Below are 72,089 nucleotides of genomic sequence, written 5' to 3' on the forward strand. Positions count from 1 at the left end.
GCTGACAGCACACTATTACGGTGCTAGGGGACCCGGGTTTGAATGTGTCACTGTCTGTAAGGAGTTTGTACAATCTCCTCATATCCGTGGGGGTTTCCTCTGCGTGCTCTGGTTTCCACACACATTTCAAAAATGTGCAGGGTTAGAAGGTTAATTGGTCACATGGATGTATTTGAGCGGCACGGACTCGTATGCTGGAAGGCCTGTTACTATGAGGTATCTATGATTTTTTTTAAAACTTCACATTCAGTATGGAGATAGCTGAAGGAATGAAAGTCTGCACTTAAATAACGGGTTCCTATCCCCAGAGAGATATTTTATATGTCATTGATTTATTTAACAAAACCTGCAGCCACACAAAACTCATTCATTACTGAGCTGAGTGGATTTGGAATGGGGTTTGAATCCACTTGCTTAACTCAGAAGCAAGTTCACAAATGCTGAGTTCGCCTGATATTTAACAAAAGGAGTTAAGTACCAAGGGACAAGAGAAATGAAATTGAGTTACGGCTATGAATTACAGGTCAAGTTCTGCCAGTTTTAGTCTCATACAGGGTGGGAAAGCTGATCTTCCCCTCAGAAATACAAGAATATGTTAATCTGAAGTGGCAAAACAAGGAAATGGATATTTCCAAAATTAGATAAAACTGGAAAAGCTTTTAATAAATGCTTTAATGTCTCCCTTCAAAATAAAACTAAAAATGTAGTTTCAAACCTCAGTTCCAGTTTGGATCAAGGCAAACCATTTACCTTACATTAAAAACTCAGATCACTTGTCAAGGAAAATAAAGGTATTTATACAACTTCTTTCAGAGTAAACAGGTGAGTTTTGAGTTACTGCTATTTAAATACCAGCACACATGACCAGAAACAGTGATTAAATTAATTATTTACTGATTGCTTTGGTGGTATGTGTCGAGAGATACTAACCGAGCTTACCATATTCTTTGAAGACAAACAAGGAATTGTTTTTTAAACATTGACAAGCAAGTGGACAATGTTTCATTTTGACATCTCATCCCCCAGATGGCAGAAAGAAAAAGCATCACTGCCACCTTACGGCCTCCAATATCATCCTCTAGCCCTGATGCAGTTTGAACCCATGCCATTTAGACTGAAGAGATAAGAGAGCTGTTAGCGGAGCAGGAAGGCTGTGTTCTAGGCTCGCTCTTTGCCCCAGCGGCAGCACAGAAAAAGTTCAAGCGCAGCCATGATGCTTCAACATGTAAGTTTTGCTGAGAATTCAAAAGAGTAACCCAAGTCCCATGTCAGATGTTGCTGCTTTACAGGGAAACCACTTTTCCAGTTACTGACCACACAAAGGTACTCGTCCTTCAGTGCACCCTTACTGATCACAGGGACTGCTGGAAATCCAAGGTGAGTTCTCCAGTCTTTGGGTGGAAAGTCACGCTGTAGCCAATGGAGTCCTGCTTGTTTGTAGAAGTCCCTTGAAGGGCCTCCAACCGCAGGAAGTAGACACCCTGCTTATTATGTGGGTTCCATTCGCAGTATCCCTGCCAACAGTACATGGAAGAAATTAACAATCAACAAAAGTGGCAACTGCTGACCATTCGAGACAGGATGGCTGACGCTGCAACTGCACCCATCCCACTTACCATCTGTTGATTTCCTGCCCAACCAGAACCCCACCCTGTCCCCACCTCACCATATCCCCCCATACAGGCCTGCCATGCCAGATCACCAATGCAACCCCCCACCCTGCCAGACCCTTCACAACCCAGTCACCACAACAGACCCTCTGTCACTCCACAATCCTCCGCGCAGCCCTGTTGCACCATACCCCCCTCACCAACTTGATCTTGCCACGTCAGACCTCCTCCCTAGCCAGCCCCCGTTGTGCCAGACCCCTACCCAGCCCTTCATGCCAGATCCCCCCATCACATATACACCACGAAGCAGCCATGACACACTAGATGCCTTTCCACACACCAGACATTCCCTCCAGCCCCCATCATATGCACCATGACTGAAGTTGTTAATCCCAAATTTCCATCGTCACAATCATCCCACAATTGACCGTCTCCAGCACCATGGTCAACTCTTCACAATTACCAATTCCCACCTCCTGTTTGAAACCATTGCCGATGAATACAGATACTTCCTGGTCCCATTATCCAATAAGTAAAACTTTGATAATCTGCTATCCTATTGTTTTTGAAATTCCAAATGGTTTGGCATCTGGTTCCCATGGTCTCTCTAACAAACCTGGAGTCCTGTCTCCTGCTCTCCTTTTAAACCCACTGGGGCCACAATTCCCTCGACCCCTTTCAAGTTACTGGGCTCCATGCACCCTTGAAAATGGTCATTTTTTTTTGTCGAGCTCCATTTAAACTGATGGAGCTGGCTGTAAAAATTATGATGCCACTGTATAACATCCCAAAAATTAGAAAGAGTAGGAATATTCATTGGAATAACATCTAGAAATCTGAAAAATCTGCTAGTCTACCATGGTCGTAAGATTGCAGATTAACTGAGCTTTACTCCACTAAGGTCCTGCTGGTGTCAAAATTATTGCGAAATTCAATAATGGAGCATTACCGTTTGAGAATGAAACTTGGCTAACCCTGTAGTGACAGTGATGTCATTGGTTAAGCTATAGTCCATCCAAAGCACTATTCCATGACAAGTACCAGATCTGGAAAATAATGGAAAAAATAACTTTCTGAACAAACTGAAGCTTTGAAGAGACTTTTAATTTTAAAAGGATGAGCGGAGCATGAAGAAATTACGAAGCACCGGCAAGTGGCAGAGAGTAAACTGGGGTGGAACAAAATGCAATGGGCAGTTTCAAATCATACTGAATATTGAACAGACACCAGAAAAAAAACGGGGATAAACACCATAAACAAATTCGCTATAGAACTGAAAACAAGTTGGGCAGAAAAAAATAAAGGTAAATCATATATCGTCGTGTGACATTGGCAAGTGCAGGGCCCATACCACATAGAAATAAATGGGTTGGACAAATATGTGCTACAGAAATAGGGTTCCATGTGGTGCAAGGTTGGGAACCTTATACTACCCAGGAACTTGAGATTTTGAAAAGATGGCATAATGACAAACTAGGGGATCTTAGAGACACCAGCAACGAAAGATACAATGCACAAGTGTGCTGGAGAAACTCAACAGGTCACACACTATCGTTATGAAAGGAAAGGGTAACCAACATTTCGAGCCTGGGCCCTTCGTCAGCTGCAGAATAAAACAGACAGGTGCCTGAATAAAAAAGTTGGGGCAGGATTGTCTTGAAAGAACTAAGAAGCAGTATCCACAGAGATGAATAGAAAACTGTGGGAATAGATCATGGAATTAATAGCACAGTGCCCCTCCCAACTATACTGCTGGATAGAACAACAACAATAGTCACTGCTTGCATTAAAGGTAGCCCAATAATTATGAGGAATTTTCATAGAAACTAGACAAATCAAAGTGAACAAAATCAGAACGCTGGAAGAACTCAGTGGATAAAAACACCATCTGTGGAGGCAAAAGGTGCAAGTCAATGGTCTGGGTCGATGCTCTGCGCCAAGAATCGTGACACATGGTCTCGATCCAAAACGTCAACTTGCCTCATTTGCCTCCACATTTGGAGCTTGGGCCACCGAGTTTTTCCAGCGTTCTGATCTTTGTTTGATATTCCAACATCAAGACCAATTCCCCAAACATTACACTGTGGGATATTTTACACCTGGTGTAATGAGTCAATTAGCTATCTTACAGAAGTGAATCTTCAAGGGAATTTCACCTCAAATTCAAGAGTGACCAATCAAAGTCTCAAATTAGAGCACTGAACATAAAGCATTTACCTGAGAGAGCTGATTGATGAAGATAGATTGTGAAATTACATTAAAAGGTGTGATAATGGCAAACTTCTAAAGAAATAGTTTAATGAATAAACTTCCATTTCATGAGGGGGAAGTTTATAAGCACCAAGTCACATGAACAGAGAGCAGTTCCTAGAATTTGAAGAAATATGCACTTAGTGCAAGGGAAAGAGGGAATATGTTAGCATGTGAGTGAGTACCACAGGGAGAAGCTGGAAACTGGCTATCAAGGGAGAAAGAGAGTCCAGGAGGGGACATAGAAGCGTACAAATTAATAGAAGTTATCAACTCAGCCCTTTGAACTCTTTCACTTAATATGATCACAATTGTTCTGACTGGAACCTCAACTCCATGTTCCCATTCGCATGTATCAATCTTTCATACACTGCCTTATCATGAATCTATGTATCTGCTTCCACTGTCCTTTCAGAAAGTGGGCATCAAAGGCTCATAAGCTTTTGAGAAACAAAAATAACCAGGCAACCCTTATTTTTAGGTTCTCCCATAAGAGGAAACACCCTCTCCAAATCCACTCTGCCAAGCCCCCTCAGGATCTTGCGCTTCAATCAAGTCCAGTCTCAATCTTCAGAACTCCAATGGGTACAAGCCTAGTACATCAATTCTTTCCTCAAAACACAACCCCACCATTTCATGTGCAATCTAGTAAAACTTAGAACAATTGAACATTACAGCATAGAAACAGGCTCCTTTGGCCCTTCTGATCTGTGCCAAACGATTTTTCTGCCTAATCCCACTGACCTGCATCCAGTCCATAGCCTTGTGCACCTCTCCCATCTATGTACCTGTCTAAATTCTTCTTAAATGTTAAAATTGAGCCCGCATTCACCACTTCAGCTGGAAGCTCGATCCACACTTCCATCACTGATGGAAAATGATGTATGAAGAAATTTCCCCTCATGTTCCCCCTAAACTTTTCCCCTTTCACCCTTAATCCATGTCCTCTGGTTTGTATCTCACCTAACCTCAGTGGAAAAAGCCTATCTACATTTACTCTGTCTAGCCCCCTCATAATTTTAAATATCTCCATCAAATCTCCCTCTTTCTTCTATGCTCCAACGTATAAAGTCCTATCCTGTTTATTAACTTTTCCCTGCAACTTAGTTCCTGAAGTCTGGGCAACATCCTAATAAATCTTCTCTGCACACTTTCCTGTAGTTTGGTGACCATAACTGCACACAATATTCCAAATTTGGCCTCATCAATGTCTTATACAACATTATGATAACATCCAACTCCTGTACTCAATACTTTGATATATGAAGCCCAATATCCCAAAAGCTCGCTTTACAATCCTATCCAACTGTGACATCACTTTCAGGGAATTATGTATCTGTATTATCAGATCCTTCTGTTCTACCACTCGCCTCAATGCCCTACCATTTACCATGTATGTCCTTTCTTGGTTTGTCCTTCCAAAATGAAACTTCTCTGCATTAAATTCCATTTATAAATGCCATTTTACAGCTGGTCCAGATCCCTCTGCATGCTTTGAAAACCTTCTCTGTCCACAACACCCCCAATCTTAGTGTTTTCTACAACCTTGCTGATTCAATTTGCCACATTATCATTCAGGGCTTTGATATGGATGACAAACAACAATAATCCCAACACCAATCCCTGAAGCACACCTTTAGTCACAGGCTTTCATTCTGAGAAGCAATCATCCACCATTCTTCTCTGGCTTCTCCCATCCAGCCATCGTAGAATCCAGTTCACTACTTCACCATGAATACTAAGCGTCTGAACCTTCCTGGCTAACGTCTCACGTGAGACCTTGTCAAAGGCCTTTCTAAAGTACAAAGCCTTTCCTTCATCAACTTTCCCAGTAACTTTCTCAAAAAACACAACCTACCATGCACAAAGCCATGTTACCTATCCCTAATCAGTCCCTGGCTATCCAACTACTTGCATATCCAATCTCTTAAAACTCCTAATAATTTACCTACTACTGACGTCAAGCTTACCAGCCTTCCAGGGTTACTTTTGGAGCCTATTTTAAACAAAGGAGCTACTCTCCAATCCTCCTGCATCACACCCATGGATAAGGATATTTTAAATATTTCTGCCAGAGCCCCTGCAATTTCTACACTTGCCTCCCTCAAGGTCTGAAAGAATATCTTGTCAGGCCTTGGGGATTTATCCACTCTATTTCCTTTAAGACAGAAAGCACCTCCTCCTCTTTAATCTGTATCGGTTCCATGACCTCATTGTTTGTTTTCCTTACTTCCCACGACTCTGTGGCAGTTTCCTGAGTGAATACTGATGCAAAAAAAACATTTAAGATCTCCCCATTTCCTTTGGCTCCATATAAAGCTGACCACTCTGATCTTTGATGGGACCAATCTTTTTCCTTACTATTCTTTTGCTCTTAATATACCTTTAGAAAACCTTTTTATTTTATTTGCATTGTCTGCCAATCTCATGTCTTCTTTTAGCCTTCCTAATTTCTTCCTTGAGGTTTCTCTTGCATGTTTTATACTCCTCAAGTATCTCATTTGTTCCGTGTTGTCTATAGCTCTTATAACACCTCTCTTCTTCTGAACTAGATCCCCAATATCCCCCAAAAACCAAGGTTCCTATGCCTGATAACCCTGCCTTTAATCCTGTCTGGAACCTACAAACTCTCTACTCTCAAAATTACACTTTTGAAGGTCTTCCACTTTAATCTCACACATCCTTGTCTGAAAACAACTTCATCCTTTCTCATTCCCTCAAAATTGGCCTTTCTCCAATTTAGAATCTCAACTTGAGGCCCAGACCTATTCTTCTCGATATTAACTTGAAACTAATGGCATTATGAACACTGGATCCAAAATGTTCCACTACACATACTTCTGTCACCTGTCCTGTCTCGTTCCCCGATAAGAGATCCAGTATTCCACTCTCTCTAGTTGGTACCACTATAGATTGATTTAGAAAACTTTCCTGAACACAAATGAGTTGTGTTCAATAGAACAACAAAATCTCAGAGGCTCTGCAATCTCTCACCATTTGGATGATTTTTTTTTTTAAATTTCATGATAAAATGTACAATTTCACATTTCCCCATACCACACTCCATTTACCAGATCTTTGCCTGCTCACTCAACTAATCCATCTCCCTTTGTCACATGCCACTTTAATTCTCCTCCCAGTCCGTTCTGACCTAACTCGGTGACCACCTGCACTGTTACCACAAAGCCCAATTCCAGGCTGAGAATGCCTCACCTTCTGCCTATTCACATTACTGTATTCCAGACTCGATGGAAAATTCTCCAATTTCACATCATTTTCTCCAACTTTATCAGAATTGCCCATTTATCCTGCAAATAATATCTATACAACAGTTTCCTTTCAGTTCACTTTCCTTTCTCCAAATGCAGCCTCACCTCCTAAGCACCTACTGCAGCCCAGCTACAAGTAACACTTAACACAGCCACAGAAGCATAATCATCCTTTGACTGCCTCATTAACCCATATAACTCTGTCTCACTCTATCACAGATACTCCTTTTCTCCTCCAACTACTCTCCCAAAGGGTCTCTAATCTGAAACTCCCTGAACCACTGTTTCCAGTATTTCCTGTTTTTATTGTCTTTCCTGTGTAACATTCTTATATTCACTTCAAAATTTACTTTCCTGCCTTTGATTCATCACTAAATTTAGCAACTGTACCTTTATCCAAGTCATTTCGATAAAGTGTCAAAGGTTTAGGCCCCAGCATAGATCTGTGACACACCATTCTTTACCTCTTGCCAAGGAAAACACCCATCCATACCTACTCCCCTGTCAATCTTCTGACCACCCCAAGAAGTTACCTCCTTCACCAAGAACTTTTATTTTCTGCAAATGATGCATCCCCTGACCTGTTGCCTCCTGGAACATGGATGATAGGGTGGGGGTGGAGAGGGTAGAGGACTGGAGTGGGCACTGATGAGGATGCAGACAGAGAGCATAGGAATCTAAGAATAAAGAGTCAGTCATTTTGGAGTGAGATGAGGGGTAATTTCTTCACTCACAGTGGTATTAATCTTCTGAATCCCCCAAAGGCTCTGAGTGTTTAGATATCAAGACAGGAATACCTAGACTCTCAGATACAAAGTGAATTAAGGCCTGAGATATATTGCATGCGAGTGCTGAGATAGGAAGTCAGCTGTGAACTTGATGACTACCGATGCAAGTGTACAGATAAAAGTGGCTTTTTGCTATTCCTTTGGGTGTTCTTTACAAGTGATGACATCCAGATCTTTCAGTATGGGTTATCAACAAAGGGAAAAGTTCAATGTAAATCAGACCCTAGGCAATGATTTGGGGCTTTCTTTTCTGAATTCAAAACCTCAGTAATTAAAATTGGGGCTTTCGATCAGAAAATCACGATTTTTAAATTAATGCATTACAAATTGATCGATGTAAAAGTTCAATAATATTTGACAGCCCATATCCTTCTGAAGTATTTCCCAGAGAAAAATTCCTCTTTTAAAATCAAATGCAAGGACCACTTGCTGTTCTCCATACCTCAAGAGCTGCATTGATCCGGATGAAGAGATCGACTGCTCTGGTACCTCATGCCGAAAATCAAAGGTGAGCATCTGGCAGGGGTCAGTGAGTGCTCTGCAGGAGTACTCCCACAGAGGGTGGGGCTCAGCTTCATGACATTCGTGGAAGTTCAAGGAATTCTGATGCAAGAAAATTGGGAGTGGGAGAATGAATGCATGTTACAATATAATGTGGCAACATGTCCAAAATATCACGACACCGCACACTCACACAAACACAAGTCATCTGCAGCAGGATACTCAACTTTAAGATTGTGACTGTGGCTCACTTCACAGACTTAGATGCAAGCCTTAGGTTGACAATTCAGTGGAAGACTCAATAAGCACTGAGTTATGTGCTAGGATCCATCAATTATGTATCCCATCAATTCTTTCTGCTTCACGTATAAATTCCAGGGCCCAATATGAAGAACAGCAAAGAGAGTACTTCATAGTTTCCTGGTGAATGTTAATTATCATTGATGGTTTATTTCCTCAGTTTTTCCAAAGTATTCCCAACTGCCGTCTCATCTTGCATCTTCATCTTAACACAAAGGCAAGTAACCCTGCACAAAATCCTGGCTCACATTAGCCAACTAACTAAGGCACTAATATTCCAAAACTCCATCCTCAAAGATCCTACCTGTATCATCTCGTCCATAAGGTTGACATCAAAGCCCTCACATTCCCTGCACGGTGCTCGGATGCGCCAGAGGTCCTGGGGAGAGAGAGGGGGACAAGACAAACAAATGGTGATATAGGTGCCTAACCTTTTATCCAGGATTCCGAACACCCGCAACCTCTAAAAACTGGGACTTTTTTCGGTAATGAAAACGTCTGACTGCCTCGCTCCTAGCCCATGCTGTCCATTGTCGCCCTCTCCCCACCCCCGGCCACCTGTCGCTCGTCTGGCCCCGGCCATCCATTGGTTGACCCCACCCCCCCCCTCCCCACCTTGGGTGCAGTGCTGCCAAATCTGGAGTTCACTTGCAACTGGCAATGGCTCAATGCGGGAGCAAAGGCCGTCTTCATTACCATCAGTCCACCTTGCAGATGGAACATCAAATTTGCTTAAAGGGACCGCCACTTTAAGATGATTCCAAAATCAGGAAGATTCTGAAAAACGGCAATCCCTACAATCTCAGATAAAAAGTTAGGCACCTCCTCCAAATCACAGTGTCGCCATGAATGCAGAGTGGAAGGAAGTATTAAATTCCCAACTCCTTTTAATTAAATCCAGAATATTTCTACTGCATTTAAATGCAAATTGATTTATTTTAGAAACATATTGAGGTAAAGTTCATGAAAGTTGACAGTTTGAAAGAGACATAGACGATTTTAGACAATTAGATTCTCCATCTTTGAACTCTTCTCACCTCATGTCAAGGACCATTAGAGACAAACTGGATGAAACCAAGCTCTGATTAGTCAGTCACATCACATTGTCATATCTTGCAACTCCAGGAATGCACACAAAATGAATATTTTATTCATTATAGTGGAATCATTTCTATGCCATTTTTTTGTTGGAATGCAGTTCAAAAATGCTGTCTACTACCTTGAATAAAAAAAACTGCAGGCATTTGCTCTAACGTGACACTTTAATTGTCAGCAAAAGTTAATCCAGCTACTTGCACCTGTGGACAGATGGAAGAATGTCAAGAATGGGACTACACCCGAATCTCTCCCTAGGCAAGAAGCAGTTCTCTTGATGCCACCTCATTAAGAAGGTGTGGAAAATACCAATAAAATACAAATGTTACAAATCTAAAAAAGCAGAAAATGCTGGGGACATTCAAATCAGGCAGTATCTGTGCTAAGTGTATCCTATCCATCCCTTCTGCCACATTCTTTGCAACTTAAAATGACATTTTCTTTCCCAGAATTTGCAGAGGAGATGCTGCATTTCCTCAGTTGACCAGCAGAGGGATGTGCAGTCCAAAAATTGGGAATCTCAATTTGTGGTTCTGCAGGGCTCAGGCTTCTTGAAAATGAGGACAAAGAAAAGGATATTCAGACATGCATGTTCAACATTTGATGTGGATTGGTAAATCAATATAAACAGTGGTGTGATTTTACTCGATTAGCATTCAGTGACAAGCCCTATCATTGGTTCCAGATCTCTCACTACCAATTGGCAGCCTTCAGTATTTCCTAAAAAAGGACATGCATCTCCCCCTCTTGTTGCTGTTGCTCACCCACTGATCTTCTTCCCTCCATTGCTCAACATTAGATCTGGCTTGCTCTCATTCCGACCACTCTCAGCTCTCCCACTGGATCTTTCTTCCTCCCACTGATCATTCCTGGGTCTTCCCACCTCCCATTGATAAGTCCTGGATTTCCCTTACTCTGTGCCATTCCCTGTCCTTTCCTCATGACCCTGAAAAATATTTATTGACACACAAGTGATTACAACACATAACATTTCTTTAGTAGGCCCTTTCACCTCGCTGGGTCCATGACAACCAAGCTGCCTTCCTCAGCTGGTCTCATTTTAAAAAAAAACATAACAATTACAGCATGGAAACAGGCCATTAGGCCCTTCTAGTCTGCACCAAACCAAATTCCCCTCTCTAGTCCCACCTCCCTGCTCAATGCCCATAACCCTCCATCTTCTTCTCATCCATATACCTGTCCAACCTTTTCTTAAATAATACAATCGACTCTGCCGCCACTATTTCTCCCGGAAGCTCATTCCACACGGCTACCACTCTCTGAGTAAAGAAGTTCCCCCTCATGTTACCTCTAAACCTCTGCCCCTTAATTCTCAACTCATGTCCTCTTGTTTTAATCTTTCCTCCTCTTAACGGAAATAGTCTATCCACATCCACTCTGTCTATCCCTTTCATAATCTTAAATACTTCTATCAAATCCCCTCTCAACCTTCTATGCTCCAAAGAATAAAGACCTAATCTGTCCAATCTCTCCCTATACTCTAGATGCTTAAACCCAGGTAACATTCTGGTAAACCTTCTCTGCACTCTCTCCACTCTGTTTATATCCTTCCTATAATTAGGCGACTAGAACTGCACACAGATCTCCAAATTAGGCCGCACCAACGTCTTATACAATCTCAACATCACCTCCCAACTCCTATATTCCATGCAATGATTGATAAAGGCCAGCATACTAAAAGCCTTCTTCACCACCCTATTCACGTGCGTTTCTACCTTCAGGGAACGATGTACCGTTACTCCTAAATCTTTCTGCTCTTCTGTATTCATCAATGCTCTCCCATTTACCATGTATGTCCTGTTCTGATTCTTCTTACCAAAATGAAGCACCTCACACTTATTTGCCAGCATTTGGTCCATGTCTCTCAAAATCCTACCGATCTATATCCAAATGTATTTTACATTTTGCACTTGTACCCACCTTTAAAAATTACTCTGGCAGCTCTTTCCATATATCCACCATCCTCTGTGGAAAATGGTTCCCCTCAGATAGTCTTTAAATCTCACCTTAGATAGATGCGCTCTAGTTTTTTTATATCCTTACCCATGGATTCTACCTCAAATGCATACTCAATCCCTTTGGAATGCTCTGATAACAGTTTTCACCACAAAAAAAATGAGTTCATAATAAAATCCTGAACACCTAGTGCCAGAAGGGGATCGGATGCATTGAGGATTGTTATGAATCCTCATGTCATTTGAACAATTAAGAAATAAAAATGATTTGTCCAATAAAACTTTCTTCTGCTATCTCCAGGTAAGATCTTTCATAAGGGATAATCTGGGACTGATTATGGCCCTATCCATGTGTAGGGACATGGAGATTCGAATTCAAAAGGGGAATACGTGTAAGTTCATCTCTACAATGTATTTCCTATTCCAAAGTGAGGGCCTAAAGCTGGGCTTACACAAGTTGAGGGAACGGTGGGAGTCAGTCTTGGGCACAACAATCCTCGAGAGATGCTGGCCAGACCTGTGTCAGGACAGCGTGACAGCATTTATTAATGCTTGCCCAGAGCAAGCATTGTATTGGTGCAATACAATTTCCTGCATCAACTGTACTTCACACCACAAAAACTACATAAATCTAAACCAGAAATCTCAGAAATGTGGTTTAGGTGTGGTGTGGAGATTGGAACCTTTATCCACTCAACCTGGCCGTTTACAAAGGTGAGATCCTTCTGGGAGGACCTGGGAGACATTCTGAAAAAAATTACAAAGATGTATCTTCCACAGAATCCTGAATTGTACTCCCTGGGGAACATTATGGATGCGAGTTTTAAACTGTGCAGATACCACATTCAGTTTGTGAAAGATGCCTTGTTGATAGCCTGGAAGTGTACAGCAGTCACGTGGAAGTCAAACTCCCAACTAAATACTACACAATGGAATACGGAAATGCAGAGTTGTATTCCCCTGGAGAAAATCACATACAATTTAAGGAGAAAATATGACACTTTAATTGGGGTACGGCAGCCTTAACTGCAACATATAGTTGCGCAGATATAGTTACACCCCTTCTAAATAGAAGGAAGGTAAAAATCCATATGAATAGTGGAACGATTCAGATAAATGAAGTAAGTCAGAGCGCAGATGACAAGCTCTTGTTTCATATCTTTTTCATTTTAATTTAAGTTAGGGTTTATATTTGGTTCCTTTAAGAGCCTGATACTCTCTAGATTTTTGGTTCTTTATGCTTGTTTAATTTACATAATCTTTTCCTTGTGGTATTAGGGTATGGGAGGAAAGGGAGAAGGTGGGCAGGAGGAAAAATTGACTGAATGTAATACATCATTGTTGAGAAAGATTGTATTATTGTTTTGGATTTGTGAAAGTCTTGGAAAATCAAAAATAAAATTTTCAAATAAAAGGAAGTGAGTTTAAATCAGAACTGCTCTTTGCACCAAATTCAGATTGTGAAAGTCGCCTTGCCAGTAGCCAAGAAATGAAGAGCAGTCATGTGGAAGTGCAACTCCCAACTAAACATTACACAATGGAATACGGAGAGACAGACTTATATTCTCTTTCTTTCCTCTCATCCTATGTGTATCTCATCCTATGTGTAAATTTAAAATCAGTGAAAATCCCTCCTAAAAATTGCAGGTACTAGAAATCTAAATCAGAAATAGAAAATACCAAACAACGTCAGGTCACATCTGTGGGATGAGAAACAGTCAAAATTTCAGGTTGGAGATCCTTCATCTGAATTTAGGAGATAATGGAAAGCTGGAGGGAGAGTAGAGAGAGGGGAGCTTCTGAAAGGGTAAAGCCATGGGGATAAGCTGTAAACAAGCTGAACATCTACAAGTTTAATCTATCATAATTTGCAAAAATTGGTGGTCCTTGACCCTGAAATTATCTGCTAATGTGAATAACTGTCTGCTTAATCAACATTGTACACCACCATGAGATCATCTCTCAACATTTTTTTGCTGCAACAACAACCCCCCCTCCCTGTTTATCCAGTCCAAACTTGCAGATGAAATCCGTCACTGTTTATCAGATGTGGACGTCACTATTAAGAGCAACGATTAATATCCCCTGAACAGACTGGCTCACTTTACCACTTCCAAAAGCATAAAGAGTCAACCACAGTAATACGACGGGAGCAATAGCTCTGGGCAAGGATGAATGAAGAATGCCTATCTGGTACTTTCACAGTCATGTTCACCTGATTTATTCTAAATGTATTAAATTATTTGGATTTAAATTCCTCATCTGCCATGATGAAATTCAAACTGAACCCTTCGTATCAAGTAACTTTATCCTCGAGTCTATCTGGTCACAACACTCCAACTATGCTCGAGTCAGAGGTTTATTTCAAAATAAAGGTTCACATAACCTGTGTGCTTTTTCATTCATAAAAGTACTGGAGAAAAACAGCAGGTCCTGCAGCATCAATATCAAGTGAAGGGTATTTTACTAAATTGTACTAACAAAGGTTATTAAGTAAAGAAAAAATGCTTTTTCATTCTTTGTGTCCCAGGATCTCATGGACTTTAATCATGGCTTCCACAACATATCTTACTGACTTCAGAGTCATTATGAACAATGATGTGCATGCCCACCTAAAAATTTTAAACTTGAACGCTGCACACACATTGAATAAAACAGTGGTCCTTGACCTGACATTCAGGGGAAAAAAAACACTACTATTGTCCAGTTTAACTGTGTTCACCAGGACTCTGCCAGAAAGTAGTTACCTCCCCCTAATCCTACATTTCTTTAGAATTGCAACAGCTGACCACACCTTCCTCTCAGCTCCATGCTGACCAGTTTTTTTTTTTGCTCACCTCAAACTCAACAGCGATTGCTAACAGTGTGGCAGACTGCGGCAGGACGGTGAATTCACGACTCAGATGCTTGGCCAGATAGGTCCTCGCATACCAGAAGTAAAGGTTGTGCCAAGGTAGAAGGCTGGTGGTGAAGAACGGCTCTCCGATCAGAACTGATATCTGGCAGAGAAAGGACAACACAGTAAAATCAGATGCATGCAAAAAAGGGAAGATAAAATAATGCATTATGGGAGTACAAACCCCTCCAGTCAAAACTGTTTCCTTTGTGCACCTTTTCAAGTTTATCTTTCATCTGATTCATTCCTACAACCTAAAGAAAAAGTGTTCTCCTTAAATCAAGATACTACACACACAAATATATATGCACAGTACAGTACAACTCCGATTACCTGAAATCGGATTCTCTAAAATCCTCAAATACCCAAAACATTTTTTAAAATTTCAGATAAATGAGAATATCCGAAACAAATCAGAAACCCTCATTTATCTGAATATTTCGGACCCGAACTGACCAGGGACCTTGGGCTCCTGGCAGCAGTGCGGACATCGGGCTTCTGGCGGTAGCATGGTCCTTGGGCTGCCAGTGGCAGGAGTAAGGACGTCAGGCTGCGGGCAGTAGCGGGGCCTCAGTGGAGAGGTGTCGTGATTGGCAGTGGCCAGCATTTTTTGGTGAGAATTAAACATTTTAATGCTCAAAAAGCCTTCCCTTGTTGTTTGCTGTTGTTTAAACACTTTTACAAGTGATTTGCAGTTGCTACTGAGCTGTTTTTAAATAATGACCAATTCTCTGAAAAAAAAATTTGTCTGAAATAGGCCCGGTCTTGACCATTTTGGATAATCGGAGTTGTACTGTATGTACAAACAAATATTAAAATAAATAAATATTATTGTTAAATAAATAGTTGAGACACAGAGAGTTTGTGTGAGCAGTTCATCAGTCATTCAGCAGTCTCACTGCTCATAGGAAGAAGCTGTTTCTCAGCATGGTAGTTCTGGCTGATATCCCCAGTATCTCTTTCCCAATGGGAGTAACTGGAAGATGCTGCAAGCGGGGTGGTAGGGGCCCTCAACAATTTGGGAGGGGGGGGAGGGAGATCCCAGTGATTCTCTCTGCCGTTCATGGTCCTCTGGATTGACCTCTGATCTGATGCTTTGTGATGCAGCCAGCCAAGATACTCTCGACAGAGCTCCCTTAGAAGGTTGGCATAATGGTGGCTTGTAGCCTTGCCTGCCTCAGTCTTCTCAGGAAGTGCAGTTGCTGTTTCACCTTCCTGACAAGTGAAGAGCTGTTGTGTGTCCAGGACAGGTCATTACTTAAGTAGACGCCAAGGAACTGGGCGCTCTAAACTCTCTCCACTTCCGACCGGTTAGTAATGTGTACTGTTAAGTCTCAAACCAGCAACAACTGAAGACGTAATTCAAAAGGGTTAAATTTTAACTTTAAATGTACTTATAACTATTAACAATATAGCATCTTAACACAGTTAACCCCGCTATAAGTAACTATAACCACTATACAAATATCATAGTTTCATAAAAAGTATGTGAAAAAAAATAACCCAGACCATTACAATCTGTGCCCAATATTCAAAAAGAGTAAAATCCCCAAAAACCCCAGGTCAGTCAGTCTGAAAACACAGTCCCACAGAATTCAATCCCAAAGCTCAATGTCCAAATTCAGTTCCCCCACTGAATAAAAGGACGTCGTATTGAATGTTGGAGAGAGAAATGACTGATGTTGCATTGCCGTAAGCTTACGAATCCTTTTTCAAGGCCTCCTTAGAGGACTTTCCTCAGTTCTCTAATTGTGGTGTTTAACCCTTCATTATCTTTATGAGGCATGTGCCTTTCACACAGCTCTCCTGGTTGGTCTCCACCGCTCCAACTGCTGCAGTTCTGCTGCTCCCACTGCCGTTCCATTCTCTCTCTGTCTGCACAGCTCAATCCAACTGCACCACAAGTCACACAGAGTTCCCAGCAGAATTTCGTCCTTTATGATGACAGTCCAAAAGGTCAGTCTATGGTCCATAACAATGGTGGAGTGTGTTCATCCATGGTCATCCTGAAATCCACAATCAGCTCCTTAGTCTTGTCCACGTTGAGACTTAGGTTGTTAATCTCACACCATTTCATGAGATTTTCCATCTCTTCTCTGAAGTGCAACTCATCACTGTTGCTGATGAGGCCAATGACTGTTGTGTCATCTGCAAACCTGATGGCTCTGCTGAAGCTGGATCAGGCGTTGCAGTCGTGAGTTCATGCTGTGAACAAGAGCTCGTTGAGCACACATCCCTGGGGTGCACCAGTGCTCAGTGTGATGGTGCTCGACATTCTGCTGTCAACCTGTACAGACATCCGCTAGGATGTCTAGAATCCAGCTACAGAGCAAGATGTTGAGTCCCAGTGAGGACAGCTTCTCCACGAGACTCTGAAGCATGATCATATTAAACATGGAGCTGAAGTCAATGAACAGCAGCCAGGCATATCAATACCATTCAATTATACAAGTACAACCCAACCAAACAGCATTCTCCAGCTCTAGGTGCAAAACATGCAGGCACACAAGCAGTCATAACACACATACAGACAAAGAATACATACATGCATAAAAATAAATAAATATCACTCAACCAATATTAGTCACAGATGGTTAGTGCACGCAAGTTCCTTTTGCTGTTCAACTTCTCACTGCCCATGGGAAGCTGTTCCTCAGCCTGGTGCCGCTGGCTCTGATACTCCTGTATCTCTTCCCCGATGGGAGTAGTTGAAAGATGCTGTGTGTGGGGTGTAAGGTGTCCTCTTAAGCTAAGGAACCCATCAGTGGGGAGGGAGGAGGAAGGCCTCAGTGATCCTCTCTGCCATTCTCATGGTATCGTGGATTGACCTCCGATCCATTTCTCTACAGAAACCATACCACGCTGTGGCTTGCAACAGAGCTCCTGTGAAGGCTGACATGATGCTGGCCAGTAGCCTTGCCCGCTTCATTCTCCTCAGGATGTGCAGTCACAGTTGCACCTTCCTGACAAGTAAGGAGAAGTTGTGTGTCTACGACAGGTCACTTGTTAAGTGGATTCCAAGGAATTTGGTGCAGGGTAGCCATCAATGGTCCTCCTGAAGTCCACAATCGTCTTCTTCGTCTTGTCCACGTTGAGACTCAGGTTGTTATTCTCGCACCATATTGACTGGTTTTCTCCTCACAGTTACTGCCTGACCTGAATATCTCCAGCATTTTCTACTTCCATTCCACTGTCCCACGGTAGGAGAGTCTAGGACAAGAGGCACAACTTCATGATTTAGAGGCATCCTCTTAGAACTGAGACGTGGATGAATTTCTTCAGCCAGAGGGTGGTAAATCTGTGGAATTTGTTGTCACAGGCGGTTGTGGAAGCCAGGTCACTGGGTGCATCTAAGACAGATATTCATTACCCAGCGCATCAAAGGAGAAGGCTGGGCAGTGGGGCTGAGGGAGGGGAAAATTGATTAGCTAATTATTAAATGGCAGGGCAGACTCTATGAATAGCCTATTTCAGCTCCTATGTCTTCTATCACAAGATTTTCCACCTCTTCTCTATGGTGCAACTCATCGTGTGGATGATGAGGCCAACTACTGTTGTGCCATCTGTAAACTTGATGACTGGATCCACTAATGGAGCTGTGGGTCAGTAGTGTGAACAGGAGCAATGTTGCTCAGCAATAATAATGCTTGATGTTCTGCTACCAACTGGGTCAGACTGTGGTCTTTCTGTTAGCAAGTCCAGAATCCAGTTACAGAGCAATGTGTTGAGCCCCAGCAAAGACAGCTTCTCCACCAGCCTCTGAGGAATGATCATATTAAATGCCAAGCTGAAGTGGATGAAGAGCAGCCTGGTGTATGAAGCCAGGTGGATCAGGACAGAGTGGAGGGACAAGGCTATAGCATTATCACTGGAAGGGTTTCTTCTATATGAAGGTTTGAAGGATATGGCCCAATGGGCAAATCAGACAGGTTCAGGTTAACAACTTGATCAAATGGGTCAAAGGGTTTGTTTCCCAGCTATAAAAGTCTATGACAACTTTACATGAGAAGAGAGATTTTAGGGAAGCAAGAGACTGCACAGCTAAAGATATGCTCCCAATTGTAAGGAAAAAGGAGTGATTGGGGTTGGGGGTGGGGGTAGGGGATATACAAGAGATCAAAAATGGAATGAAGCAGACTCAGTTTTAATCCCTGGAAGTTGTTCTGAATTCAGGAAGAGCCAAGAGAGCAAGCTGTTCATGATCAAGGAAAACTTAATTTGTCTTGGCTGGAACCATCGCCAAGACAGATAACCTTCCCAAAAATCAATCTTTAGGCTGATGTGTGTATCTTGGAACAATAATTGAGTAACTGCATCACAGCTTCAAAGGACAGACGAGGTTTCAGAACCATAAAACTTACAATCTTCATCCACAGCAGGGACAACTGAAAGATACGATTGTCTTTATACATCACACTTCACATTCTCTCCGCCCTTTTCATCCAACGCAAGAATTGAAGCTCTGTCACTTTGTATTGTAGGAAGCACAAACTTCCAAAACAGCAACATACAATGACTAGCTGCCAAACACAGTCTACTAGAGGAACTCAGTGGGTCCAGCAGTGTCAGTGAAAGAAAAAGAGTGGTCAACATTTCAGGCCAAAACTCTTTCATCAGTTCCTCCAGCCGATTATGTTTGGCTTCAGATTCCAGCATTTTCAAGATTCAATTTATTGTCCTGTAACAAAGACAGTGCAATACCACACAAAATCTGTTTTTATTTACTATGTATAAAAAATGCTGTAATTTCTACATGGTCAAACCAAAATGCATACAAATAACCTTGAATAAAATCTGGAATGTGCACTTTAATCACATGAATTGTTTGATTACAAATTTAAAATTGTGGAGCATAGGGGAAAATAAAGGAAAAAAAATGTCTTTGTCCCAAACATTATGGAGGGCACTGTACCTCCAGTGTCCTCTCGTGCTTCGCCTCTTCAAAGAGAAGAGCTTACCTAGACCTTGGCTTAGATGACAAAATTGGGGTTGTTCCTTTCATGCAATTTACTGATGCAATTCTTAAATTACTGGCATTAAACCTCCTCACACCTCTTTAATTACAAAGTGGAAACCCAAAAAATACCTTGTTTAAACCTTCTCTGCCCATTAACCAACCTTCAATCCAAACTAATACCCCTAATCCGACAAACCCTCATCTCTGTGGCACCTTAAGGTAGAAACCTTCAGCAGGAACCTATTGCTCCAATTTACTCGCATTAAAAATCTATTTATGCAGCAAGAAGGTCCATTGCTCCAACAAACCTGTGACTCAATTTACACAGCAATTTATCAAATATAGCAGGATTATTTCCCTAGTAAAATACAGCATATGTAGCAACATACCAGGTGGAAAGCATTCTGACTGGTTGCATCACTATCTGGCAAGGAGGATAGGAAAGGACTAGAGAGTTGTGAACTTGGCCTGTGCCATCATGGACATCAGTCTTCATTCCATTAACGACATCTACAAGAGGGTATGCATTAAGAAAGCAGCCTCTATCCTCAAGGGCCTTCACCATCCAGGCCATGCTCTCTTCACACTGGTACGATCAGGAAGGAGATATAGGAACCTGAAGACAAACACTCAATGGAACAAAAATAGCTTTTTCCCCTCTGTCACCAGATTTGTGAATGAACAAGGAACCACAGATACTATCTCATGTACGTGTCCATAAAATTCTGATTCTAGCACAATTGTGTGTCAACTCGGTCCTGGTTACTGACAGCAAGCAGCACAACTGATGGGGCAATTGCTGCAAAATGTCCATTTCGACAAGGATTTGTGGTGTAATGACAGGTCAGTTATTAATTTAATTTAGACATGGCAAGCCAATTACACCCATGTAACCAATTAACCTACTAATTCCATAGGTCTTTGGAATGTGGGTGGAAACCAGAGCATCAAGAGGAACCCATGTGATCAGAGGGAGAAAGAGCAAAGTCCTTACAGCCAGCAGCAGATTCAAACCTGGGTCGCTAGTGCTGTAATACCGTTGTGCTAACGGCTACACCAACCATACCTTCCAAAATTAATCTTGGAATCATTATCCTGAGAAAACTGCAGGTCTGCACTAATAGGTCCCATACAAATTTTCAGCTGGTTCAAAGCCATGGTAGTTTTGGAACATGGACAATTTTATCAAATAAACGCGAAAAACATGACAGAAGCCTACAAGTGACCCACATTTACCTCGATTTTCACTTAAGCACAGGCTCACCTGGTTATTATCCAGGTCCACGGGTGTTAACTGCTCCGGACTTTTCTCAGAAATGATCATCTTGCCCATCAATTCGTTTGCAGCTAAAATCTGAGGAGCACATACACAAGAAGCTTTAGTACCCTGATTCTGGTGACATATAGAATCCATTCCCCATGCAAGTTAATATCCCCAGGACATAAGAAATGGGAGAAGGTGTAGGCAATCTGGCCCTTTGAGCCTGCTCCTCCATTCAAAGTGACTGTGGCTGATCTGATGATCGGCTCATTTCCACTGACCTGCCTTTCCCCTTATCCCTTAATTCCCTTACTATGTAAAAATCTATCCAACCTGATCTTAAATATATTACTGAGATCGCCTCCACTGCTCCAGAAGCATTTCATAATGTGGATTATTTTTGAAATGCAGTTTCTGCTGGAGAGATTTTTTTTATTGATTATTTGAGATGCAAAGTCATCATTTATTGCAAATCACCAATTTCCTTTGAGGAGGGGATGATCAGCTGACTTCTTGGACCATTGCAGTCCATCTGATGAAGGCATGGCCAATAACTCTGGGTTGAGGAATTCCTGGATGTAACTCAGCAATGATGAATGAATCTATTTCCAAGACAGGATGATGTGCAACTTGAAGAGAAACTTGCAGTTTGTGGCATTTCCCTTTGCCTTCTACCATTGTTCTTCTCGATGGTAGTCATTGTGGGTTTTGGAACTGCAAGAAGAGCCTATTTGACTAAGTGTAATGCTTTTTGAAGGTTGCAAACACAGTGCACTGAATGTTTTCAGTGGAGATGGTGGTATATTACTCTACTGGGCTTTCTGAGCTGTAGTGTCAAACCTTGTATATTCTCTGAACAGCACTCACATTCCTAAATTGCACCATATACCTGGTGGAAGGACTTTGGGATATTAAGGATGGGTTTTGACACAATTACCCTAGTTGTTATCCAGCCTCTGATTTGCCCTTGTAGCTACAGTATTTACGAAGCTGATTCAGTCAAGTTTTTGAGCTACAATTCCATCCCTCACCCCAGACGTTGATGATGGTATTTGTAATGCCATTATATGTTAAGGTTAAGTGATTGAACTTCTATCAGTTGAGATGAGTATTGTCTTACACTATGGTGACAAATGTGAGTTGCTACTTATCACCCCCATGCCTGCATGTTATAATAGGCCTCATTGTATTTACACTTGAGAATGGAATTGGAAATTCTGCATTTGGCAACAAGAATCGCACCTGACCGTGTTGAGAGAGAGAGATCAATGATAAAGCAGCCAGATTTGAATGGGTCCCAGACACTGGCCAATGGAGCTCCTGCAAAGATGTCCAGAATCTGGGATGATTGACCTCCAACAACCACAACAACGTCATATGGTGCAAACCAGTTTGGCTGAAAACTGGCTTCTGTGATGATGGGAATCTGAGGAAGAAGTCAAGAGGAATTATCTACTTTACAGTTTTGGCAGACATGGTTGCAAAATATAGTCACTAATTAGTAGCTGAAGAATGAGAGACTAGTTAATTATTTTTGAACTGCTGGCTGGTAACTTAATCCTTTACTAGGGGAACATTCTGCTTATCTAAGGACAGTGTGTAGGAGGGTAAATTGAGGGTATGTTGAGGGTTTAACCATGAACCATCCACACGACGTACCAGGAGACATCAGGATACTCAGGACTGAAGGGTGACAGTTCTTAACAGATTTGGGAAGAATGTCTTTCATCAGAGGGTAAATCCGAGGAATCCGTTCCATAGGCAGGGTAGCAATTAGATGTATTTAAGGCAAAGATTTATATGTTCCTGATTAGCCAGAACATGAAAGCTTAATGGGGAGAAGGCCAGGTAGTGGGGTAGAATGGGAAAATGATTAAATGGCAGGACAGACTTGATGGCCTGAATGGTCTATTTCTGCTCCTATGTCTTATGGTCTTACTCATCCACATTATCAGCCAGCACACTGCATCAGACAGAGTCAAACAGCCCGTTGCAGAACACTGCAAAGTTGCAAATCAACCAGTTCACTGCATCATGTCCTGAGTAAATTGAACCATTACTGGAGCCAGTTCACTGGACCATATCCTGGAGCTGAAACTTCACAAATAACACTGCTGCACCTGGAGGTGGAATTCCTTAGTTGACTGCAGCTTTCTGGTTTATCCACCTGCACGAGGTGTCATTCCTTCAAATGAAAATCTCCACTGCACAAAACCATTCCAGCGGTACCAACAATAAACTAAGCCCAATGAGGGCAAACTCACCTTCTGCATTACACGTCTGGACACGGCAGATATCTCCAGACTGTAAACCTACAGAAACAAACAAGAGCATAGAAGTCAGTCCAGTTGTACTTTCAATGTGTTCAGGAAAATTTATTCAAGAGTTTGGTAAATTTCAATTCAAAAGCACAGGCAGGAATTGGAGGACTGGAGTATCATGTGCATTAATCCTTGAAAGTGGCATGTCACTCGGGTCCAAGGGTGCAAAAACAAGCAAGTTATATTGAATTTGTATAAAACACTGGTCAAGTAGCAACTGAAATAATCTCAGGGTTGTAATGCAATGCATGGACTTTAACAAGTCTGAAATATTGTGCCTAATTCTGGTCACCTAATTTTCTCAAATCCTTGAGAAGATGCAGAAATTTTTCCGATAGCATTTCCAGGGATGAGGAATTTCACCTTTCTGCAAAGACTGGAGAAGCAGGAATTGTTTTCCTTTGAGCAAAGAAGGTTGACAGGAGTGCAAGACCTTAACAAATTTAGATACAACTTTAGTGGGTGTTGAAGCTTGTTCTATGAACATTAGGCTCATAGACCAGATGCCTGGATTAACAATCTTAAAACTATAGTTTAAATGCCACCATGACAATTGTGAAATATAAATGTAATTAAAATTTTGGAATTTGAAGGAACTCTGCTTTTCTTATCAGGTGTTACTCCAGTCTATGTGGTTTACTCTGAAACAGATGGTTCAAGGATTAGGGTAGGGACACAAACTCAAATAGGAGTTCAAGGACAACAATTTTTTACAGAGTAGTCAGGATTTGGAACTTATGGATCAAAAAGATGGTGAAAACAAAACACAAATCCAACAGAAGTTTAAGAGACAAATTGGATGGGCACATCACAAAATTGTTAGGACAGGAGGTTTTCTCTTCTGCCCCTTCAAGCCTATGGTGAAATAATCTAACCACACTCACCAATCACCCCAACCCCTCCCTCAACCATCAAACATGACCCCCACTCACCAGCTTAGAAAACAACTTCCTTCCGATAATTTTGGATTTTTTGCCAATCATTTTCATTCCTCATCCCCCAATTCTTGGTCCTTCCTGCGATGAAACCGTTCACTCTACTTCGACACTTCATGTCGTTAAATTTCTCCATTGGATTCTACCTCAGCATAATATGTTCCAAGGAGGCCAGCCCCACTTCTCCAGTCTACCCATATTATGGAAGCCCCTTGTCTCAGTAAGTCTCTTCTGCAGTTTTCACATTTTTCTCAAAGTGTAGAGTACAAGCCACTGGGGTCTCCCTCCCATTGATGTGATTTACTGGGATCGTTGTTTAAAGAAAGCTTGTAAAATCAATGAGAACCCTTTCCACTCCATGTGCAGCATCTACCAGCTATTCTCATCAGAAAAGCAATACCGAAATATCAGAAGCAGAAAAACATGGCCAAAGAACAGCTTCTTCCCATGGGCAGTGAGAATGCTGAATGCCTGATGAACTGAATGCCTGATGAACTGAATGCCTGATGAACTGAATGCCTGATGAACTGAATGCCTGATGAACTGAATGACTGATGAACTGAATGACTGATGAACTGAATGACTGATGAACTGAATGACTGATGAACTGAATGACTGATGAACTGAATGACTGATGAACTGAATGACTGATGAACTGAATGACTGATGAACTGAATGACTGATGAACTGAATGACTGATGAACTGAATGACTGATGAACTGAATGACTGATGAACTGAATGACTGATGAACTGAATGACTGATGAACTGAATGACTGATGAACTGAATGACTGATGAACTGAATGACTGATGAACTGAATGACTGATGAACTGAATGACTGATGAACTGAATGACTGATGAACTGAATGACTGATGAACTGAATGACTGATGAACTGAATGACTGATGAACTGAATGACTGATGAACTGAATGACTGATGAACTGAATGACTGATGAACTGAATGACTGATGAACTGAATGACTGATGAACTGAATGACTGATGAACTGAATGACTGATGAACTGAATGACTGATGAACTGAATGACTGATGAACTGAATGACTGATGAACTGAATGACTGATGAACTGAATGACTGATGAACTGAATGACTGATGAACTGAATGACTGATGAACTGAATGACTGATGAACTGAATGACTGATGAACTGAATGACTGATGAACTGAATGACTGATGAACTGAATGACTGATGAACTGAATGACTGATGAACTGAATGACTGATGAACTGAATGACTGATGAACTGAATGACTGATGAACTGAATGACTGATGAACTGAATGACTGATGAACTGAATGACTGATGAACTGAATGACTGATGAACTGAATGACTGATGAACTGAATGACTGATGAACTGAATGACTGATGAACTGAATGACTGATGAACTGAATGACTGATGAACTGAATGACTGATGAACTGAATGACTGATGAACTGAATGACTGATGAACTGAATGACTGATGAACTGAATGACTGATGAACTGAATGACTGATGAACTGAATGACTGATGAACTGAATGACTGATGAACTGAATGACTGATGAACTGAATGACTGATGAACTGAATGACTGATGAACTGAATGACTGATGAACTGAATGACTGATGAACTGAATGACTGATGAACTGAATGACTGATGAACTGAATGACTGATGAACTGAATGACTGATGAACTGAATGACTGATGAACTGAATGACTGATGAACTGAATGACTGATGAACTGAATGACTGATGAACTGAATGACTGATGAACTGAATGACTGATGAACTGAATGACTGATGAACTGAATGACTGATGAACTGAATGACTGATGAACTGAATGACTGATGAACTGAATGACTGATGAACTGAATGACTGATGAACTGAATGACTGATGAACTGAATGACTGATGAACTGAATGACTGATGAACTGAATGACTGATGAACTGAATGACTGATGAACTGAATGACTGATGAACTGAATGACTGATGAACTGAATCACTGAGATGCCTCTATTTATTAATAATATTTATTTTAAATATATATCTACATGTACCGTACTTTTCTGCATGTGTGCTATGTTTCTATGTGTTTGCACTACTTTGCACCATGAACCGAAGAGCGCTGTTTCATTGGGTTGTACTGGTAAAATAAAATTATAAATAAACTTCAACTTGAACAATGCTCCAGTTGTGGTCAAATTGGTGTTTCATAAAGGTTCATCCTGATCTATTCTATAAACAATCTCCATTAGTATTTATTAAACTTGGTCTGCCTCATTACCCATCATATAGTGCCCAATTTCACAGATCCTATCGTGGTCATTAAGCAGCAGATACCCAGTTTGTGGAACAAGTCAACAAAGCCTGCTAGAAATTTGAGTGACGGGTAATCGCAAGACATGAAAATGGAGCTCAGCAGCGAACCTCAAGGTCAGAGAGCACACTGCCGCTCTGCGTCCTAAGCTGCAAAACAGAAAGGCAGGTGGAGAATAGAAGGGAAAAGCAGCCACTTGCGACTCCCAGGCAAAACTGGTAATCAAATCATGCCCAAGTGCTCAGCTCCAGCCCTGACCTCCTACAATGAAGATACCTGTGCAGCTCCCAGCAAGTGAGCAAAGATAGAGAGCAGGCTCCCGTCACTGACAGTCATGCACACGGTGTCAGGTCGCAGAATCTGAAGACACAACAAATAGAAAATCCATTATCATCATAGTACAGGCCCTTTGACCCACAGTATTGTGCAGACCTAATAGCCTGCTCTAACACTCCCTAGAATTTCCCTACTACATAACCCTCCTTTTTTCTAGGTTCCATGTACCCAATAGTTTTTTTAAAAAGATCCTATTGTACCCATGTTCACCACCAATGCCTGCAACGGATTCCATGCACTCACCAGTCTCTATATGGAAAAACTTGCCTCTTAAATTACCCCTGTACTTACTCCCAAGTACCTTAAATCTATGCCCCTCATGTTAGTCTTTTCAGCCTTAGTTCAGTTAGTTCAGCTTTAGTTTCAGTTAGTCTTTGCCATCCATACAATCAATGCCTCTCATCATCCTATACCCCTCTATCAGATTACCCCTTGTCCTCCTGCACTCCAAGGAGACCAAATTTACTCAACCTATCTTCGTGAGGCATGCTCTCCAATCCAGGCAGCGTCCTTGTAAATCTCCTCTGCACCCTCTCTATAGCATCCACATCCTTCCTGTAATGAGGTGACCAGAATTGAACACAAATATTCCAAATGGGTTCTAACTAAGGTCTTCTATAGCTGTAACATTACCTCACAGCTCTTGAACTCTTTCCCACGGTTAATGATGGCCAACACACCATACGCCTTCTTAACAACACTGGTCACATAATTTTCTGTGCCTGAAATTAATTCTCAAGTGCAAAGCCATAGTTTTAAAATAACGTTGCTTAATTATTATACAGTACTTAACCTTTCAATTATATCTGATCTGTAACCACGAGTTTGCTTTACTGACAAAACCCATCCCTCTTCTTGGATAGAATGAAATATCAAATATACTTCTTCCTGGACCACAGATGGAGGACAGTAAGCTCTTTAGAAATAAGATGAGACTTGGAAATCTTTGGAACTCTCTAAATCTAGAGGACAGTGGGATTCTGGTCATTGAGTATGTTCATGGCTGAGCTCGATTGATCTTCGGACATGAAGAGAATCAGAGGGTATGGAATTGGTCAGGAAAGTGGACTTCAGGCCCAGGATCAGGCACAATTTTACCAAATTTATGCACCATCTAGTTGACCTCTGCTTTTATTCCTTCTGATCCTTTTTTAATAAAGATGATGGAATTGACTAGGATGTCCCAGATGCACCTTTAGCCTCTGCAGAGTGATTGGATGAACCAACAAGGACTGTGATGGATCAAACTGCAGTGTCTGCTATCTCACAGGCCCAGGGTCAAGGGTTCGATGCTGGTCTCAGAAGCTGCCTTTGTGGAATTTGCATGTTCTCTGAGTGACAACAGTGGCTTTGCCCCCCTCACATGCTGATGACAAGCTGCTAAGTATAATCAGCTACTGTAAATTATTCCTTAGTGTAGATAATAGGCACAAAGAATAAGTTGTAGGGCTACAATGGACTGAGTGGCCCCCTTCTGCATCGTAAGTGAATTCTCTGTTCCTATAATTTGCTACATTATGGATGTCCAATCAAACATGCAATAATCATGCAGTAATATATCTCAATGCACAAGCAGACAACGTATGTCTATAAATCTGTAGTGCCTTTACTTCAGGCTTCTGTGACACACCCACTTTTGGAATTGGGATATGACCCATCTTCAAAACCATGCTTGGAAAATGGTTGGTCTAGCCCATCTTTTCAATCCAGACATTAATTCACATCTTTTATACCCTCAAAATTTCCCTTTTTTTAAAAAAAATAGGCCTGAAGACAGCACTTCCTTTATCCAACTTTAAACCTTGGACTTATTTTTCCTTTAATTATATTAATTTGATATTTATAAATGTTCTTCATTTCTTGCCTTATTTCCTTTATTCTAATTTTATCCATTTCTGATAGTGAACTCTTCCTCGTCTCAAACTACTGATCTCACTTTATTTTTCTGATTTTCCAAACAGAACCCTGTTGAATACTCATATGGGGACATCAGAGGTCACGTTTGGTGGATAAAGGGCAAGCCATTTAGGATTGAGATGAGGAGAAACTCAAGAGAGATGTGAACTTGTGGAACTCTCTACCACAGAAACTTGTGGAGGCCAGTTCAAAAGGAGTTGGGTCTGCCCCTTATGGCTTTTGGTATCAAAGGGTATGGAAAGAAACCATGAATATGGTACTGAGGTCACATGATCAGCCATGATCATAAATGAATGATGGTAACTTTGAAATTGCTAACCCAATTTCACCAACAGTTAATTACTTTGGTGGTTTATAGAACTAGAAACCTTGTTGCTTTACTGAAAAGCAGTTAACTCTTTGAAATCTATGCCATTGATCTAGATCAGGGGTGTCAAATTCAAATTCACGGAGGGCCAAAATTAAAAACTTGGACTAAGTCGAGGGCCGAACTAAATATTTATTGAAAATTTTCAACAACATCTGCATGTTTTCTCTTCTTTCAACATATGTAATGTTAAACTTTTTCTTATTAAAATAAATGTTTAATAATAGTTTTGGATAAACTCTTTCCAGAAGCATTAACAAATGAGAAATAAAATATTCAATAAATAATATTTCTCTATAGAGAATTTGTCAAATGTTGCTAGTGTGCTGTCGAATAGTAAAATCTGAGGGCTATTGAGAATGTGGGAGAATAACATGATTCCTGAAACAATCAAATGGGTGACTGATTGTGGGCATGAACTCTAGCAGGGTTATTTGCCATGCCCTTTTTCCATTGGTACAGATATCCTTTGATTTACCCACTTTTCAAGTTTTATGCCTAATGAGCTTGTATCCAGGTGCAGGACCATTTTTAACCAGGAACATATTTATCGCTGTGACATGAAACTATTAGAAGATCGTTTTATCCTGAGATTAAAGTTCATAATACTTGTGCCTGTGTGAGGGAGGGCAGGGTTTGCGGGCGATTGGGTTGGACAACGACAGTGCGGGGGCATCGGCTCTCGCTGCAGGGCGGCATCTCGGGGGATCAGCAGCCCCGTCACCGTGAGTCGCGGGTCGGCCTGCGGCAGGGAGGGGGAGTGGGCAACGGTCCTGGCGAGGTCAGGCCCGAGGCCTCCGGTTCCGGGCGCTGGGAAGTGGCCTTGGCTTCCCCTGACACCGGCCAGGCCACGCTGCGGTGGGGGGGCGGGCGGGGGGACACGACAGTGCGGGGGTATCGGCTCTTGCTGCAGGGCGGCATCTCGGGGGATCAGCGGCCCCGTCACCGTGAGTCGCGGGTCGGCCTGCGGCAGGGAGGGGGAGTGGGCAACAGTCCTGGCGAGGTCAAGCCCGAGGCCTCCGGTTCCAGGCGCTGGGAAGCAGCCTTGGCTTCCCCTGACACCGGCCAGGCCCCAAAATCAGAGTCCACGGTGAGACCCTGCAACGTAAACAGAGGAGGTGGGGGCGATTAGTGGGCTGACGCCAATGCATTCTGGGATTTGTTGTATTACTGTGCATGCGCTATACTGGCGCGGCGGCCAGCGGGCCACCTCTAATACATTTTTGAAATGATCTTGCGGGCAAAATATAATTATATCGCGGGCCAAATTTGGTCCGCGGGCCAGAGTTTGACATATGTGATCTAGATGATAGTGTGGTAAATTGGATCAGCAAGTCTGCTTATGACAAAAAGATTGGAGATGTTGAGGACAGTGAGGAAGGCTTTCAAAGCTTGCAGAGGAATCGAGTCCAGCTGGAAAAATGGGATGTAAAATGGCAGATGGAATTTAATGCAGACAAGTGTGAGGTGTTGCGTTTTGGAAAGGCAAATCAAGAAAGGACATGCACGGTAAATGGTCGGGCACTGAGGAGTGTGGTAGAACAGAGGGATCTGGGAATATTGATACATAATTCCCTTAAAGTGGCATCACAGGTAGATGGGGTTGTAAAGAAAGCTTTTGGCATATTGGCCTTCATAAATCAAAATACAGAGTATAGGAGTTGTGATGTTATAGTAAAGTTATACAAGACATTGGTGAGGCCAAATTTGGAGTACGTGTGCAATTTTGGTCTCCTAACTACAGTAAAGATATCAATAAAATTGTAAGAATGCAGAGACAATTTACTAGGATGTTGCCTGGACTTCAGAAACTGAGTTACAGGGAAAGGTTAAACTGATTAGGATTTTATTCCCCGGAGTGTAGAAGAATGAGGGGAGATTTAATATTTAAAATGTTGGCTTTTTTCCACTGAGTGCAGATGAAATATAAACCAGTGGACATGGGTTAAGGGTGAAAGGGGAAAAGTTTGGGGGAAACTTCTTCAATAGAGAGTGGTGGGAGTGTGGAACGAGCTGCCAGCTGAAGTGGTAAATGTAGGAACAATTTTAACATTTAAGAAGAATTTGGACAGGTACATGGATAGGAGGAGTATGGAGGGCTTTGGACTGGATGCAGGTCAGTGGGATGAGGCAGATTAATAATTCGACACAGACTATAATGGCCAATTTCCGTGTTGTAATGGTCTATCATTCTAATTCCTGTTTATCAATGTAGAGCCTGTTATAGTTAACACATTAGACAGAGTTTCTCCTGTACCTATATTCTACAATATTTTTATTTTAACATTACCTTTCTGACAAAGCGTCTCGGACCTGAACCATTAACTCTGCTTCTCTCTCCACAGATGCTCCCTGACCTGCTGTGTTTCTGGCATTTTCTGCTTATATTTTAGGTTTCAAGCATCTGCCTTTTATTTAAAAAAAGATCTATTTTCTGATCACAGATTCCAACATTAAACTGCTTCAATAATGAAACATTCCAACATGCTCAAAAATGCTGGAGAAACTCAGCAAGTCACATAGCATCCTTTATGTCTATGTAAAGAATGCTGTGTGACTTGCTGAGTTTCTCCAGCATTTTTGTGTAAACTCTAATCACAGATTTTCTTATTAAATTCCAAGATTCTCACAGTTTTCAGGGCCTTGATGTAGGCATTGTTCCTCTGCTGGTCATTTAATTCTCCAAATCGCTGCCTGTTACACATGAGGTGGGCCTGACAGGAGCAGAGGGGTCTATCACTCAGCACTTCAGCTTTGCACTCATCACTATGGAGAACAACATTAGAGTCAGATGAACAGATTGATTACTTCTCATTTCTTCAGTCTTGAATTTCCTCAATCTAGGAACTCTTCCAGATGAAAGACAATAAATAGTGCACATGATGGAAAAGATAAGTCAGACAGCATAGCAAGTGAGAAGAATATATCAAGAGAATGCAGAGTCTGTTGCCCAGAGTAAAGGAATCGGTAACCAGAGACATAGGTTTAAAGTGAGGGGATTTTTTTTAAAAAAAAAACAGGAACTTGGGGCATAACTTTTCTTTCCACACTGAAAGGGTGGTGAGTGCATGAAATGGGCTGCCAGAAGAGGTGGATGAGTCGAAGTTTTTAAAAAAATTAAATGGGAACATAGAAGGGATGGGTTCAGAGGGATATGGGTCAAATGCAGGCAGGTGGGACTAGTGTGGGTGGGCAAATTGAGCCAAAGGCCTGCTTTCACATTGTATGGCTCCAAGTAAATCTAGATAAGATCTAGATACTGTAGGGTTGAAAGTATGTTGTCAATGGATAATACAGAGTTTATCCGCACACATGTTCTACAAGATCAATGATGGCTTTAAAATGTAATATCGTTTAACTACATCAATAAGTAATTCTGTTTATGAAAAATATTGGGATTATAATCTGCAGTCTGTCCTGGCCTGCCCAGTACTACCTTAAGTAATCACTCTTCATTCCATACCTGTTACGTTGCATCTTATACCACAGGGAGTAATCATCGTGTATTGCTGAAATCCATAGATATTCCCCTTCTTGAACAGTTAACTTCTGGGGCAAGAAGTATACACACTGCATCCAATGATCCCGCCACTGATGAACAAAGAAACCACAATTTCAGGCACAAAAAGTCAAACATAAAACTGTTAGGTTTGAGATAACAAAAGACTCTCAGACAGCCACCATTTCTTCACTGTACCCTCTCTACTTGCTGAGAGTGAAAGATAGAGGGCAATGTAGTCAAATTAATTCTTAAGCAAAATATAACAAATTTTAAATTTTCATAAGTCACTTTACAGTTTTGCCATTTAATTTCAGAGTGGCTTACCACTTTAATTTGCCCTGCTGTAACCCAAAAATAAGTTTGAACGTTTGTGCTTTTTTTTTCTTTTCTCCATAATTTATTTTGCGAACCTCTCTACTTCACAAACTCAGAGATGCAGCTCTAACTGTTGCAGGAGGTAGCACACCAACAAAGATCAAGGATTTGTTAAACAGAAAGCAGAAGCCATAAGGTCCAGCTGTTTACAATCCACATCAATGAAATGGATGAGGGGATCCAGAAGTTATTATACGCAAGAATGCAGAACTAGACAACAGTGTGCGGGGTGGATGCAGATGGGGTGCAAGGGGATCCATGACAGATGAAATGTAACGGAGAACATTTGAAGTCATCCTCTTCGATTAAAAAAAAGCAGAATTTGTCATAAATGGCACGAAGCTGAAATGAGAAAAAAATAGACCTGCAGCAAACAATGAGAAGCAGGAGGGAAATGGCAGGTCAGTCAACATTTTGGGTTGGAATAATTTTTTGAGACTAAAGTGGGAAGGAGCTGTAATGGAGGGGGGGAGCAAGAGGTGATAAAATACGGGACAAAAGAAAGTGAGAAGATGAAAGAGGTAGATGAAAGAGGACCATGAGAGTGGGGAGGCAGAAATTACTTGGGGTTTAAAAAGACAAATAGTTAACATGGAGAGTTTCAAGGATGCCTTACTGAAATTATATCGCAGCCTTGTATATCCACACTGGCAATACCAGGCACATGTCTGGCCCTGCTATTTGGGAAGAACATATTTGTGATGCAGGATGTGCAATAAAGCTTCACCAATTGATTGCCAGGGTGGGAGGGATTTCCCTCCAAGGAGAGACGACAGACATGGGCCTATACCACATAATTTAGACATGGTGATTTATTTCCGGGCTCAAGAGGCTTTTCTCTGGCTGGGAATGTCTGGAAGCAAGTGTCGCAATCTCAAAATAAGAGGTCAGACATTTAGGATCAAGATGAGAAGAAAATTTCTTCATCCAGAGAGTAGAGAATTTGAAACTCTTCATCTCAAGCTACCTCTTTTTTTTTTGGAATTTTCCAAACAGAAAATTGTTGCATTTTGACTCAATGGATTTGATGTATTTAGACTTTAAGAAGTCTTTTGATAAGATTCCACATGAGAGGTATGAAAAAATGAAAGTAATAGGTTGGGGTTAATATACTGACATGGATTAAGAATTGGTTGAGAAAGGGAAGGAAATGAACAGGTCATTTTTTTGGGGTAGCAAGCAGTCACTTGGTGCTGCTGGCAAGAGGAGTGCTTGGGCCCCAGCTATGCAAATGATCTGGATGATGGATAGCAATGGAACAGCTAAATTTGTAGATGACACAAAACTAGGGGGCAATTCGAAATGTGAGGAGGATGCAAAGAGGCTTGTTTGTGATTTAGATAAGATGGGTAAAGGGGAAGATTCAGCTAAACATGAGGCTATCCACTTAGTGTGCGGTAAGCAGCACAGTTCGCAGAGGTTGGCGCACATTATTACAGTGCTAGCAACCTGGTTCAAATCCAGCACGGACTGTAAGGAATTTGTATGTTCTGCCTGTGACCAGCGTGCGTTTCCTCAGTGTGCTCAAAAATATTTGGGGTTTAAAGGTTAATTGGTGTATTTGGGCAGCACAAGCTCATGAGCCAGAAGAGCCTGTTACCGTGCTGAAATATTAAATTAAATTCTGTCAGATTAACTGACACAGAAAATGGAAAGAAGGGAAAGTGCAACAAAACCTGGGTGTCTTTGCATGCCAGTAGTTAAAAACGAGTGATTAGATGCAGCAAACAATTAGGAAGGAAACTGGTACATTGGCCTTCACAACAAAAAAAATTTGAGTAAAGGAGCAAAGATGTCTGGCTCCACCACTATACCCTGTGATGAGTCCCCACTAGGATTTGTTCTGTGGATCTGAAGGAAGCTTCTTTTTGCCATGGGTAGAGTGCAAGATAAATTCATTAGACTAAGTCCTTGGACAGCAGGACTGCAGATAGGAGGAACTGGGTAGGTAGGGCCTAAATTCGCTGGAGTACAAAATGACGAGGGGGATCCCATAGAAATCAATAAAATTCCAACAGGATGGATGATCCCTGAGACTGAGGAGCAAAAAATCAAAGCATCTCAACATGAGGATATGAGATATGATTTGTAACAGAGGTCAGGAGAAATTTCTTCATGGAAAAGGGTGACAAGGCTGTGGAATTCTCTATAACTTTATCTTCTACAGCACACATGTCAAACTCTGGCCTGCGGGCCAAATTTGGCCCACGATATAATTATATTTGGCCCGCAAGATCATTTCAAAAATGTATTAGAGGAGGCCCGCTGGCCGCCGCACCAGTATAGCGCATGCACAGTAATACAACAAATCCCAGAATGCATTGGCGTCAGCCCGCTAATCGCCCCCACCTCCTCTGTTTACGTTGCAGGGTCTCACCGTGGACTCTGGTTTTGGGGCCTGGCCGGTGTCAGGGGAAGCCAAGGCCGCTTCCCAGCGCCCGGAACCGGAGGCCTCGGGCCTGACCTCGCCAGGACCGTTACCCACTCCCCCTCCCTGCCGCAGGCCGACCCGTGACTCACGGTGAAGGGGCCGCTGATCCCCCGAGATGCCGCCCTGCAGCGAGAGCCGATGCTCCCGCACTGTCGTTGTCCAACCCGATCACCCGCAAACCCCGCCCTCCCGCACACAGGCACAAGTATTATGAACTTTAATCTCAGGATAAAACAATCTTCCAATAGTTTCATGTCACAGTGATAAATATATTCCTGGTTAAAAATGATCCTGCACCTGGATACAAGCTCATTAGGCATAAAACTTGAAAAGTGTGTAAATCAAAGGATATCTGTACCAATGAAAAAAGGGCATGGCAAATAACCCTGCTAGAGTTCATGCCCACAATCAGTCACCCATTTGATTGTTTCAGAAATCATGTTATTCTCCCACATTCTCAATAGCCCTCAGATTTTACTATTCGACAGCACACTAGCAACATTTGACAAATCCTCTATAAAGAAATATTATTTATTGAATATTTTATTTCTCATTTGTTAATGCTTCTGGAAAGAGTTTATCCAAAACTATTATTAAACATTTATTTTAATAAGAAAAAGTTTAACATTACATATGTTGAAAGAAGAGAAAACATGCAGATGTTGTTGAAAATTTTCAATAAATATTTAGTTCGGCCCTCGACTTAGTCCAAGTTTTTAAGTTTGGCCCTCCGTGAATTTGAGTTTGACACCCCTGTTCTACAGGTACACAATCCCTTATCCGGACATCTAAAATCAGGAAAGCTGCAAAATCCAGCAAGTGGGGGAAAGACAGCAGCACAAGCTGGGCGGGTGAGGCTGGGCGAGAGACCGGCAGCGCGCATCGGGCAGGCAAGTGGGGAGACCAGCAGAGTGAGTCGGCCAGGGGGAGGGGGGGAGCGGGGGGGGGGGGGGAAGCGGGGGGGAAGCGGGGGGGTGAGCAGGGAGAGAGACGGCAGTGTGACTGGAATGGGGTGGGGGTGGATATGGAAGCACAATTCGGTGGGCTTAAATCTGGCTTTCCAAAATCCAGAAAAAATCCGAAATTCGGGACACTCTGTTCTCCAAGGGTTCCGGATAAAGGATTGTGTATCTGTATTATCAGGTCTTGAATGGACCTCCCATGGAATAAGATGATGCTTTGTACTGTTTAATTGTACTTATTTCTCACATTATACACTGCACTTTTGTTTTATTGTAACAATATTTTACTTCATCTTTACAGTATTATTTCCTATTCTTTTATTATTTTTCCCCTGTCTGCTGCAGGCCAGGTCTCAAAAGCAAAGAGGAGGTCAAGGGTTATTGCTGTTTAAAAGAGTTTATCCAAGCCCCTGGGTCACAATTTTAATGCTCTTTTGCTCAATTGATCAAAGGCTATGCTGTTACATAGAAGGTGGTGGGGAATTTCATGAGCGTTGCCTGCCTTCGCCAAGGGGGTAGCCCCCAGGTTGTGTAAAGTGTGGAGCAATTTCCAGGGTGTCACTGTGCACCTTTACTGTTGGAGGACAGTGTGGGGCAGCAGCAACAGTGGGCTGGGACTTGGTCTCGGACGTTGAGTATAATACCCACTCACCCATGAATGAGTCAATAATGTACTGTACTTGGCCTCTGTGCATCATCTTCACACTATGTTGGACCAAAGATTCCATCAGGTGACCTTTATTCTCAGGTACAGTTCCCTTGGTCTAAGAACAAAACTAAAAAAGCATGACCCGTTCAAAACCTGATCTGAAATTTTAAATTCACTTTCTTTGCAATATATCTATCATTTCTTTAAGTGATTTGTTTCGATCTACTGCAGTCTCCTGAAGCCAGAGATGTCCCCCTCCCTGCCTCTCCATCGCACATTACAGGACCAAGGTACTGCCTTTACCTGCATATTATTTGGAGTTGGATGAGCCCAGTACGGAGCCATTGTACATCTGATGCTCCCTTCAGGGTCCATTTCCATGTCCCACCAGGAGATTAGCACATGGGCCTGTCCACTGCCAGTTGCTTGGACCTGCACAGTGTGCTGAGCTGGAGAACTACTCACTGCTTTACTGAAATCCACACTGCAGAGAAAGTAAAACATGATAAAATCAACTTTATTCATTTTGTGAGCTTAAACAACTTAACAAAACACAATGTATGGACCCTAACTCTCACAACCTCTATCATCGGTGATCTTCTCTGCACATGCATATTAACTGGGAATTCTTTATGTTGATGACTAAAATGGAAAGGATTCCTTGAGGCTTGGCTGCATTGTAGTTCTGTTACTGGATGAAGTCTGGATCAGTGATCAGAAAATCGATCTGGTAACAAACTTTTCTCACCTTGTTTTAAAAAAAAAGCTTTGGCTGCCTGGTGAATACAAGTTCGGTTTAGTTATATTTGAAATACCAAGTCTCAGGTGTAACAGCAAGAACAAAATCACTGAATTCTTCACAAACCTATCCAGGTACCTCATGTCCTTTAAAGAAAGAAACTTGTGATTGATGTGCAACTTCAGACTGGGACTAGGTATGTCCTCTCCCAACGGGAAGTTTCAACAGAGAGAACAGCTAAGAGGAGAGGCACCAGTCGTCCTCAGTATTTGGTCCTGATCCACATATGTTGCATGGCACCAGGCTGTACATGAGCAAGGGAAGCTCTTTGTGATTACCTTGACACTTCCACCACTGATGAAGGCTTCATATTGAGCAAACCAAGTCAAAAAGTCACTAAAAGTAGCCATAAAGAATCCCGATCGTCCTGGTCACAATCACTTCTTGCTGCTCCCTTCATTCAGGCAGAAGGTACGGAAGCCTGAAGTTCAAGAGCAATCCCTGAATTACCTTAACTGTTCCAGGATCATTAAATGAACTGCCTGCATTATTGAAACATTTTTTTGGTTGTTCTAAGTGCAACTGTGAATATTTACCTATCCTTTTATATTTATTCTCTCTTTTTCTGTCTCATGGGATATTATAGCAATTTAATTTATACTATTGTTGGTGATGTATCTTGCATTCCTGTGTGGCTGCATCAAGCAAGAATTTTGATACATCTGTACATTGTACATGACAAAAAACTCTCATTACTCATTCTAGATTGTCGTTGGGTGCGAAATTCCCAAATTACTTTAATGGCAGCAGGTGAAGGACATTCCTTCCACACCAGAACTTCAACAGATGGTGAGGGAACTAACACAATACATTAATTTGACGGTTTCCATCTTTAGCTGCTTCATCAATAATCTTCCTTCCAGCAGAAGAGATGTTCACTCATATCTGCACAGGGTTAAATTCCATTCAAGCAACAACCATCTCCATCTGAAAAGTACACTACTTCCTTGAGATTCAGCAGCCCTGTATTATGAAATTCCCTACTTCAATGTCCTGAACCAGACCTACAGATGCTGAGACGACAAAAGCAAATCCTCGACCAAGCATTCCATTAACTGTAACTTGCCTCTTGACTCCCCAAACTTTTTCACCATCTACATTGACCAAATGGGTTGATGTGTAAATACTAAGCCTTTATCTGGATGAGAGCAGCACCAAGAATTGTGAGTGATAGCAACTTGATGTTCACCCTAACCTCCACCATCACTCACTCACCGGAAGACTGTGACTGCACTGCACAAGATGCACTGAAACAATCTCCAAGACATTAACTGTATATAAATATGCAATCCCTAGCACCTAAAAAAAAAAAATCAAAGGTAGCTAATGCATGGGAACAACAACATCCAACTTCCTTCCAAGTTAAACACTGCCTTAACTGGGGGAACAAGCTGTCATTCCTTCATCTTTACTGGGTCAAGCTCCCAGAACTCATTGCCCAAGTACACAGTGGGCACAGCTTCACCACAAGCACTCCACTTTCTCAATACAAACACATTTCCACAAGGGGAATTTGACATACCTGCAATCCCCATATCCGTCATAAAAATCACTCCCACCTTTAGCAATACAAATCATTTCCACCGTATATACTGGTGTAATAGTCGATCTGTGTATTAGTCGACCCCATCCCCACCTTGGCCCAAAAATTAAGTGTTTTCTGTATGACCCATATAAAAATTGACACCCAATTTTTGGACTGACCACCCTCCCACCCAAGCTCCCGACACCCCAACCGCATATCCTTGCCTTGGTCGACCGCTCATCTGCCCACCCACCGGAGCTCCTAATACCCCAACCGCACAGATCCTCACCCCGACTACCCACCCACCCAAGCTCCTGATGCCCTGATTACAGATCCTCGACCCGGCCAACCGACCCATCATAGCTTCCGACACCCCAACCACAGATCCTTGGCGTGGCCGCCCGCCCATTGGAGCTCCTGATGCTCTAGCAACAGACTCTCTCTTCGGCCCTCGCCGCACACCCATCTGAACTCCCGAACATGGATCCTCATCCTGGCTATCTGCCTACCTGTCCACCAGAGCTCCCAATGCCCCGAGCACAGATTCTAGCCACCTGTCCATCTGAGCTCCTCGCACCCCATCCAAAGACTTTCTCCTAGGTCACAACTGGTCCCTGCCATCCAAGCTCACGACACCTTGAACGATGCAGGTACTTACCACAGTCAAAAATATGACGTGCAAAAGTCGGCCACCCATCCCTCCCCCCAAATTTGACCTGGTCCAAAAGCTCAACTATTTCATGAGTATGTACCTGACATTTAATGCAAATTTTTACCTCTTTTATCATGTCTCACAAGCATTCATTTTCCAACAGGCAACAGTTGACCATACCTGAACATCTTGGTAACCATGGTGAGAGCAGTGAAATGGTTCCTGTTCACTTGATTGAGCTGAATGTCATAGACACAGGGGGACCCTGCGCACAATTGCATGTCCTTTGTGGGATAAATGACTTTATCACTGTCGCCCTCCAGACTGACGTGAATCGGCAGCAGTTTGTTCCAGGCCCACATGCGCTCTGACTCCACCAACTGTGCATACACTGTGGCTCTGTGTGGAACAGCCTCACATTCTTCCTGTGGCCACAGAGGAAACAAAAGTCTAGGTTGTAAAGGATGCCTTGTTTTCTTGGTTAATGATCACAGACTTGTGGAAAAGAAAGAACAAGTGCTTACTATGCAGCATTGGGTCAAGTAACTTAATACCATTCCCAGAACTGGACAAGGACTCAGTGTCATTTTGCCCCCATTTTCTCAACCTACCTGAACAAGGTATTTGTGGGCATGTTCGTAACTTGGCAGTGCCCCCTCGCCAATAAGCTCTGTGTCAAACAGCTCTGTGACCAGGATATTAGCTCGGCATGACATGTCACCATCTGCAGAGAGGAAATTATTGTGAGGGAGGTGCAATCAGCATTTGACACCCATTCACCATTATGTGTCAATGTAACAACATGAAATCACTGTGGAAATGTCTTTTTTAAAGGATACTGCATGATAACTTGCCTTCTGGCCCACAGCCTGTGCCATCCAAATACACCAATTAACCTAAAAATCCTGTTTATTTTTGGAGGGTGGGAGGAAACCAGAGCACCCCAAGAAAACCCATGTGGTCACAAAAACGTACAAACTCCTTACACACAGCGCTTTGAACCCAGGTCATTGGTGCTAAAATAGCATTGCGCTAACCACTATCTAACTTTACCAAATGTAACATCAGCAAAGTTATTTGACTGCTTCTATAAGAAGCAAAGCTACCAAAAGAAAGTATTTGTTTCCCACTAGTGTCCTTGGTCTTTGCCCTCAAATCAGGTGCTGATAGAATACTATGCTATGTTTATTATTTTCAGTATGTCTCCATCCTTGGCAATTACATTGATACTTTTACCTAACAGAGACCTCTTCGTCAAGAGCACTGGCAGCTTTCAGCTACAACAGTCATCTTAATCATTGCTCAATTGAAACTATTATTAGTAGGCATCCTTCAGTCTTGGAAGATAATGATAGCACCATGGATATTCAGTTAGTTTTAGAGCAGCATCTGGAATGGCTCACAAGGCCCACTCTGGCGTGACAGTCTCTGCCCCACTTACTGCAGATGAAGTTGGTATGATGGATTGTGATCAACTGGTACTGTTTCCTCCGTGTCCTCTTGTCCTCCAGATGGTGTGTCTGCTTTTCCTCACCGCTCTTCACGCCCTTTTTGACAGCGCTTCTCGAATGGTCATCAGCAAGGGGCTCCCAATTGAGCACATCAATATGAGCAAGTTTCAGATCACGCTCGCAGACATCTTTGAACTGCAGCTGTGGTCGGCCACTGGGTTGAAATCCTGTGCCACATTTACCAACTCGTAAAACTGTACACAAGAGTTGACACTGGGTTTTGTTGGGACTGTGCAAGAGTTCAGAGTTAGAGAGGTCAAAGAGGGATGGAAAATTAAACTGAGAGAGTATGAGAAGCTTATCATTACATCCTGACCAGAGGTCCTCTACAAAGTAGTCATCCAATCTATGTTTGGTTTCTTTCATGTAAAGGAAATCACATTGTGAACACCAATAGTTGATATAATAAATGAATTACTGCTTCACAAATGTGTTAGACTCCTTGCACAGTAGGATGGAAAGTGGTAGAAGGGCAGGTTTATGCCTCATCTGGCTGCATGGGATGATAATGCCAGAAGACATTAGCGCCAAGAAGTCATGAAGGAGGAACAGAAAGCAGATGTTCCTTGTGAGGTTATCATTTTGAAGATTTCACAAATGACAAACATGTCCAATGAATGTGGTTGGGTGGAAAACGAAGGAAAGCGGGGGGGGTTGTTACTCTTGTTCTGGATGGGGGCAAAGCAGGTAACATGTTAAGTGCAAGAAACAGACCAGACCTGTTTGAAAGTTCCATCAGCTCTGGTTAAGGGAGGTGGGGGGGGGGGGGGGCCCTCACTGAAGAAAAAAGATCTCACCAAGCCTAATGTGGAAGGCATTGTTCTCAGAACAGATATGACAAGAAAACTGGGAGAATGGAATAGAGTTCTTGCAGGGAACAGGGATATTCATTTTTTTTTCTCCACAGCTGAAAACATCTTGGATTTCTCACTCTTCCTCCCTTTGATGAAAGGTTAGCAGCAAGAAATATTAATTCTGTTTCACTCCCTTTCTACAGATGGTCTCTGGGAGAATGGAGAATGAGTCATAGGAAAATAGGAAGTAGGAACAGGAGTAGGCCAAAAATGGCCCATCGAGCCTACTCCGCCTTTCAATACGATCATGGCTGATCTAATTTATGACCTAACTCCACCTACCAGACTTCTCCCCATATCCCCTCATTCCTCTTTCATGTAAAAATTTATCTATTTTAAATACGTTTAATGAGGCAGCCTCAACCACTTCCCTGGTTAGAGAATTCCTAACATTCACTACTCTCTGGGAAAAACTATTTTTCCTCATCTCTGTCCTAAATCTACTCCCCCAAATCTTGAGACTGTGTCCTTTCGTTTTAGTTTCCCCGGCCAGCTCAAAAAACCTTCCTACATCTATCCTATCCATACCCTTCATAATCCTATATGTTTCATTTACCCTTCATTTACATCTAAACAATTTTTCATTCCAACATGGAACATGATCAATGAAACAACGTCCCAATATGTAAATACTGCCTCCTGGGAAAGGTTTAATTATTATGGTAGGTTGCACAGTCAGGTATGATCTTCAAAACCAGAGCTTGATGCTCCTTTAGCAAGAAGCTTCAATATTGTTGCAATAGATTGTCATGTGACTGGTATTATGGAAGTCAAATCCAAATACACTTAAGATGTGGCTTAGAAGTGGCTAATTTAATGAACAGCATGTACATTACTAACCCAGCAATACAAATAACTGTTTCTATGGATCATCACATCTTAACAGGCTGCTTCAATCTTTCCCATCTACGGTCTTGTGAATACTGCTCCTTTAGGTGCCTTACCTGGCCCCACTGTTACTTCAGTCGAATGTTTATTGATGACTTTAATTTTATTGCTGAATCCATTTTTATCAATAATCTTTACAGCAACATCAGCCATTGGCTTAAAAACCTAAGGGAATGGTGACAGAAAGATCATATTAAAAGTGTTGTTATCTACATTTCCTTTTCCTGTAGCTCTCCATGGGTGTCTGCAGTGATCAGAAAAACAAGCTACTTCTGCCAGCATTATGAGTGAGGCTGGAGAGTATGTGAAACCCTGAGCTTCAGAAAATAATCTTAACCTACAGGCTCCAATAACTAGCTACTTAACTATGCTTTAAAGTTGAGAGAGACTTCAGAGGCAATTCAACACCTACATCCGACACTCTATTTCCATAGTCAGGAATTATGCTACAAGCCTAGTCAACTCCAGAAGAATCCACCATCAGATCAGATTCAGCCTTGTCTGACACACTTTCACTGAGATTGGTTCTGTTATAGACTTGTACGTTGGTAACCTGATTTGCATGCTGCATCACAGTGACTCATTTTTGTGGACAGATGACCAAGGAAGATGGTCCATATCCCTCCTACTTCATGGAGACAAAGGTTTTAGAGAGGTCAAAGGTTATGTACAGTGCCTGGTGCTGCAACCTGGACTTCTTGGGAGTTGTGGCATGATTAAAGTCACGTCCATTGTATCCGTGGAAGGTGCAATCCACATTGTAACTTGGGGCGGCAAACCTTTGATTGTGGGAAGGGTGAAGAGGCTCCATCAATTACTTTTTCTGCAGCAGAGAGCAGGAAGAGTTTTCTGTAGTTACTACTGTCAAATCTGTCACCTTTCTTGAAGATGGTCACAAAAGCAGCATCTAAGATTCCCAGATGTTACAATGAGATTGTTGATTTGTGACAGAGTTTGATCCCTAATAGTGGTATCATTTGCACCTGAAAAATTTTTTTTTTTTTTTTTTAAAGTTGGGATAAGGTTATATCGACCTTGTAGGTCAGGTAGGAAGACTGGACCAAATGGATTGCTGTGGGATGGAGAGAAGGTCAGAGCCACAATTGACAAGTACCTTGAAGTGTTCTTTCCCATGGGCATGAATTGCTTCTCTATCCCTCATGAATTCAACCCATTTTTGTTTTTACTCTCAATGGGAAGGATAATAAATGGTTTAACAATACTGAAGGACACGTGAACGCCATAACTGTCATCCTCTCCATTCTTTTTTTTTTTCAAATCATGGGGTTCTGCCTTCTGGTGCCTATACACCTCTGATCACTGTCCCAGACCGGAGATTCAATATCCTTACTCCATCCTCAATTAGGCAATCTGAGACTGAGCATTGCAATTAACTTGCATCTATGTCCTTCATTAAATTGGTCAAGGCACCATCATGGACACTTATTTTTGCCATGATGGAAAATTGATGGCCAATTATGTAGCAGTTACGTACATTTGGCTCTGATAACAATCTTCTGTTTAAGTTTTGTGGTAACAAAATGACTTAGCAAGGTAAGTCCATGTTATTTCTGCATAACAAAATGTGGTTTCATTTGAAATAAAATTAATTGTGAATAAATATAAACAAGGTAGATGGCAGCAAGACACACCCATAAAACCATCATTTTCTGCTCCTCAGTGAAGTAACTATTCACTTTCTACATTTTTCAATCCTGCCGAATAAAACTGTTAAACGTTTGCTCAGATGGTGTTCAAACCACAAGACTCTCTTTTCCAGAGGGTCAACTAGAAATTTTTCATGAAATTATGTTAACTCAATTCCAACAAAATTAAAATCTGCAGCAATAACAGATCCACCAACCCCTAAATCTTACCTCAACTGCAAAGCAGAAATCTGCACCAGCTTTTGCTGCCATCATGGATAATAGCCCTGTTCCAGTTCCAATATCCAGGACAATCGCTTTCTGACCTCGCTCTTTTACCCTGCAAACTGCTGCCCGAATTCCACTGTAGTACTTCTCGTTCTGCAAAATAGTTTCATGGGCTTAAATACCTGCTGCACCAATATGGCTCAGACATACAGCAGTTCCCCATTCTGCTTAAATGTTTTTCAGCCTTACATTTAATCAAACTTTTTAAATGTCCACAAACAGCAGGTAGAAACCTCTAATATCATTGCAAAACAAAGCAAGAAAGACAATTCTTTTTCACGATGCAAATATGCAGGAGAAGGCCAAAAATCCAGGCAGTTTAGGGATTGGGTCGGCGCGAGTTTTTGGGACTGTCAGGCTGTACTTTTAAAATTCAAATATGAGGAGGAATAAAGAACAGGTAAACTTTGATAGTTTATTCATTAACAAAAGGAGCAGTTTTAAAGAGAAATAAAGTCAACCCTTGACAAAAATGTAAACACAGGTTTTTTCACTAAAAAAATGTGTAGTGCTTGAAATTATGTTTAAAAATGAACATTGTAAATGGAAAGAACAGGACACAAAATGATAGAGTACTGTTACAGTTTAATTGTTCATTTCAAAATGGCTTGTTGCTGCTGTGCATCTGTGGCTCCTAGGCACACAGAACCCTGCTAAATTTTTTTTTAAGTTTGAGAGTTTTTGAAAAGTTCAGATTCTCAGGTGGTACAAATTTCTGGTATCCAGATTTTTGGACTTCTACTGTAGGAAGAAATGTGGTGACATTAACATTTTTAAGTTCTGAAATGGCTAGTTAAAACTACTGATAATTATCAGTACTACAAATGAATAACATAGAGCCTGGTCAAAATCAAAGCTCATTTTATGCAACGAGTCATTACTGCATTCTTGAATTAAGAAGCAAAAACATGCCAAGGATTCTGGAAAACTTGACCCTGCTTCTTTCCTGCAGTCTAAAAAAAGGCAGAAAACAGACAGCTTGATGTAGTAAGAATAAATATATGATTCATTTACCATTACACTTACCCTGTCTTTGTCATGCAGCATATCTGCATAAGAGGACCTGATGGGACAATAAAGAAAAATGGTCAAGTTAATTCACGTAATTACAGCTGGGTTTCTTTTATTTACCTGCACTCAACTACCTAATTGGTACTCAGATACCAGACAGATTAATGGATCACTGCTTAGTGATTAAATATAATTGCATGAACAACATGGTTTAAATTTAGAATGCCAGAAACACAGACTAAAACACAGTTGGCGTAGCAGTTAGCACATCTTTACAGCGCTGGCGATCAGGACTGGAGTTCAAATTCCAAGTTGTCTGTAAGGAGTTTGTTCGTTCTCTCCGTGACTGCTCAAAAAGTACTGGCGGTGAGTACTTTTTTTGAGTATAATTGAGTACTAAATTGTGTATAAATTAGGTGCACAAAATATCAATCTATTTATCCTGAAATAATATCAGTGCTGGAAATTAAACAAAAAAAATGCTAGAAATGCAGCATCCATTGTGAGAATTAGTGAGCAGAACTCACTGATAACTGCTTAAATGCAAGCTGGTCTGGGATTTTTATATAAACACAAGTCCAATAACCAATGCGGAACATCATATAACAGTTCACTGCACATAGAGCTCAGCAGTAGAGTTCAAGCTTGCTGAAACTTCTGAGCATCCTGGCACAGAATAAAATTCAAAGGGCATGAGTAATAAATAGAACTGTGGATAATAAGTTGAAAAAGGAAATGTCTTTTAACAATCAAACACATCACACCAAAATAATTCAAGTATCGTAGATACTTTTAGCTAATTTTATTTTGAAAGAGAAATTTTTTTTATTATCAAAGCCTTCAGTGGCCATTGGGAGATTTACAGCAGTCATAACGACTGGGACCCATGATCTTCGATCCAACAAAATGCACCTTTTGCATCTGGACTATTGTATAATCAATCATAAGGTATATATGCCAGCAAGTCATAACCTACTGTTACAGTGACCTTTCTAGAAAATTGGTCTTTCTCTCCAGAGTATTTGCAGCATTTCTAATTATATATCAAGCAAACTTGTTGCTTTGAAATGGCTGAGTGTCCCCTGGATGCAGTGAGCCATTTGCTTCTTTAACATTACAATAGCAGAGATGGTGTGTGCTCGAAATACACATTCCATCTGTGACCATACTAATTTATTTTATATCTGAATGCTTGATATGACATTAAATCTTTCAGATCTGCACTTTTACTGGCATTCAATACCTTTGTCAAATGCACAAAGGCATTTTGCTATAAAGTTCCAGTTTTGCTGTGACTAAAATCAGCACTCAACACAAAACATATGGCAGCATCAATGCACCCAGCATGACTTTGTACATCCATTCACAACAAAGTAAGAGTGCTTTGCTTGCTCGTTTACCTTGGACTTCCCATTCTCAACAGTAAACATTTAGCTTCTCTTTAGCATTGTTCAGGGATCAAATTAAAACAAGAAAATCAACTTTTCAAGCATTAAGTTAAATAATGGCATGGCAAAACAATTCTTCTTTCTATGGCTTGGCTTCGCGGACGAAGATTTATGGAAGGGTAATGTCCACGTCAGCTGCAGGCTCATTTGTGGCTGACAAGTCCGATGCGAGACAGGCAGGCACGGTTGCAGCAGTTGCAGGGGAAAATTGGTGGGTTGGGATTGGGTGCTGGGTTTTTCCTCCTTTGTCTTTTGTCAGTGAGGTGGGCTCTGCGGTCTTCTTCAAAGGAGGTTGCTGCCCGCCGAACTGTGAGGCGCCAAGATGCACGGTTTGAGGCGATATCAGCCCACTGGCGGTAGTCGATGTGGCAGGCACCAAGAGATTTCTTTAGGCAGTCCTTGTACCTCTTCTTTGGTGCACCTCTGTCACGGTGGCCAGTGGAGAGCTCGCCATATTACACGATCTTGGGAAGGCAACGGTCCTCCATTCTGGAGACGTGACCTACCCAGCGCAGTTGGATCTTCAGCAGCGTGGATTCGATGCTGTCGGCTTCTGCCATCTCGAGTACTTCGATGTTGGTGATGAAGTCGCTCCAATGAATGTTGAGGATGGAGCGGAGACAACGCTGGTAGAAGCAGTCTAGGAGTTGTAGGTGATGCCGGTAGAGGACCCATGATTCGGAGCCAAACACGAGTGTGTGTATACGCTAATCTTTGTGAGGTTTTTCAGTTGGTTGTTTTTCCAGACTCTTTTGTTTAGTCTTCTAAAGGCACTATTTGCCTTGGCGAGTCTGTTGTCTATCTCGTTGTCGACCTTGCATCCGATGAAATGGTGCAGCCGAGATAGATAAACTGGTTGACCGTTTTGAGTTTTGTGTGCCCGATGGAGATGTGGGGGGGCTAGTAGTTATGGTGGGGAACTGGCTGATGGAGGACCTCAGTTTTCTTCAGGCTGACTTCCAGGCCAAACATTAGCTATTAAAAATACATTCAAATTATTGGTACTTCACACACCATTCAATCACTTGGGAATTGATACATATTGAGAAAGGAGGAACAAGGTTGGAGAGGTCAGCTGCTGTCACTGAATGGGTAGCTAACTGTAGTAATAGTAGAGAAGTAATAGCAGAGGCAAGTACAATTAAGACTTTTGAAAGACATTTGATGGATAAGAAAGGGTCAGAGGACAGGCAAATGGGACAAGCTCAGATGGGCCACTTCTGCACCCAGAAATATTCATCAGGTCAAGCCGTCTCTGCATTTCTAGTTTTTACAGGCTGTCCTCAGGTTCCTTTCCTGAGAATTGTCAGCAAGCAGATTTCTATACCTTTGCAGATCACATCCCTCCACATACATTTATTATTCTTTCATCCCATTGCTACCTAAAATTAACCTGGTGGAATAAACACTGCATCCAGTCATTAATGAATACCATGAAATATTTTATTATTTTTACTTGCATACACACACACACACACACAAATACATAAATATAACATCTGCCTTCTTCCACAAACGTGGCTTCGCCTCCACTATCAACTCAGCTCTCACCCACATCTCCTCCATTTCCCACTCATTTGCCCAAGACACAACAAACTATATCCCCTTTTCCACTGGCATCCCAGTTAAATGGCTGTGCAGTGTCCCAGGACAGGAAGCTCTTTGTTCTGTTTACACTCGGCTACCCTTAACTGTGACACTAATTGCTTTTCTATTGAACACAACTCAAGCCCGGGGATCAGAGTGTTCTACCTTCAACTGGAAATGAGTGAGTTTCAGTTGTCCCTCTTCCACTAGTTTTATCAGCACGTTGGTGTCTGCAAACGCCAGGGATAGAAGTAGGGAAGAGGCATTTAATCCCAGTCATGAAATAACGTTGTTTGACACTGACGTTTGGACAATGTTCATTTTCCACTGAACCCTGTCCCAAATTCCTGGAACAGGGTGCCAGTGGAAAAGGGGCTATAGAATCCCCCTCACCGATCACCCCACCAGGCTCTGCATCCAACACATTATCCACGGCACTTACTAGAGGATCCCACCACCAGACACATTTTTCCTTCTCCTTCCCTCTTGGCCTTCCACAAGGATTCCCTCATGCACTCATCCCTCCCCACCATTGTACCTTTCTCTGTGCCCACAGGAGATGCAACACTTGTGCCCATACCTCTTCGCTCACCACAGTCCAGGGCCCCAAACAGGCCTTTCAAGTGAAGCAAAAGTTCATTTGTACATCCAGAGGTCTTATTTACTGCATCCAGTGCATCCTTTGTGGCATTCTCTACATCGGAGAGACCAGTCGCAGATTGGGAGATCACTTCGCTCAGCATCTCTTCTCCGTTCACAACCTCCCAGTGGCCAAATATTTCAATTCTGAGCCACACTCCCGCGTTCACATTTATCCAATCCTGATCCTGCAGATTGGAGGAACACTACCTTATTTTCCATCTGGGCACTCCAGCCAGATGGCATTAACATTGACTTTACTCCTTTCCATTAAACCTGTTTGCCTTTTCTTTCCCTCCCCCTTTTCCTGTCTTTCCAGTTCTTCCACCCAGCCATCCTTCCTCCCCTCATTGCTCCTGTCCTCTCCCTCCTTTCTCCACCTATCATCTCCTGCCTTTGCTATCCCCTCAACTCTTTTGTTCCGATGCCTGCCAAAATTTTCTCATACTTTGATGAAGGGCTCAAGCCCAAAAAATGTTGGTTATGTATCTTTGCCACTGTTTGACCTGCTGAGCTTCTCCAGCATTGTTTTTTTTAAAAAACTTCAACCACTGTGTCTACAGAATTGTGTGTGTGAGTGTGAGAGAGAGAGATATGTCCAGGCAGATTTCCATAACTCAGGACTTTCAAAAGCCAGAAGTGGGTGGATTTATCAGCAGGTAAAGAATTACAGCAACTGGAAATAAAAGTATAAAATGCTGGCCAGGCGCCACCTGAATGCATGTTGTATTCCTGATGGAACTCTCTTTCTCTCCCTCCGTCTTTCCACTCTCCGCCTGCCTTCTCGAGTACGGAGCAGCCTGCTCTCGGATTTAACAGTAAACCGTGCATTTCCAACAGCAGTCGTTTTAATTAGGTGTTCGTATTCCCATTTATCGTCAGCCGCGGAGTGGCCACTGAGCAAAGATCAGCCCCATTACTACCAGTGGGGTCATCGGCGAGGCCGGTGCGCGGCCCGCGGGACCAGGGTCAAACTCAAGGGCCGGTGGGGTGGGGTGGGGTGGGAGGTCCGGTCCGACTCCACGGAGGCACCCGGCTCCGTACCGTGCAATCTCCTGATGATAGTCATAGTCCTCGTCTTCCTCCTCCCACTCCATGGCTCCTGTCGTGGGGTTCGCTCTGCTGCAAAAAGCCTTCATGGCGGTCGGTGGTTGCAACGCCGGGTGATCTAGACCGGCGCCGCCATGCTGCCAGCCCAGCATGCCACGCGCTGGCCATGCTCTCCTCACGTGACCGGGGATGAGTCAGGTGACCGCGGAGCCGGCTGGGCAGGGGGGCGCTGTCAAGTCGGGTCCGTCCCCAGGGTGTTGGTCGCCGGGCATATCCAAGGGATGGCCTTCGTGGGCAGCATGAAAGGTAGTGGCGAGGCGAGTGATCTCCAAGTCAGAGCAGATTGAGGGTCAGGGTACATGCGGGACGTCACGTGAGCAGATTGACCGACTTCCTGGCAGTGCAACTGAGCTGCACATGCAAACAAATAAAGATGTAAACAGTCTGACTGCACTGCAGAGAGAGAGAAAAATAAAGTGCAAAAGTAAAAGTTCCTTATAATGAGTCCCTGATTGAGTTAGTCGTTGGTGGAGGGGTAGCAGCTACACCTGATCTAAGCGGGCGCAGGGCCGGTCGGTACCAGGTGCTGGAGGTTTCTGTGAGGGGCGCTGGACAAAGTGGCGACCCTCTCACGATCAGGTGGCCAGAATACCCCCCCAGCGTAGAGACGTCTAAAACGTCCGAATGCGGCTGTTGGGAGGCCACCTGAGAGCGGAGAACCCCAAACCCAGGAGGACTTACCCAACCCTCCTCAGGGTAGGTGTATTCTCCGCTTCTGAGCGCTCCCCCAAGGCACCTGAAAGCGGGAGGGACTCGGGCCACAGTTGGCTCCGCGGCCGCCTCGCTCCCCACTGCGGACCTTTCGGGTGCCAGAATAGGCTTCTGGATGCCTTGCGATAGACAAAGGTTATGTTACATTCTAAATGTAGTATTACGTGGCAATAATGGAACCCTTACCTTTTATCTGGTGGTGGGCAAGACTTATGCCACCTAAACCTCTTTCCTGATGGCACCATTGTTTTACCTTGGTAAAACACAAAAGTCTGTAGACAACATGGTTGAAGTAACAACACAATGCTGGAACTCAGCAGGACTCCTTTATGTAGCAAAGGTAAAATGACATAACCGACGTTTCGTGCTTGAGCTCTTCAAGGTATGGAAAAATGTAGGCAGGCGACCGAACAAAAGAGTCGGGGGGGGGGTTTGGTCTTTGATGAATTGCTGTTGCCCTCTGACAGCAGCATTCCTTGTAGATATACTCAATAGTGGGGAGGGTTTTGCCTGTGATATCCTAGGCTGTATCCACTACCTTTTGGAGGGCTTTACGCTCAGAGGTATTGGTGTCCCCATATCAGACCGTGATGCAACCAGTTAGCACACGTGTCATGCTAAACTTCCACAAACTCCTAAGGAAGTAGAGATTCTGACATGCTTTCTTCACTATGCCATTAGTTTGTTGGGTCCAGGAAAGATCCTCCAAGATAGTGACTCCCAAGAACTTAAATTTGATCACCCTCTTCACCTCTGATTCCCCCAATGATCACTTGATTGTGCATCTCTGGTTTTCCCTTCCTAAAGTCCATGATCAGCTCCAAGTGTTGGTGAAATGGGCTGAGAATCGGCAGATGGAACTTAATCCTGATAACTGTGAGGTAATATGTATTTTGAGAACACCATTAACTCCAGGACATATTCCATGAATGGTAGAATCAGACACAGAGGGACCTAGATGTGCGTCCAAAGGGACTTGAAGACAGTAGCACATTAAGAAGTCAAATGGAATACTGGCCTCTGATAGTACAGATTCTATCACCAATGTGTATATGTACAGATTGTAGTGTAGGATGACTGTGATTGGCTGAGAGTGTAGCCACGCCTCCTGGCAGGTCTTAAAGGATTGCTCCTCACCAGACCAGATCATTCTGGACTGGTCGACCTCTATGTGATATGCTCCAGTCCTTTAGTTAATTAAAACCTTGGTTTGGATCAACAAGTCTTTGGTTCTTTCTTTTTTTTTTAAATTTTTTATTTTTCACACCATAAATCACATTTGCCATGATATACACTATTTCTTTTTCACACATATACAGTGACTTTTTCTCCCCCCCCACTTTCCTCCCAAACCACCCCCCCATCCCCCCCTCTCATCCATTTTAGGTATACAATCTAGGTTGCATTAAGCCAGTCAGACAATGTTGTCATTCCACAAAATTACACCAGAAATTCTACTGAGTCCATTCTTTTCTTTCCTTCTCCTTCCATCAACTTAGGTAATGTTTGTCCCTGGTAGGTTTTCGCTATTGTATTTAATGTAAGGCTCCTATACTTGTTCGAATATTTCAATATTATTTCTTAACCTATATGTTATTTTTTCTAATGGAATACATTTATTCATTTAAATTTAGTAGTTTCTTCCTTTTAATTTGGTTATGTATTCCATTAATATTTAAAGTCATATAGTTCAGCGTAGCCCTTTTATATTTTGTTTATCTTCTCTTTCCGTTTTTCCATCATTACCTTTCCTCCTTTTCCATTTGTTTTCTTATTTTCAACTCTTTATAAGACAACATTCCTACAACATCCAACATTTTCCTTATTCTCCTATTTCTATCTTATTTATCCCCAATCTCCCCTTCCCCTCCTGAGCTGTCCTTTATCCCTTGTCGGACAACCACATCTCCCCTCTCCATTTGGATTTGCAAATCCACTCGCAAGCGTCAACTGATTTTGCAGTGACCGCTATTTCCCCCCACCCTGCCCCCCCACAGAAAAGATTTCACTTTTCATATGTCACAAAGGTCACTCTTTTAATTCCCTCCTTATTCTCTCTATTCCATTACCTTCCCTTATTAATTCTTGTCTATACTATCTATATTTTCCTCTAAGTACAGATACATTCACGTATGCACATTGTCTCTATTCACTCTTATACCTCTTTACCCGCATACATATCAATCGTGATCATTTTTATTCTCATTACCCGTCTTCCTCCCTCAGTCTATTTTTGTAATTGTTCTGCAAATTTTCGTGCTTCTTCTGGATCCGAGAATAGTCTGTTTTGTTGTCCTGGAATAAATATTTTCAATACCGCTGGGTGCTTTAGTATAAATTTATACCCTTTCTTCCATAAAATCGCCTTTGCTGTATTGAACTCTTTTCTCTTCTTTAGGAGTTCAAAACTTATATCTGGATAAATGAAGATTTTTTGCCCTTTATACTCCAATGGTTTGTTGCCCTCTCTTACTTTTTCCATTGTCTTCTCCAGTACCTTTTCTCTTGTAGTATATCTTAGGAATTTTACTACAATAGATCTTGGTTTTTGTTGTGGTTGTGGTTTAGAGGCCAATACTCTCTGTGCCCTTTCTATTTCCATTTCTTGCTGTAGTTCTGGACATCCTAGGGTCTTAGGGATCCACTCTTTTATAAACTCCCTCATATTCTTGCCTTCTTCATCTTCCTTAAGGCCCACTATCTTTATGTTATTTCTTCTGTTATGGTTTTCCATTGTATCTATTTTTTGAGCTAGTAGTTCTTGTGTCTCTTTAGTTTTTTTATTAGATTCCTCCAATTTCTTTTTTAAGTCTTCTACCTCCATTTCTGCTGCTACTGCCCGCTCTTCCATCTTGTCCATTTTCTTTCCCATTTCTGTTAAGGTCATCTCTATTTTATTCATTTTCTCTTCTGTGTTGTTTATTCTTTTTCTTAAATCCTTAAATTCCTGTGTTTGCCATTCTTTAAATGACTCCATGTATCCTTTAATAAGAGAAAGTATATCCTTTATCTTGCCTTTCTTTTCTTCTTCTATTTCACTGTACTCTTCCTCTTCCTCTTCTTCTTCCTCTGGGTTGGCCATCTGTTGTTTCTTTGGTGCCCTTTCCTCCTCTTCTTTCCTGTTTTTATTGTCTTCTGTGGTCTCTTCTTGCTGCAGGTGTTCTGCAGCTGTCGTTGCCGGCTGTGGAGATCGACTCCCCAGCTGGTCCCCCCTCCCGTCGGTGTGTTTTTTTTCGCGCATGCGCGGTTGCGCACTTTTACTCGGCTCAGCGAGCCATTTTTGTAGTCCATTATTTACCAACCTGAGGGAGCGGGTTTCTCTCTCCGCAGCGGGCCTCTTCGGACAGGTAAGGCCTTCACCTTTTTCCTCCTTTGTCTTCTCTTCCTCTCTTCTTACTGTTGCTTTCGATTTTTCTTTTTTTGTCGCCATCTTCTTTCCACCTTTATACTCACTTTTCTGTAACTTTTATTTCTGTGCCTTTGTGTTTTCCTTTGTTTTTCCCGACTTTTCTGGAGAGGGCTGGAGTTCACCGTCCGGCCACTACTCCATCACGTGACTCCTCCTCAAGTCTTTGGTTCTTTCGATGCGCTCTACATGGCCTTCATTGATCAGGGCATTAAATACAGAAGTAAAGAAGTTATACTCCAACTTAAAACATTAGTCAGACCTCAGCTAAAAAAAACGATTATTCAGGCCACCAAGCTATCGGAAGGATGTGATTGTGCTGGAGAAGGCGCAAAAGAGATTAACTAAGGTGAAAAGGGTTCCCTTTCAATTCCTTGTAAATCTTTTAAGACTAACCCCAAATCTATATCCTGGGACAGAGCATTTTTGTTATAAGGAGAAACTGGAACAACTTGATATACCTGTAGGTTAAGAGGGGACGTGGTTGAGTTATACAGAATTACAAGGGTTTGGATAAAGTTGACGACAGGAAATTTCCCCTTATCAGAGCTGAATAAAACTAGAGATTTCAATTTAGAAGGAATCTGAGGAGCATCTTTTTCACTCAAGGAGTGGCAAGTATTTAGTCTACGCTGCCTGAGAGGATGGTGGAAGCCGCGTCACTAACAGTATTTAAGAGGTGTCTAGATGGGCACTTGAGACATTGGAGGCTCTGGTCAAGGTGCTGAAAGGTGCCCCATTGGTTCTTGTGGACAAGATGGGCTGCATGACTTGTTTCCAAGCTGTATAAACTAAGCTGTATAAACTCTATGGACTTTTTCACTCTGTTCACCTTGAAGCTATTGCTGCTGTTTTAAGTTTGGTTGCCACAGAGGTTCATCAGTACCAGGAGGTTCTGATACTGAGGTTCAATACCTCAGCCATCCAAGGGTTTGTCTTTCACAGCAGCCCTTTAGTTATTTCTCTTGCAACCTGTGACTGCCTCCTGTCCGGGATTGCTGTCGGGAACTCCAATAATGAGGATGTCAAGTCATTGAACTTGTGTACTCATAACTGCTATCACAGGACACAGGAAGGAACACACCAGACCCCTCTAAAACTGCTGAAAATACATCAGCACAATGCAGAATCGATTGAATCCAACCTGCTAAAGAGGCCAGTTCTTTTGTCCACTTCCCTGCTCAGTCAGTTCATTGTGTGGTTATCTGTTTTATGGTTGACTAAATGCAAATTATGCTGAAACTTAGAAATAGCTCAGTGTGACCTGAAAAGGACAAGTTTAGCCAGGAAAGATTAAATGCTTTCAGCATGGAGCCCTGCTCTAATTTTACAATTACTACAGAAATGTTCCCTAATATGTCTGGAAGGTAAAGGAACACGGAAAAACGCTACAGGAATAGGGGGACGAGGAATAATTTATTGTTGCTGTCTCTCTTTTCAGGGTAATTGTCTATTTAATTTTGTCTCTGGATATATTAATTAGGATAAGGGAGGGGGACAAGGTGGGGGGATTGGACTCAATGATGAAGCTTGTATATATTTTGAAAATGTAGGTTTTTTTATTATGGATTATTACAGATTGTTGACACTATTTGAGTTTGAAAAATTATAAATAAAATATTCAAAACAAAATTATTGCAGAAATTTAAGGCGAAGAATGAATCCTGTAAAATAGCTGTGAGAGAATCTCTGATTTTAAGGGTACAAATCAGAATGTCACCAATACTGTCCAGCAACAGAAATGTTGAGGCCTGGTCATGTGCATCCAAAGATGTTATGAGAAACTAGGGAAGAAATTACAGAAATGCTGGAGGAGCTCAGCCAATTTTGCAGCGTTCATAGGAGATAGAGATATATTACCAATGCTTTGGGCCTGAGCCTTTCTTCAACCTCCTAACTCGAAAAAAGACTCAGGCCTGAAACGTCGGTAATATATTTTTACCTTCTAGGGAGGCTGTGAGACCAGCTGAGTTCCTCTAGCATTTCTGTGTGTTTTTACTACAGTCACCACGTCTGCAGACTTTTGTGTTTCATATAAGATGTGTAATAAAAATGAAATTTGAATAAGGAACAGACCAGCATCAATTACAGAATGTGAAACTGATTTAGCATTTCAGATTAAAGACATGATAATTACGATGAACACATTCTCTCAGACGCCAAATGGTTAACAAACAGAAGGTGAAAGAATAAAACCCCAAGGACATGATGTCAGGCAGGGCCTCCCTATTCTTGCAGAATGATGAGAATGAGGAATCAAAAGATTCCTTGTGGGCAAGACCACCCCCATATGTACCCTTGCAGCCACCATGACGAGACCTGTGTTTCACTAGTTACAATAAAGAAGAAGGTTTCTGACTTAGCTTTGATGTAAAATTAAACTGCTGTTATAAACGCTCCCTTCATTATTTATTAAAAAACTGATAATCTGCTTGAATAAAATGGTCTTGCCTGATATGGGGGTGAATCAGGGGGACGCTCCTACCATTTCATTAAGCTCTGTAAACAGTAGGGGGTGTGACAGAAATCAAATTATGAAACACCCCCACTGGACAATTTCTGTACCAAATGCAATTTATTTTACTTGTACTACTTAATTATATATATGCAATAATATAGATCGACTAAGGAGAAGGGACATAGGAGGGGCACATCACTAATCTAAGAAAGTAGGATCTTCCAAAGGAAGGAATTATCTGCCTACAAAATAATCCTGGTAAAGAAATTGAATGCCTACCATTTGAGTGTATATTCATTGATTTTATAGAATTAAGTACGTGGCTACAAGTATTGTCTTGTTATTATTGATTTCCCTGGGTCCTTAAAGAATAAATTGACTAACTTGTCAGCAGAAACTGTGTTGAATTAGATAAAGGAATTGGGGATGACAGTGGTTCCACTACTCCCACTAACCCCAGGCAGCAGGAATAGTGGAATGCACAAATGAAAAAAAGCTAAACTGGCCAAAGTGACTGAGGATACAGGGCTAAAACTGGCTAAAAAGTGCTACCCCTAGCATTGTTTTAAATGCAGATGACACCACAGGCTAAGTCAGGACTACCTGCTGTAGAGATGGTCCACGGATAGCCAATATGGACACCTTGGGGAGCAAAGCCTGCACGGCCAGTCGGGATGGATTTATTATCATTAGGTAATGATGACATAAGCAAATATTTGAGTAACCTAACTAAAAAATTTTTGAGAGATGCATTCACAGGTACAACGAGCAAACATAAAGGAGGCTGATCTAACAGATCAAAGTGGTGAATATCCTGATGTCAAACCTGAGAATTACGTTCTGGTATAGAATTGGGATCGGAGGAAATTGGGAACTCACTCGAAAGAGCCATTCCATATCCTGGTAATAACATTGAATGCAGTAAAGCTTAAAGGACAGTCTCGCTAGATACACCAAACAGACTTAAGGTAAAAGGCCTAGTTGAGATATTAAGATTTTTATGAGAGCAGACCGAAAAAGAGAGGTCCACTTACAACATGAGAATGTATTGTCATGCCTCCCGTCACCCTGACATTTGAACTGAAGACCGGAGTTGAGACTGAAAAGAGGAATTTGTGGTGACAGCATAATATCTTTTTAAATGTATCTTACTTATATGTTGATAAGATGAATGTTTATAACACCATCAGACATTAGGGCTATTGACTAATGAATCAGCTAAGTGGTTCCAAGGAGATAAAGGAAGGTTTATAGAAACCCAGCTACACTTATTTGATTAGATAAATAGTATAACTAGAGGAGGTTGCCAGGGTTTTACAATGCAATCACTTCTGAATTAGCACAGTCAGCATATCTCTTAAATAATAGTTACCCCATGTGTTTTGATGGTCCAAGATGGGGATGCGGGATGGTAAAATTGAAAGATGATTTTCCTTGTATAGAAGAACACTGCCGACAACACGATTGTGAGACTAAGGAAGGACACTTCTCATGCACTTGTTTAAGGAAGGAATGTTTGAATTTAACTCATGGAACTCGGGTGGTTTGTGGGGATGCTGCTTGGAAAAACAATGGGAAAAATAAAGTAAGGGTAGGAAAAATCACCTTTAATTTTAAGAGAGAGATCCCAGACATTGGTGTAACAAACGTACCGAGACCCCACCACATGTTATCAGTTAAAAAAGCCTATGTATTACAGGAAACAGCCTCCCTGCCTTGTCTGCCATTGGGATGTTAGGACCTCTTGTTGTCCCATGCCCAGAAGACGCAAGAGTCAGACGACGAATCATTGTCGAGAAGTTTCAAAGTAATTTGTGCGGATTATAACAATCCTGTTACCCTGGGATCTGACATCAGATGGTGAGTCCTCAGCTCCAAATCCCTTGGAAGATCAGCTGGGGTGGTGGCTGCTAAGAATCGCAATCATCTCATCTGTGGCTTAACAGCGTTGGGTAATGAGACAGTGGCAGGGATAGAGGCTGTTAATTGAGAATTGGTAGAATCGAGGCATTTCTCACAACAAATCAGATATGCGGTGGATTATCAGTTTGCTACCCAGGGTAGGGTATACTCGATTGTAGGGGATAAGTGTATTACAAAGGATACAGAAGAATCCTTCAGTATCTCAGAGGCAATACAAGATTCGCATAATCAGTTAGACAGTTTTAGTCATGGACCGAGGGAGCACAATGGATGGCTTGCTTGGCTAAACTGAATATTTGGAGGATCATGGGGAATCACATATATTACATGCAATTGTGATATAAGCTAATTAAAAATTACAAACCAAAAGACAAATTTAAGAAAAGAAATGTAGTATTAAAGTGAATTAAAACACAAAATGGAAGCCTGAATAAGGTTACAGACCTTCATAAGGCACCAACAGATGGCTTTGGAATGCAGGCAGTGCAGATAGGAAATACAATTTGGGGATAACTACTGTGGTTTAATCTGACCTTTTGTGTGGCTCTTTGTCTTCTCTCTCTATGTGAGACCATTTAGGTCTTAAAGGGGGGAATATATTGAAAATAAACCACATGAACTATCATCCATTACCATGTAACAATTTACACACACTATGTAACAAAAGAAATAACCCATTATGTATTTACAACATAAGGCCAGCAGCCTTAGAAGGCAGCAGGTGGCTGGTGTTATGAGCCCAGAGGACCCCAAAACCCAGCAGCAATAGATATTCACCAAGACAAATGGTTACTTAAACAAAAGTTGCTTTTAATTATCTTTAAACATGAAAACAGGATCAAACTTTAACTTATCACTATTAACTTAACTAACCTATCTTAACCCCCTTCTAATTCTAAGCGCGTTTATGTAACGTGTTTGTAAGTTTAGAAATGTTCTTTGGTTCACAGTCCAATCTCACTTCTCATTCCTCACTGGTTGCAGGCAATTCTTATACTGTGCACAGAACTCAACATTTATAAAGTTAACCAGACTTTATGGTTGAAAGGTAAATGGTTACCGCTCGGGAAGGTTCTTGTTGATTTTCAGAGAGAGATTTGTTGTTCGCTAGACACCCACAAAACTGATTCCTTTTAATCAGACACATCAGTGTCTTGCTGAAGAAACTTCCCCCATCGGGGTTTTCCAGATGATAACGTCTTCCTTTCAGGTCACTACAGAGTTCCTTTTTATTTCTTATTTCTAGTTAAATATAAGGCAGCCAGTCCTCTCCTCTTGTATGGACCACAAGGGCTTTGACCAGGCTGAACTAAGCACTCACAACCCATCTTCAAAATGGGGTTTTTCATAAGCTTGCCAGCTTGTCCTGTTCCAGTCCCAGCTGTTGCTGCTGAACTCTAGCACTGCAGAACTGAATTCTCTCTTTCAGAGAAAAGCCTATTTGACTCCCTCTGCTTGCAAAACCACATGAACCTCTTAGAACAGCAACCTTCCCTCAGACAGACTGCAGCTCTGAACCTAATCCTCCGAGTTCTTACATCTGTTGCTTTTCAAAACAACAATCCATTAGTAAAGTCGCTTGGACACTCCCCAAATCTTTTGCAAAGGTATTTGGAGCCGGCTTGTCTGGCTTGAGCAGAGCTCCAGTATTTTAAATGAGACCTGTTTTGAAGTGTTTGTATGTGACCTACACTAAAAAAAACTGCCCCAATTTATATATCTCTTTTCTTTGGCTTGGCTTCGCGGACGAAGATTTATGGAGCGGGTAAAAAGTCCACGTCAGCTGCAGGCTCGTTTGTGGCTGACCAGTCCGATGCGGGACAGGCAGACACGATTGCAGCGGTTGCAAGGGAAAATTGGTTGGTTGGGGTTGGGTGTTGGGTTTTTCCTCCTTTGCCTTTTGTCAGTGAGGTGGGCTCTGCGGTCTTCTTCAAAGGAGGCTGCTGCCCGCCAAACTGTGAGGCGCCAAGATGCACGGTTTGAGGCGTTATCAGCCCACTGGCGGTGGTCAATGTGGCAGGCACCAAGAGATTTCTTTAGGCAGTCCTTGTACCTTTTCTTTGGTGCACCTCTGTCACGGTGGCCAGTGGAGAGCTCGCCATATAATACGATCTTGGGAAGGCGATGGTCCTCCATTCTGGAGACGTGACCCATCCAGCGCAGCTGGATCTTCAGCAGCGTGGACTCGATGCTGTCGACCTCTGCCATCTCGAGTACCTCGACGTTAGGGGTGTGAGCGCTCCAATGGATGTTGAGGATGGAGCGGAGACAACGCTGGTGGAAGCGTTCTAGGAGCCGTAGGTGGTGCCGGTAGAGGACCCATGATTCGGAGCCGAACAGGAGTGTGGGTATGACAACGGCTCTGTATACGCTTATCTTTGTGAGGTTTTTCAGTTGGTTGTTTTTCCAGACTCTTTTGTGTAGTCTTCCAAAGGCGCTATTTGCCTTGGCGAGTCTGTTGTCTATCTCATTGTCGATCCTTGCATCTGATGAAATGGTGCAGCCGAGATAGGTAAACTGGTTGACCGTTTTGAGTTTTGTGTGCCCGATGGAGATGTGGGGGGGGGCTGGTAGTCATGGTGGGGAGCTGGCTGATGGAGGACCTCAGTTTTCTTCAGGCTGACTTCCAGGCCAAACATTTTGGCAGTTTCCGCAAAGCAGGACGTCAAGCGCTGAAGAGCTGGCTCTGAATGGGCAACTAAAGCGGCATCATCTGCAAAGAGTAGTTCACGGACAAGTTTCTCTTGTGTCTTGGTGTGAGCTTGCAAGCGCCTCAGATTGAAGAGACTGCCATCCGTGCGGTACCGGATGTAAACAGCGTCTTCATTGTTGGGGTCTTTCATGGCTTGGTTCAGCATCATGCTGAAGAAGATTGAAAAGAGGGTTGGTGCGAGAACACAGCCTTGCTTCACGCCATTGTTAATGGAGAAGGGTTCAGAGAGCTCATTGCTGTATCTGACCCGACCTTGTTGGTTTTCGTGCAGTTGGATAATCATGTTGAGGAACTTTGGGGGACATCCGATGCGCTCTAGTATTTGCCAAAGCCCTTTCCTGCTCACGGTGTCGAAGGCTTTGGTGAGGTCAACAAAGGTGATGTAGAGTCCTTGGTTTTGTTCTCTGCACTTTTCTTGGAGCTGTCTGAGGGCAAAGACCATGTCAGTGGTTCCTCTGTTTGCGCGAAAGCCGCACTGTGATTCTGGGAGAATATTCTCAGCGACACTAGGTATTATTCTATTTAGTAGAATCCTAGCGAAGATTTTGCCTGCAATGGAGAGCAACGTGATTCCCCTGTAGTTTGAGCAGTCTGATTTCTCGCCTTTGTTTTTGTACAGGGTGATGATGGTGGCATCACGAAGATCCTGAGGCAGTTTACCTTGGTCCCAACAAAGCTTGAAAAACTCATGCAGTTTGGCATGCAGAGTTTTGCCGCCAGCCTTCCAGACTTCTGGGGGGATTCCATCCATACCTGCTGCTTTGCCACTTTTCAGTTGTTCGATTGCCTTATATGTCTCATCCAGGGTGGGAACCTCATCCAGCTCTAGCCTTAGGGGCTGTTGAGGGAGCTGGAGCAGGGCGGAATCTTGGACTGAGCGGTTGGTACTGAAAAGAGATTGGAAGTGTTCTGACCATCGGTTGAGGATGGAGATCTTGTCGCTGAGGAGGACTTTGCCGTCTGAGCTGCGCAGCGGGCTTTGGACTTGGGGTGAGGGGCCGTACACAGCCTTTAGAGCCTCGTAGAAACCCCTGAAGTCGCCAATGTCCGCGCTGAGCTGTGTTCGTTTGGCGAGGCTAGTCCACCACTCATTTTGGATCTCCCGGAGTTTGCGCTGAAGATGGCTGCATGCGCGACGGAAGGCTTGTTTCTTCTCTGGACAGGACGGCTTTGTAAGGTGAGCCTGGTGGGCAGCTCGCTTCTTTGCCAGCAGCTCCTGGATTTCCTGGCTGTTTTCGTCAAACCAATGGGCGCCTCCTGTTGGAGCTCTGCGCAGAACAGCGGCTTGTCATTACAAACACCCTTTTTCAGCAGAGGGACAGCCTTAAGACCACCTGGATGCATCCCCGATCCAAACACTGGCACCTCCTGGACTACATCCTGGTGCGAGAAAGTGACAAACAAGATGTGCTCCACACCAGGGTCATGCCTAGCGCGGAATGCCACACTGACCACCGGCTGGTTCGCTGCAAGCTCAACCTTCACTTCAAGCCAAAGCCCAGGAACAATAAAGCCCCCAGAAAGAGGTTCAATGTTGGAAAACTGCAGTCAGACGAAGCGAGAGGAAACTTCCAGGCAAACCTCAAAGCAAAGCTCGACGTTGCAACCCGCCTCACGGACCCGTCCCCTGAAACCCTCTGGGATCAGTTGAAGACTACCATACCATATATCTATATTCAATATAAAACACAACATATTCTGTCACATTGGATATGATGAAACACGTGGTTCTAAACATGATTAGATTGCTGGATGGTGAATAATGAAAATAATTGTAGTGAGAGAAGGGATGATGTCCTGTTCAGATACGAGGTCATGAATGATTGGGTGCAGAAATGTGATTGTCAGGACAATAATATTAAAAAAAGGGGAATGTCTCATAGCAACAGGCATTTCAGTTCCAGGCTTTGATTTGTCTCAGCTTTTGTTTGCAAATCAAGGCTTAAACTTTTCTGAAGAATTCTCTGCCCTTTCTGACTCATTTTTTGGTCATCAAAAAACCACACCAGCAGTTTCTATTTTGCTCTCAGAATGTGCAGTATAATGCTTTTTACTAAAAAGTGAATATGTGGTAACATGTGATGCTTTAATGGATTCTCATCAACTGCTCTGCCACGTGAATCAGATGGATGACATGGGGCACCCTGCTTCCTCTTCAGAGAAGCCCTGAAGTCCTGCGGTTGTTTTCTTAGAAAAGTTTATTCAAACCACAACAGCACTACAAAGCAACACAAACTATACACAGAACAGGCGGCACGGTTGGTGTAGCAGTTAGCGCAACGCCTTTACAGCACTAGTGATCAGGATTCGAATCCTGCGCTGTCTATAAGGAGTTCGTACATTCTCCCCGTGTCTGCGTGGGTTTTCTCCGGGGACTCCGGTTTCCTCCTACTGTTCAAGACGTACTAGGGGTGTAGCTTAATTGGGAGTAAATTGGGCGGCATGGACTCGTGAGCCAAAATGGCCTATTACCGTTCTCTATGTCAAAATAAATTTTTAAAAACTACATTGAAACATACCATTTACATTGTTTGATATTCATGAAAAGTGGGAATCAACGCCGCTCCTTTGAACATACAGTTACTGCGCAGATACAATAAAGTACAAACTACAGTAAGACCCCTGGTATCCAGCACATAGGGTCTGGTAGATGCTGGATAGGTGAATTTTTCGGTTGCTTGAGATTGATTGTTGCGTGATTGGTTAAATAACACTGAGATGCACCAATTTTAAACTACCTTATTTTTTACCTATTTCTGCCACATGCTTGAGGCTGCCCAGTGCTTGAATTCCAGAAAATAGGTGTTTTATTATATTTACATTTTCAAACTAAAATCCTATCATTACTATTCACGACACACTTGATCCCCTGGGGAGGGGGGCTAACTGTTCCCAGTACTTGCCCACTGTTTCCTCAAATAAGATCTGTGGGTATTTAGACATGATGTGGCCTCAAGACCATTCCAAGACCTTTTGTTAAATAACCACTAGGAAATTTAGTGTCATTTCTGGACTGGCAACTACATGGTGTAGGAGACAGCGTTAGGTGCTCCATTCACTTTTAAACAATTCCCACTTAATTATCTTTAATCTTTAACCAAAGGGGCTTAAACTTGATCCCTTCAATATCTAACATCACTGCTTTTGTAAATGACGACAACCAGAGGAGCCAAACCTACAAAAAAATGGTTAAGAGGAGACAGCCACGCTGACTGCAGATTTCATTTCAGACATTGAAGAAACAAGTGCGGGAGATAACATGGGAAATAACTGCAGAGTGAAAGACAATCAACGAGAGATTGATTCTAAGCTTGAAAAAGTCCGACAATTGATTTCACCAATTGAGGATTGTTTGGAAACTGCGGAGGCTGGTTTGGTGTCTGTTAACGACCATATAGATAAACCAGAAACTTGATGAGATGCATTATCTGCCAGCAAATGCAAGTTAGCCTCAAAGGTCGTTAATTTGTAGAGCAGGAGCAGACGCCAAAATGCTTGGATCTTGGAAGATTCTGAGCAAGACTAGTTAACTGACTTCTCAAATTTACTTGTAGAAGTGTTTGGAAGAGAGTTTTTTTTAATTAATAAGCCCAAGCTCGACAGTGCACCCTAGTCTCTGGTTCCCAAGCCAACTCGGAATATTGTTCACACTTGGTAATTCTTTGTTTTTGTTGCTATCAAGTGAAGAGTCATGTTATTCGTGAAGCTTGTCAGAATATAAATTTAAACTATCAGGATCAACAAATTGGGATAATTGAAGATTCTTGTTTTTAAGTTATGGAGTCACGAAAAGAATATAGAGATGTTATGATTGAATTATATAGGAAAGGATTTAGATGTGCTTTGTTGTATCTAGCCTGTCTACGGATCATCTTAGAAGATGGCCATAAGAAAATTTTGAATTCGTTGAATGATGACTGCAAAGTTTTGGCTGACTCTATCTCAAGTGTGACATGAACTAAAAGTCTGTGTCTGAAGTTGTTCTCATCTTGAAAGGGGTTTTTCCTTGGTTAAGGGGGAAGTCTGACTGCTCTCTTTTGGTGTTAATTGACATAATAATTGTGATTTTTATTTTAATTTTGTTTATTTTGTGTATTTAATTTATTTTGTTAAAGATTTCAATAGATTCTATTAATTTTACTTTATTAATGTGCTGGTATTTGCCTATCTTGATTATGCATTTATTAATACCGCAAGGATGTTTTTAATTATTTGACTGTAGGAGCGTAAGTTTGTGCGTTTAGTATATTATATGACCATGGGAAAATGTGGTCAGCATTGAAATAATGTAAGCGTGCTTAATCTTGTAGATTTGGCAAATTTTATAATAATCACATACAAGTTTTAGTGTTCATGTTACTGAGCTTGGAAAGTTAAATGTGGATTTTTATAGTTTAAGGAGCCCTTTTTCTTTTTAATTACTAATGATTTTATATAATTCTGAAGATTTAAGGTTTAAAAGTTTTGATGATAACACATCTGTGTATGTTTATTTTTCATTTTAGCTGATAATGGGAACAAGACATGTTTCTACTGTTCATGTGCATATATTGTCTGTCTTTACAGCTAACTTTGTCTTTTTCACTTTGGTTAAAGTTCCCTTCTATAGAGTTCTTTGTTGGTTTGGGAAAAAAATATTAATTATTCTTTTTTTCAATATAAGGAGTGATATTTACAGTAATAGTGTGAGGGTTAAAATGTATTTTTTGAACTGGTTGCAAACTTGTCTTGCAACCTTCAGGGTTGGGAAGCTTGGTGGGATGGTTTTTTGGTTTTTTTTTGGATTTGCAAGGCTATAATTGTTTCATTGTTTACATATTTCATATTACAGCATGGTTTCAAGGAGACAGCTCTTGAAATGGTGACAGTCACAGTTGGATAATTTTCATAGCATTAATTAACATTATTTAAGACTCATGATTAACTCAATTAGACATATTGTGGAATATTAAGGGTATGAATGGTCCAATTAAACACTGTGGGGTATTTGCTCTTGTTAGGTATCTAAAGGAATTCTGATAAAGATAGGATCTTTTTTAAATGAAGAGGTCAGTGTTTTCATTCTTCTTCTGATGCTAAAATCAGGGGAATTTCCATTTAATTAATCAAAACATTCCATTATACTTCATAACACTATCAGATAATCAAGGTCATTATTTTATTCTTATGGGTAAATTACATAATAAAATGGTTGTTTTTGCTCCTGTATACGCCCCTAACATCGATAAGCAGGAATATTTTCAAAGATTTATTTTAGCCCTTTCTGATTTGTCAATATTCACTGGTATTGGTGGGGGGGGGGGGGGGGGCTTTAATTACTGGCTAAAAACTGTTCTAGATCATTCTTCTTCTAAACCTGCTGTTCTAAGTATTTCTGCAGCTGTAATTCACTCTTTTTAAATAAATTTTGGTATTTCAGATGTTTGGCATTTTTTATATCCTAACAGAAGAGAATATTCTTTTTTTTTCCAATGTGCATCATAACTATACTCAGATTGATTATTTTTTTAAACAGATAATCAATTGATTTCATTGACCAAATCATGCAATTATGCTCCTGTTATCTTGTCTTTGAACCGTCACAACATTTGTTTTATAAAGAGACTTTGGCGTTTTAATTCTACCTTACTCTCAGATATTTTCAACTTTATGGAAGAGCAGATTTAGTTTTTCTTCACTACAAATTCATCTCCAACAATTTCTAACTTGATTGTTTGGGATACTGTGAAAGCATATCTGAGAGGGCAAGATATTAGATTTATGAATCAAATTAATTAAATTGAGTTACACAATGCACAATTTAAAAATCCTAATTTATATAAAAGGAAAGTTGAACTTAAAATGAAATTTGATTTTATTTCCACTTATCCCGATGAACAGCAACTTTTGAGAATTAAGAGTCTGCAGACTCTTAAAATGGAAGCTGGAGATGTCAGTACAACTATATTCATGATGAAAAATCTGGTAAGCTTTTGGCTAGTCAATTGAAAAGAATGGCTGCTAAGAAACAAATAATAAAATTCAGTTGGAAGATAGTACACATACTTCTAAAATAAATGATACATTTAGGTAATTCTATACTAAATTGTATACTTCTGAATCTAATAATGTCAGATTTTCTGGACTACCTTGGTTTGCCTACACTTTCTCAGGATAAATGTACAAATCTGGAGGCATCTATTTCTCAAGAAGAAATACATTTTGCAATTTTCTCCTTACAATCTGGTAAATCTCCAGGACCTGATGGGATTTTATAAATCCTTTTCCAAATTGCTTGTGTCTGATCTACATTCTGTGCTAATGACTCAATTACACAAGGGAATCTTCCATTGTCTTTTAATGAAGCTTGTATTTCTCTTATTATGAAAAAAGTAAGGATCCATTTGAATGTGCTTCTTACAGACATATTTCTTTACTTAATGTAGATATGAAGATTTTATCTAAATTTTGACACAGATTGGAGAATACTTTACCATTATTCATTTCTGAAGATCAAACTGGTTTTATTAAGACCAGTTTTATTATTTTATTAAAATATTATTTTAATATTCACTGTTTATTGAATGTTTTATATTTACCTCCAACTCCTGCCTCTGAATGGAGGGTGTTTTCTTTTTGGATGCAGAGAAAGCTTTTGATTGGGTGGAATGGGGTTATCTATTTGCCATTTTGGAAAAAAATAATTTTGAACCATGTTTTATTAAATGGATTAAATTATTAAATGGTCCTGATGCCGCCGCCGGAGGCCCGAGGCCCTGCTGCCGCCGCCGGAGGCCCGAGGCCCTGCTGCCGCCGCCGGAGGCCCGGGGTCCTGCTGCCGCCGCCGGAGGCCCGGGGTCCTGCTGCCGCCGCCGGAGGCCCGGGGTCCTGCTGCCGCCGCCGGAGGCCCGGAGACCCGAGGTCCTTACCCAGGAAGAGACATATAAGGCAATTCAACAACTGAAAAGTGGCAAAGCATCAGGTATGGATGGAATCCCCCCAGAGGTCTAGAAGGCTGGCGGGAAAGCTCTGCATACCAAACTGCATGAGTTTTTCATGCTCCGCTGGGACCAAGAAAAGCTGCCTCAGGACCTTCGTGATGCCATCATCATCACCCTGTACAAAAACAAAGGCGAGAAATCAGACTGCTCAAACTACAGGGGAATCACGCTGCTCTCCATTGCAGGCAAAATCTTCGCTAGGATTCTCCTTAATAGACTAATACCTAGTGTTGCCGAAAATGTCCTCCCAGAATCACAGTGTGGCTTTCGCGCAAACAGAGGAACTACTGACATGGTCTTTGCCCTCAGACGGCTCCAAGAAAAGTGCAGAGAACAAAACAAACGACTCTACATCACCTTTGTTTTTTTTTTTTTTTTTTTAAATTTTTTATTTTTCACACCATAAATCACAATAGCCATGATATACACTTTTTCTTTTCCACACATTTACAGTGACTTTTTCTCCCTCCCCCCTCCCTCCTCCCAAGCCACCCCCCCATCCCTCCCCCCTCTCATCCATTTTAGTTATACAATCTAGGTTGCATTAATTCAGTTAGACAATGTTGTCATTCAACAAAAATACACCAGAAATTCTACTGAGTCCATTTTTTTCTTCTCTTCTCCTTCCATCAACTTAGGTAATGTTTGTTCCCGGTAGGTTTTCGCTATTGTATTTAATGTAAGGCTCCCATACTTGTTCGAATATTTCGATATTATTTCTTAAACTATATGTTATTTTTTCTAATGGAATACATTTATTCATTTCTATATACCATTGTTGTATTTTCAAATTATCTTCCAATTTCCAGGTTGACATAATACATTTTTTTGCTACAGCTAGGGCTATCTTAACAAATCTTTTTTGTGCATCCTCCAAGTCAATTCCAAATTCTTTATTTTTTATGTTACTTAGGAGAAAGATCTCTGGATTCTTTGGTATATTGTTTTCTGTTATTTTATTTAATATCTGATTGAGATCATCCCAAAATTTTTCTACTCTCTCACATGTCCAGATTGCATGAATTGTTGTTCCCCTTTCTTTTTTACATCGAAAACATCTATCAGATACTGTTGGGTCCCATTTATTTAACTTTTGCGGTGTGATGTATAGTCTGTGTAACCAATTATATTGTATCATACGCAGCCTCGTATTTATTGTATTTCTCATCGTTCCAGAGCATAACTTCTCCCATGTTTCCTTTTTTATCTTTATATTTAAATCTTGTTCCCATTTTTGTTTAGTTTTACCATTTGTTTCCTCATTTTCCTTTTCTTGCAGTTTAATATACATATTTTTTATAAATCTTTTGATTAACATTGTATCTGTAATCACATATTCAAGGTTACTTCCCTCTGGTAAACTCAAGTTGCTTCCTAATTTATCTTTCAAGTAGGATCTCAGTTGGTAATATGCCAGCGCTGTATCTCCCGTTATATTGTACTTATCTCTCATTTGTTCAAAGGATAAGAATCTACTTCCTGAAAAACAATTTTCTATTCTTTTAATCCCTTTTTTTTCCCATTTTCTAAAGGCAAGGTTGTCTATTGTAAAAGGGAGTAGCTTATTTTGCGTCAATATTAGTTTTGGTATTTGGTAATTTATTTTATTTCTTTCTACATGTATCTTCTTCCATATATTGAGGAGATGGTGTAATACTGGAGAAGTTCTATGTTGTACCAATTTTTCGTCCCATTTATATAATATGTGTTCAGGTATCTTTTCCCCTATTTTATCTAATTCTAGTCTCGTCCAGTCTGGTTTTTCCCTTGTTTGATAAAAATCTGATAGGTACCTTAATTGTGCGGCTCTATAATAATTTTTGAAGTTTGGCAATTGTAAGCCTCCTTGTTTATACCATTCTGTTAATTTGTCTAGTGCTATCCTCGGTTTCCCCCCTCTCCATAAAAATCTCCTTATTATTTTCTTTAACTCTTTGAAGAATTTTTCTGTCAGTTGTATTGGCAATGCCTGAAATAAGTATAGTATCCTTGGAAAAATGTTCATTTTAATACAGTTTATCCTTCCTATCAGTGTTAGTGGTAGCTCTTTCCAATGCTCTAAATCGTCCTGTAGTTTTTTCATTAGTGGATTGTAATTGAGTTTATATAATTGGCCTAGATTTTTGTTTATTTGCACACCTAGGTATCTTATTGCCTGCGTTTGCCATCTGAATGGGGATTCCTCCTTAAATTTTGAGAAATCCGCGTTATTCATAGGCATTGCTTCACTTTTATTTACGTTTATCTTGTATCCCGACACTTCTCCATATTCCTTCAATTTCTTATATAGTTCTTTTATTGATAGTTCTGGTTCTGTTAAGTACACTATCACATCATCCGCAAACAGACTGATTTTATATTCCCTGTCTTTTATTTTTATTCCTTTTATATTATTATCTCTTCTTATCGATTCTGCTAGTGGTTCTATAGCTAGCGCAAACAATAATGGTGATAGTGGGCATCCCTGCCGCGTTGACCTGCTTAAGTTAAATTGCTTTGATACATGTCCATTTACTGTCACTTTCGCTAACGGTCCCTTATATAATGCTTTAATCCAATTAATATACTTCTCCGGTAAACTGAATTTTTGCAATACTTTGAACAAGTAATTCCATTCTACTCTGTCGAAGGCCTTCTCTGCGTCTAAAGCAACTGCTACTGCCGGTGCTTTATTTCCTTCTACTGCATGAATTAAGTTAATAAATTTACAAATATTGTCTGTTGTGCGTCTTTTTTTGATAAATCCAGTTTGGTCTAAATTTACCATTTTCGGTACCTGTTCTGCTAATCTGTTCGCTAATAGTTTAGCTATTATCTTATAATCTGTGTTTAGCAAAGATATTGGTCTATATGACGCTGGTGAGAGTGGATCTTTCCCTTGTTTTAGTATCACTGTAATTATTGCTGTTTTACATGAATC

General features: G+C 41.6%; 1 protein-coding gene across 2 annotated transcripts; it reads right to left on the reverse strand.

Annotated features, from left to right (window-relative positions):
* Positions 1–873: 873 nt before the first annotated feature.
* Positions 874–51,114, reverse strand: prmt7 (protein arginine methyltransferase 7). Of its 2 annotated transcripts, XM_069901166.1 has the most exons (17): positions 50,913–51,114; positions 46,210–46,246; positions 45,127–45,276; positions 43,306–43,414; positions 40,608–40,720; positions 40,177–40,421; positions 37,324–37,504; positions 32,565–32,692; positions 31,732–31,867; positions 26,758–26,841; positions 23,168–23,215; positions 20,907–20,996; positions 14,627–14,788; positions 9,023–9,097; positions 8,360–8,520; positions 2,560–2,656; positions 874–1,514 (listed from the first exon to the last, which is right to left on the reverse strand). In XM_069901166.1, exons 1-17 carry the CDS (start codon positions 51,068–51,070, stop codon positions 1,353–1,355), a joined length of 2,136 nt encoding a protein of 711 aa, XP_069757267.1. In that variant the 5' UTR covers positions 51,071–51,114; the 3' UTR covers positions 874–1,352. The 2 variants fall into 2 exon arrangements, with proteins under 2 accessions (XP_069757267.1, XP_069757268.1); XM_069901167.1 differs by lacking the exon at positions 26,758–26,841.
* Positions 51,115–72,089: the final 20,975 nt, after the last annotated feature.

Source organism: Narcine bancroftii, chromosome 10 (genome assembly GCF_036971445.1).
Source record: "Narcine bancroftii isolate sNarBan1 chromosome 10, sNarBan1.hap1, whole genome shotgun sequence".
Classification (NCBI taxonomy): domain Eukaryota; kingdom Metazoa; phylum Chordata; class Chondrichthyes; order Torpediniformes; family Narcinidae; genus Narcine; species Narcine bancroftii.

Bases quoted from the DNA above. Each gene is read 5' to 3' on its own strand.
- prmt7 (XM_069901166.1), bottom strand. From the start codon at position 51,070: ATGCTGGGCTGGCAGCATGGCGGCGCCGGTCTAGATCACCCGGCGTTG. The intron at 40,422-40,607 runs GTAGGTTGAGAA...CTGTGGCCACAG, and splicing joins CCCACAAATACCTTGTTCAG to GAAGAATGTGAGGCTGTTCC. The intron at 8,521-9,022 runs GTAGGATCTTTG...TTCTTGCATCAG, and splicing joins TTATGGACGAGATGATACAG to AATTCCTTGAACTTCCACGA.